The 72,089-nt window shown below is 43.4% G+C and overlaps 1 protein-coding gene and 2 long non-coding RNA genes across 3 annotated transcripts; 1 reads left to right on the top strand and 2 right to left on the bottom strand.

Moving 5' to 3' along the window:
• The first annotated feature begins 3,469 nt into the window (after positions 1–3,469).
• Positions 3,470–4,922, top strand: LOC140065601 (uncharacterized). The gene is made up of 3 exons (XR_011847978.1): positions 3,470–3,558; positions 3,590–3,607; positions 4,855–4,922. It is a non-coding gene; the product is annotated as an uncharacterized lncRNA (long non-coding RNA).
• A 25,421-nt stretch (positions 4,923–30,343) lies between these two features.
• Positions 30,344–34,171, bottom strand: LOC140065602 (uncharacterized). Its single transcript, XR_011847979.1, has 2 exons — positions 33,899–34,171; positions 30,344–30,572 (listed from the first exon to the last, which is right to left on the bottom strand). It is a non-coding gene; the product is annotated as an uncharacterized lncRNA (long non-coding RNA).
• A 10,541-nt stretch (positions 34,172–44,712) lies between these two features.
• LOC140134678 (neural cell adhesion molecule 1-like) lies at positions 44,713–53,087 on the bottom strand. Its single transcript, XM_072155162.1, has 8 exons — positions 52,959–53,087; positions 50,764–50,847; positions 48,849–49,055; positions 48,444–48,725; positions 48,246–48,357; positions 47,045–47,208; positions 46,698–46,881; positions 44,713–46,415 (listed from the first exon to the last, which is right to left on the bottom strand). The coding sequence occupies exons 1-8, from the start codon at positions 53,017–53,019 to the stop codon at positions 46,361–46,363; spliced, it is 1,149 nt and encodes a 382-aa protein (XP_072011263.1). The 5' UTR covers positions 53,020–53,087; the 3' UTR covers positions 44,713–46,360.
• Between the last annotated feature and the right edge of the window lie 19,002 nt (positions 53,088–72,089).

Consider the following 72,089-nt stretch of genomic DNA (forward strand, 5'->3'; position numbering starts at 1 on the left):
AAGTAGTGGAAGGAGTATGGTTTCCACAGCAGCACAGAGGATTTCAGAAGAGATCGTGATGTCCAGTTATTTGGGGAAAGGAATGTGCTGTTCTTCTGGAGGAATGCAGTGGGAAATGTGGGAGGTTATATAAAAGAGGGAGCAAGGTACCTCCCAGCAGCACAGAGGATTTCAGAAGATGAGTAGAAACGAGACATCATTCTGTTTCCTTATCTATCTGTAATCCTTATCTTCAGATAATTGACCTGAGAGATATCATGACATTTGGGAATCCTGGATCCCCTTCCAGACTACTTACTCCTAAGACCAGCGCCCCCAGCCCTCTCCTCCTCTCCCTCTCACCCATCTCTCCTCTTCCCCGTGTCTGCTCTGAGCTCATAGACCACCCTGTGTGCTTCTCTGAGTATCATCATTCATCTTCTATTTTACTCCAGTATAAGCTGACCCGAGTATAAGCCCAGGTACCTAATTTTACCACAAAGAAACTGGGGGTGGGATATGCATTGTTCACAGCCTCCAGCCAGTATATAGCTGACCAGTCCCCTTCCTCCAGTATATAGTCATCTAGCCCATACCCCCTGTATAGAGCTACTCACCCCCAGTATATAGCTAGCGGGCCCCTGCTCCTCAGTATATAGCCAGCCCTCCCATGCCCCCCAATATATAGCTAGCCAGCCTGCTCATGGCCCCAGTATATAGCCAACCCATGCCCCCAGTATATAGCCTGCCAGCCCATGCCCCCAGCATATAGCCTGCCAGCCCATGCCCCCAGTATATAGCCTGCCAGCCCATGCTCCCAGTATATAGCCTGCCAGCCCATGCCCCCAGTTTATAGCCTGCCAGCCCATGCCCCCAGGATATAGCCTGCCAGCCCATGCCCCCAGCATATAGCCTGCCAGCCCATGCCCCCAGCATATAGCCTGCCAGCCCATGCCCCCAGCATATAGCCTGCCAGCCCATGCCCCCAGCATATAGCCTGCCAGCCCATGCCCCCAGCATATAGCCTGCCAGCCCATGCTCCCAGTATATAGCCTGCCAGCCCATGCTCCCAGTATATTGCCTGCCACCCCATGCCCCCAGTATATAGCCTGCCAGCCCATACCCCCAGCATATAGCCTGCCAGCCCATGGCCCCAGCATATAGCCTGCCAGCCCATGCCCCCAGCATATAGCCTGCCAGCCCATGCCCCCAGCATATAGCCTGCCAGCCCATGCTCCCAGTATATAGCCTGCCAGCCCATGCCCCCAGTATATAGCCTGCCGGCCCATGCCCCCAGTATATAGCCTGCTAGCCCATGCCCCTAGTATATAGCCTGCCAGCCCATGCCCCCAGTATATAGCCTGCCAGTGCATGCCCCCAGTATATCGCCTGCCAGTGCATGCCCCAGTATATAGCTAACTCCTGCCCCAGTATATAGCCAGCAAGCTCATTCCCCCCAGTATATAGCCTGTCAGCCTCTGCCCCCAGTATATAGCCATCCCCTGCCCCCAGTATATAGCCATCCCCTGCCCCAGTATATAGCCATCCCCTGCCCCCAGTATAAAGCCATCCCCTGCCCCCAGTATATAGCCATCCCCTGCCCCCAGTATATAGCCATCCCCTGCCCCCAGTATATAGCCATCCCCTGCCCCCAGTATATAGCCATCCCCTGCCCCCAGTATATAGCCATCCCCTGCCCCCAGTATATAGCCATCCCCTGCCCCCAGTATATAGCCATCCCCTGCCCCCAGTATATAGCCATCCCCTGCCCCCAGTATATAGCCATCCCCTGCCCCCAGTATATAGCCATCCCCTGCCCCCAGTATATAGCCATCCCCTGCCCCCAGTATATAGCCATCCCCTGCCCCCAGTATATAGCCATCCCCTGCCCCCAGTATATAGCCATCCCCTGCCCCCAGTATATAGCCAGCCAGCCCCTGCCCCCAGTATATAGCCAGCCAGCTCCTGCCCCCAGTATATAGCCTGCCAGCCCATGCCCCAGTATATAGCCAGTTATGTCCCCCAGTATATAGCCAGTCATGCCTCTGCCCCAGTATATAGCCAGCCAGCCCTTTAATCAAGAGGACCTGCAGGGGGCATTGGAAAGGTGAGTATTGACTTTATTTTTTTCACATACTTGAGGTTGTGAGCCCCATGTGTACAGGGACTGATGTGGCAAGCTCAGTGCCGCGCTGCGTAATCTGTGTGCACTATATTAATAAAGGAATTATTATTGTGGGGCAAACTACACTATTTGCTGTTTGCTTCACTGTTAGTAAATGTGGCCCATAGTGTTTGTCTCCTCTAGTTGTATCCTTTTCGCCAAGTCCAGACCAAGCCCACAACAACACTGTCAAAACTTTACATTCCCATACTTTACCATTAAAGGGTTATTCTCCTCTGGGCACTCACATTCAGTGTCATTAATCTGCTATGTATAAACATTTCTGCAATTAGATGTTATTAAAAAAATGTTCCTGTGTGAAGAGAATTTCCCATAAGTGTAGCCATATGGTCCCTTAGAAACAAGACTGTGTCCTTGGATACGGCCACCTCTACTGAAGGGATTGTACAAGGAATCAAAAGTTTCTTAATATGAAATGTCCTGGAGTTACTGTAGGTCCCACAGTCGTCCTGTGGTAATGATCCCTGAATCCAGGTGCTCAGACAGGACTCAATAGAGCATGTCTGGCCACCGCTGCCAAAATCTGAGGTGGTCGTATCCGAGTAAGGCCATCTTCCTTATAATTTTGACTCAATGGGGGTCATTTACTAAGTGCCCGATTCGCTTTTTCCCGACGTGTTACCCGAATATTTCCGATTTGCGCCGATTTTCCCTGAATTGTCCCGGGATTTTGCCGCACGCGACGGAAGTCAGGGGGCGTGGTCGAACGAAAACCCGACGGATTCGGAAAAACCGCCGCATTTAAAACATGCACCAGGAAGAGATCAGTGAACTCTGACGCAACTCGGCGGACCTTCGTGAATCGCCGGAAGACCCGAACGCTCGTCGGAGAAGCCGCCGCTGGAACGCGAATGGACCGGGTAAGTACATTTGCCCCATTGTGTACAAATCTGACATGAAACCTGAAGAAGAAGCAAAAAGTACCAAAATGGTGGATCCATAAACAAATTCTGTTAAAGGGGTTGGCCACTTTTCAATAAATCTCTTCCATTAGAAATGTCGCTGCATGTATATGTACCTGTGTCTTTGCCTCACCATATACACACAGCTTCCTCTCTCTTCTTCAGCAGGGTGGCTCAGTGGTCAGCACTACAGCCTTGCAGCGCTGGGGTCCTGGGTTCAAGTCCCAGGGTCAACATCTGCAAAGAGTTTGTATGTTCTCTCTGTGTTTGTGTGGGCTTCCTTCGGTTTTCTCCCACACTTCAAAACATAATGGTAGATTGATTAGACTGTGAGCCCCATGGGACAGGGACTAATTTGGCAAGCTCTGTGTAGCGCTATATAAATAAAGGAATTTTTATTTTTCAGTCTGTCCTCACTGACAAAGACATGAAGAGCAGATGTAGGAGAATGAGTCATATCTCTCCTGCTACAGCTCCTCCTATTCATCAGAGGTCAGACATGTAAACAAAGAATCACAGAGAGTCTGCACAGAGCACTAAAGTAAGTGTAAGGGCTGCTGAATCACTGGATGACCATTCAGGGATTATCCTTAAGGCAATAAAGGCACATGGGCAACTTATGTAAAAGAGTGGACACCACTTTAATCCATTGCAACTCTAAAAATAAATGTATAGCAAAAAGTATTTTGTTGCCTCTATGTCTACTAAATTGCTCTGGAAAGTGCTCAAATCAATGTATTTGGCATTCACAGACAATAGGCTATCAACCAGCTGGAAATATCCTAATTTCATCTTTCTCTCTACTGATTGGATCCAGTTTTATTAAAAAAATAAAAACAAATTTTAGAAAAGGTGATTTTTTAAATCTAATTGAAAACCTTTCATGTGCTGGCTGAGTCCTAACCATACAGGGCATCTGGCTGTTGTGTTATATATCAGACACCCAACGTTCACACTTTGATCAGTATTGGCACAGATCCCATTTGCTAAACTTTTAAAGGACATCTACCTCCAGGATGAGGGATTGTAAACCAAGCACACTTACATGCAGGTGTGTGCCCCTTCTGGCAGGATATGCTCTTCCTTTAACTTCTTATCCCCTGGTTTTTACAAAAAAAGGCTTTTAAAATTATGCAAATGAGCCTCAGGGGCTTTGGGCTCCATAGGTTTTAATGGAGCCTGGTGCCCCTCAGGCTCATTTGCATAATTTTAAATGTTTTTATTCAAAAAAACAAGAGCATACACAGCTTAAAGAAAAGTGGATCCTGACGGATGGGATACTTACCTGCATATAAGTGTACTTGGTTTACAATCCTTGATCCTGGTGGTAGATTTCCTTTAAATGGTGGTGGGGCTGGTGCCGATCTGTTTCCCTGAGTATTTCTGAGATCTCTTTTTGCAACATGTTGCACTATGATTGTGTTCCAGTATAATGTATCATAGCTCAGACCCTCTGGTTTTCAAACCTTTAAAGGACCCCTGCTGCCATATGACGCTATCGGCACATGCAATCACTGCTGTGGGGTGCATCCCCTGCACCCACTTAGAAACCAATGTCCATATTGGACTGTGTTGTTAAAAGGGTTAAACCACTGATTTGGAGCTTGGCTGATCCTGGGGGTTAGCCCCGATGTTGGGTTTTAGTAACACAGCAGTGGACCGGCTGCTGCGGGTTGGAAAGTTCTGCAATCTTTTTCTGGGCAGCGCTGTTCCGTAGTAAGGATTGTGCCACCAATATTCTGTGTTATTGTTGTCAGGGTCTGGAAATGTACTTCTTATTATATTCAGGACACATGAAGCGATGGGAACCAGATGCCCTTTCCCAGAAAGTCGTGAATCACTGAAGTAAATGAAGATGCCGAGAGAACATTTTTGTAGTGTAAAAATAACGTGCAGACGCTGCCGGAGCTGTTTGGCACATCCTCGGTCTCGCCTACGTTTCTACCGCCGAGTCATCAGCCAATGGGTTGGGGGGAGACATGGGTTGGGGGGTGCGGGCGTAGCCGCTATTATACATAGGATAAATCTCGCCTTATATTTGTAAACTCTTACAGGTACAACCAGCTCTTTGAATGCTAATGTGGGCTCCTGCTTTACAAGATAAAAAATATATATAAAAAACTACATATAGTACTGTGGTAGTATAGTAGTTCTTTCCAACTATTGTTTTCATTTTATTTGCAGATTTCTTTATGGGTCAAGTCGAGAGAAAATTTGTGAAAAGTTACCAATGGGACCTTTGGTAATAGAAACACAGGGGCCCCTGAGGCATGTGTAGTGTGTGTCTGATGAGGGCAGTAGTCCTTGCTTCACTTACTATACCCTCCTCAACTACACCAGATGACCTGCAAACTCCCCGGTGGACCCATCTCGCTGAACCAACGCCAACTTTCCTTAGTTTCTCTTTAACTCCGATATTAGAGCCAATGTACGAAGACACTGGGGCAGATTTACTTACCCGTCCTGGCGCAATCCCCGAGGTGCTTTCCCCGACTCCAATGCACAGCTGCCGTGATTCACTACGAGCGTGCGCCAGATATCCTGCATGTGCCGCTTCCCCGGTCCCCTTCTTCTTCCCGGTGCATGTAAGTGCATGGCTTGCGACACAATTTAAATGTTAAATCCCTCGCCCTTGACACCGCCCCTCGATTTCTGTCGCGTGAAAGCCGGCGCCGATGCACCAAAATCCAATCGCGTGCGCCAAAATCCCCAGTTAAATACATGTCCCAGCGGCGCAAATCGGAAATTGCTGGAATGTCTGACAATAGTGCGGTCCACGAACCCTTAGTTAATGAGCCCCCATGTGTTCTGCTCCAGTACAACCGGATCACGACAAGACTAAGAGCTTCCGACCTCTTTGCAATTGCAGTTCTTGGGTTCAGAATTGGAATCTATGGCACAGTTTATTGGCATTGACTTTGGCAGGCAGGGTGTCCATGCATTGGCCCGTCCAGTGGCACAGAAATTGGACTTAGCTCACCACCGATTGCCCTCCTAGCCCCAAGTACATGGCACAATCCTGGAAGCCGGGCACTTAACGTAGAGAAGTCAGTGGGAAGTGGCACAAACTTCCTTAATTGAAGATAGGTTCATAATTGGGTGCGGCATGTAGCGGAGCAATATGATTAAGACTTCAATCGTTTTGTCTAATGAATAAGATTGGATAAAAACAGGGCTGCTCTCTCCCAGAAATACCTCCACACCTGCCTACAGGCTGTGTCTGGTATTGCATCTCAGAAGCATTGAAGTATTCACACATCAGGTATGGACAGGGATGGTGCTGACCCCCGGCTATAGGTTATCTCTGGGGAGGACTATCAACTTCAGTTTATTCCCTGGGAGTATTTCCCCCTCGTATCCCCCCCATCTGGTTATATTGTGTACATGATGTTCTCTCCATGCTCCGAAATCTGAAAATATCATTCATCTGGTTATCCAAAAAATGATGCTACTGTATTTTTGAAAGAATAGTATTTCACATCACAGAATCTCTTGTCTCATAATAGGACATTTTTCGAAATTACAAAAGATCAAGCAATGCCGAAGAAAGATCTGATTGTTCCGAGCTATTTCCTGACATCTTGGATGAAAAATTAACAGAATCTTGTCTGCTCTAAAATGTTATCATGAAAAATTTAGCCAAAGACCTCCTAAGTATTCGTATATTCCCACAAGAGATATACAGGATAAACCAGCATATTCCATAACACTATATACAGGGAGATGCATAACATACACCGGCTGTACATATATCATTATATACAGGAGATCCCCAGGTTATACCAGCTGTACATATATCATTATATACAGGAGATCCCCAGGTTATACAAGCTGTACATATATCATTATATACAGGAGATCCCCAGGTTATACCAGCTGTACATATATCATTATATACAGGAGATCCCCAGGTTATACCAGCCGTACATATATCATTATATACAGGAGATCCCCAGGTTATACCGGCTGTAGGTATATCATTATATACAGGAGATCCCCAGGTTATAGCAGCTGTACATATATCATTATATACAGGAGATCCCCAGGTTATACCAGCTGTACATATATCATTATATACAGGAGATCCCCAGGTTATACCAGCTGTACATATATCATTATATACAGGAGATCCCCAGGTTATACCAGCTGTACATATATCATTATATACTGGAGAACCCCAGGTTATACCAGCTGTACATATATCATTATATACAGGAGATCCCCAGGTTATACCGGCTGTAGGTATATCATTATATACAGGAGATCCCCAGGTTATACCAGCTGTACATATATCATTATATACAGGAGATCCCCAGGTTATACCGGCTGTAGGTATATCATTATATACTGGAGAACCCCAGGTTATACCAGCTGTACATATATCATTATATACAGGAGATCCCCAGGTTATACCGGCTGTACATATATCATTATATACAGGAGATCCCCAGGTTATACCAGCTGTACATATACCATTATATACAGGAGATCCCCAGGTTATACCAGCTGTACATATACCATTATATACAGGAGATCCCCAGGTTATACCAGCTGTACATATACCATTATATACAGGAGATCCCCAGGTTATACCAGCTGTACATATATCATTATATACAGGAGATCCCCAGATTATACCAGCTGTACATATATCATTATATACAAGAGATCCCCAGGTTATACCGGCTGTACATATATCATTATATACAGGAGATCCCCAGGTTATACCAGCTGTACATATATCATTATATACAGGAGATCCCCAGGTTATACCGGCTGTACATATATCATTATATACAGGAGATGCCCAGATTATACCGGCTGTACATATATCATTATATACAGGAGATCCCCAGGTTATACCGGCTGTACATATATCACTATATACAGGAGATCCCCGGGTTATACCGGCTGTACATATATCATTATATACAGGAGATCTCCAGGTTATATCAGCTGTACATATATCATTATATACAGGAGATGCCCAGGTTATACCAGCTGTACATATATCATTATATACAGGAGATGCCCAGGTTATACCGGCTGTACATATATCATTATATACAGGAGATCCCCAGGTTATATCAGCTGTACATATATCATTATATACAGGAGATCCCCAGGTTATACCGGCTGTACATATATCATTATATACAGGAGATCCCCAGGTTATACCGGCTGTACCTATATCATTATATACAGGAGATCCCCAGGTTATACCGGCTGTACATATATCATTATATACAGGAGATCCCCAGGTTATACCAGCTGTACATATATCATTATATACAGGAGATCCCCAGGTTATACCGGCTGTACATATATCATTATATACAGGAGATCCCCAGGTTATAGCGGCTGTACATATATCATTATATACAGGAGATCCCCAGGTTATACCAGCTGTACATATATCATTATATACAGGAGATCCCCAGGTTATACCGGCTGTACATATATCATTATATACAGGAGATCCCCAGGTTATACCAGCTGTACATATATCATTATATACAGGAGATCCCCAGGTTATACCGGCTGTACATATATCATTATATACAGGAGATCCCCAGGTTATACCGGCTGTACATATATCATTATATACAGGAGATCCCCAGGTTATACCAGCTGTACATATATCATTATATACAGGAGATCCCCAGGTTATACCAGCCGTACATATATCATTATATACAGGAGATCCCCAGGTTATACCAGCCGTACATATATCATTATATACAGGAGATCCCCGGGTTATACCGGCTGTACATATATCATTATATACAGGAGATCCCCAGGTTATACCAGCTGTACATATACCATTATATACAGGAGATCCCCAGGTTATACCAGCTGTACATATACCATTATATACAGGAGATCCCCAGGTTATACCAGCTGTACATATATCATTATATACAGGAGATCCCCAGGTTATACCAGCTGTACATATATCATTAGATACAGGAGACCCCCAGGTTATACCAGCTGTACATATATCATTATATACCGGAGATCCCCAGGTTATACCGGCTGTACATATATCATTATATACAGGAGATCCCCAGGTTATAGCAGCTGTACATATATCATTATATACAGGAGATCCCCAGGTTATACCGGCCGTACATATATCATTATATATAGGAGATCCCCAGGTTATACCGGCTGTACATATATCATTATATACAGGAGATCCCCAGGTTATACCGGCTGTACATATATCATTATATACAGGGGATCCCCAGGTTATACCAGCTGTACATATATCATTATATACAGGAGATCCCCAGGTTATACCAGCTGTACATATATCATTATATACAGGAGATCCCCAGGTTATACCAGCTGTACATATATCATTATATACAGGAGATCCCCAGGTTATACCAGCTGTACATATATCATTATATACAGGAGATCCCCAGGTTATACCAGCTGTACATATATCATTATATACAGGAGATCCCCAGGTTATACCAGCTGTACATATATCATTATATACAGGAGATCCCCAGGTTATACCAGCTGTACATGTATCATTATATACAGGAGATCCCCAGGTTATACCAGCTGTACATATATCATTATATACTGGAGAACCTCAGGTGATACCAGCTGTACATATATCATTATATACAGGAGATCCCCAGGTTATACCAGCTGTACATATATCATTATATACAGGAGATCCCCAGGTTATACCAGCTGTACATATATCATTATATACAGGAGATCCCCAGGTTATACCAGCTGTACATATATCATTATATACAGGAGATCCCCAGGTTATACCAGCTGTACATATATCATTATATACAGGAGATCCCCAGGTTATACCAGCTGTACATATATCATTATATACAGGAGATCCCCAGGTTATACCAGCTGTACATATATCATTATATACAGGAGATCCCCAGGTTATACCAGCTGTACATATATCATTATATACAGGAGATCCCCAGGTTATACCAGCTGTACATGTATCATTATATACAGGAGATCCCCAGGTTATACCAGCTGTACATATATCATTATATACTGGAGAACCTCAGGTGATACCAGCTGTACGTATATCATTATATAATGGAGAACCCCAGGTTATACCAGCTGTACATATATCACTATATACAGGAGATCCCCAGGTTATACCGGCTGTACATATATCATTATATACAGGAGACCCCCAGGTTACACCAGCTGTACATATATCATTATATACAGGAGATCCCCAGGTTATACCAGCTGTACATATATCACTATATACAGGAGATCCCCAGGTTATACCAGCTGTACATACATCATTATATACAGGAGATCCCCAGGTTATACCAGCTGTACATATATCATTATATACAGGAGATCCCCAGGTTATACCGGCTGTACATATATCATTATATACAGGAGATCCCCAGGTTATACCAGCTGTACATATATCATTATATACAGGAGATCCCCAGGTTATACTGGCTGTACATATATCACTATATACAGGAGACCCCCAGGTTATACCGGCTGTACATGTATCATTATATACAGGAGATCCCCAGGTTATACCAGCTGTACATATATCATTATATACAGGAGATCCCCATGTTATACCGGCTGTACATATATCATTATATACAGGAGTTCCCCAGGTTATACCAGCTGTACATATTTCATTATATAATGGAGAACCCCAGGTTATACCAGCTGTACATATATCATTATATACAGGTGATCCCCAGGTTATACCAGCTGTACATATATCATTAGATACAGGAGACCCCCAGGTTATACCAGCTGTACATATATCATTATATACCGGAGATCCCCAGGTTATACCGGCTGTACATATATCATTATATACAGGAGATCCCCAGGTTATAGCAGCTGTACATATATCATTATATACAGGAGATCCCCAGGTTATACCGGCTGTACATATATCATTATATATAGGAGATCCCCAGGTTATACCGGCTGTACATATATCATTATATACAGGAGATCCCTAGGTTATACCGGCTGTACATATATCATTATATACAGGGGATCCCCAGGTTATACCAGCTGTACATATATCATTATATACAGGAGATCCCCAGGTTATACCAGCTGTACATATATCATTATATACAGGAGATCCCCAGGTTATACCAGCTGTACATATATCATTATATACAGGAGATCCCCAGGTTATACCAGCTGTACATATATCATTATATACAGGAGATCCCCAGGTTATACCAGCTGTACATATATCATTATATACAGGAGATCCCCAGGTTATACCGGCTGTACATATATCATTATATACAGGAGATCCCCAGGTTATACCAGCTGTACATGTATCATTATATACAGGAGATCCCCAGGTTATACCAGCTGTACATATATCATTATATACTGGAGAACCTCAGGTGATACCAGCTGTACGTATATCATTATATAATGGAGAACCCCAGGTTATACCAGCTGTACATATATCATTATATACAGGAGACCCCCAGGTTACACCAGCTGTACATATATCATTATATACAGGAGATCCCCAGGTTATACCAGCTGTACATATATCACTATATACAGGAGATCCCCAGGTTATACCAGCTGTACATACATCATTATATACAGGAGATCCCCAGGTTATACCAGCTGTACATATATCATTATATACAGGAGATCCCCAGGTTATACCGGCTGTACATATATCATTATATACAGGAGATCCCCAGGTTATACCAGCTGTACATATATCATTATATACAGGATATCCCCAGGTTATACTGGCTGTACATATATCACTATATACAGGAGACCCCCAGGTTATACCATCTGTACATGTATCATTATATACAGGAGATCCCCAGGTTATACCAGCTGTACATATATCATTATATACAGGAGATCCCCATGTTATACCGGCTGTACATATATCATTATGTACAGGAGTTCCCCAGGTTATACCAGCTGTACATATTTCATTATATAATGGAGAACCCCAGGTTATACCAGCTGTACATATATCATTATATACAGGAGATCCCCAGGTTATACCGGCTGTACATATATCATTATATACAGGAGATCCCCAGCTTATACCAGCTGTACATATATCATTATATACAGGAGATCCCCAGGTTATACCGGCTGTACATATATCATTATATACAGGAGATCCCCAGGTTATACCAGCTGTACATATATCATTATATACAGGAGATGCCCAGGTTATACCAGCTGTACATATATCATTATATACAGGAGATCCCCAGGTTATACCGGCTGTACATATATCATTATATACAGGAGATCCCCAGGTTATACCGGCTGTACATATATCATTATATACAGGAGATCCCCAGGTTACACCGGCTGTACATATATCATTATATACAGGAGATCCCCAGGTTATACCAGCTGTACATATATCATTATATACAGGAGATCCCCAGGTTATACCGGCTGTACATATATCATTATATACAGGAGATCCCCAGGTTATACCAGCTGTACATATATCATTATATACAGGAGATCCCAGGTTATATCAGCTGTACATATATCATTATATACAGGAGATCCCCAGGTTATACCTGCTGTACATATATCATTATATACAGGAGATCCCCAGGTTATACCGGCTGTACATATATCATTATACACAGGAGATCCCCAAGTTATACCGGCTGTATATATATCATTATATACAGGAGATCCCCAGGTTATGCCAGCTGTACATATATCATTATATACAGGAGATCCCCAGGTTATACCAGCTGTACATGTATCACTATATACAGGAGATCCCCAGGTTATACCTGCTGTACATATATCATTATATACAGGAGATCCCCAGGTTATACCGGCTGTACATATATCATTATACACAGGAGATCCCCAAGTTATACCGGCTGTATATATATCATTATATACAGGAGATCCCCAGGTTATGCCAGCTGTACATATATCATCATATACAGGAGATCCCCAGGTTATACCAGCTGTACATGTATCACTATATAGAGGAGATCCCCAGGTTATACCAGCTGTACATATATCATTATATACAGGAGATCCCCAGGTTATACCAGCTGTACATATATCATTATACACAGGAGATCCCCAGGTTATACCGGCTCTACATATATCACTATATACAGGAGATCCCCAGGTTATACCAGCTGTACATATATCATTATATACAGGAGATCCCCAGGTTATACCAGCTGTACATATATCATTATATACAAGAGATCCCCAGGTTATACCAGCTGTACATATATCATTATATACAGGAGATGCCCAGGTTATACCGGCTGTACATATATCATTATATACAGGAGATCTCCAGGTTATACCAGCTGTACATATATCATTATATACAGGAGATGCCCAGGTTATACCGGCTGTATTTATATCATTATATACAGGAGATCCCCAGGTTATACCAGCTGTACATATATCATTATATACAGGAGATCCCCAGGTTATACCAGCTGTACATGTATCACTATATAGAGGAGATCCCCAGGTTATACCAGCTGTACATATTTTATTATATACAGGAGATCCCCAGGTTATACCAGCTGTACATATATCATTATACACAGGAGATCCCCAGGTTATACCGCCTTTACATATATCACTATATACAGGAGATGCCCAGGTTATACCAGCTGTACATATATCATTATATACAAGAGATCCCCAGGTTATACCAGCTGTACATATATCATTATATACAGGAGATGCCCAGGTTATACCGGCTGTACATATATCATTATATACAGGAGATCCCCAGGTTATACCAGATGTACATATATCATTATATATAGGAGATCCCCAGGTTATAGCAGATGTACATATATCATTATATACAGGAGATGCCCAGGTTATACCGGCTGTACATATATCATTATATACAGGAGATCTCCAGGTTATACCTGCTGTACATATATCATAATATACAGGAGATCCCCAGGTTATACCAGCTGTACATATATCATTATATACAGGAGATGACCAGGTTATTCCGGCTGTACATATATCATTATATACAGGAGATCCCCAGGTTATACCAGCTGTACATATATCATTATATACAGGAGATCCCCAGGTTATACCGCCTGTACATATATCACTATATACAGGAGATCATTATATACAGGAGATGCCCAGGTTATACCAGCTGTACATATATCATTATATACAGGAGATGCCCAGGTTATACCAGCTGTACATATATCATTATATACAGGAGATCCCCAGGTTATACCAGCTGTACATATATCATTATATACAGGAGATGCTCAGGTTATACCAGCTGTTCATATATCATTATATACAGGAGATGCTCAGGTTATACCAGCTGTACATATATCATTATATACAGGAGATCCCCAGGTTATACCAGCTGTACATATATCATTATATACAGGAGATCCCCAGGTTATACCGCCTGTACATATATCACTATATACAGGAGATCATTATATACAGGAGATGCCCAGGTTATACCAGCTGTACATATATCATTATATACAGGAGATGCCCAGGTTATACCAGCTGTACATATATCATTATATACAGGAGATCCCCAGGTTATACCAGCTGTACATATATCATTATATACAGGAGATGCTCAGGTTATACCAGCTGTTCATATATCATTATATACAGGAGATGCTCAGGTTATACCAGCTGTACATATATCATTATACACAGGAGATCCCCAGGTTATACCGGCTCTACATATATCACTATATACAGGAGATCCCCAGGTTATACCAGCTGTACATATATCATTATATACAGGAGATCCCCAGGTTATACCAGCTGTACATATATCATTATATACAAGAGATCCCCAGGTTATACCAGCTGTACATATATCATTATATACAGGAGATGCCCAGGTTATACCGGCTGTACATATATCATTATATACAGGAGATCTCCAGGTTATACCAGCTGTACATATATCATTATATACAGGAGATGCCCAGGTTATACCGGCTGTATTTATATCATTATATACAGGAGATCCCCAGGTTATACCAGCTGTACATATATCATTATATACAGGAGATCCCCAGGTTATACCAGCTGTACATGTATCACTATATAGAGGAGATCCCCAGGTTATACCAGCTGTACATATTTTATTATATACAGGAGATCCCCAGGTTATACCAGCTGTACATATATCATTATACACAGGAGATCCCCAGGTTATACCGCCTTTACATATATCACTATATACAGGAGATGCCCAGGTTATACCAGCTGTACATATATCATTATATACAGGAGATCCCCAGGTTATACCAGCTGTACATATATCATTATATACAAGAGATCCCCAGGTTATACCAGCTGTACATATATCATTATATACAGGAGATGCCCAGGTTATACCGGCTGTACATATATCATTATATACAGGAGATCCCCAGGTTATACCAGATGTACATATATCATTATATATAGGAGATCCCCAGGTTATAGCAGATGTACATATATCATTATATACAGGAGATGCCCAGGTTATACCGGCTGTACATATATCATTATATACAGGAGATCCCCAGGTTATATCAGCTGTACATATATCATTATATACAGGAGATCCCCAGGTTATACCGGCTGTACATATATCATTATATACAGGAGATCCCCAGGTTATACCGGCTGTACCTATATCATTATATACAGGAGATCCCCAGGTTATACCGGCTGTACATATATCATTATATACAGGAGATCCCCAGGTTATACCAGCTGTACATATATCATTATATACAGGAGATCCCCAGGTTATACCGGCTGTACATATATCATTATATACAGGAGATCCCCAGGTTATAGCGGCTGTACATATATCATTATATACAGGAGATCCCCAGGTTATACCAGCTGTACATATATCATTATATACAGGAGATCCCCAGGTTATACCGGCTGTACATATATCATTATATACAGGAGATCCCCAGGTTATACCAGCTGTACATATATCATTATATACAGGAGATCCCCAGGTTATACCGGCTGTACATATATCATTATATACAGGAGATCCCCAGGTTATACCGGCTGTACATATATCATTATATACAGGAGATCCCCAGGTTATACCAGCTGTACATATATCATTATATACAGGAGATCCCCAGGTTATACCAGCCGTACATATATCATTATATACAGGAGATCCCCAGGTTATACCAGCCGTACATATATCATTATATACAGGAGATCCCCGGGTTATACCGGCTGTACATATATCATTATATACAGGAGATCCCCAGGTTATACCAGCTGTACATATACCATTATATACAGGAGATCCCCAGGTTATACCAGCTGTACATATACCATTATATACAGGAGATCCCCAGGTTATACCAGCTGTACATATATCATTATATACAGGAGATCCCCAGGTTATACCAGCTGTACATATATCATTAGATACAGGAGACCCCCAGGTTATACCAGCTGTACATATATCATTATATACCGGAGATCCCCAGGTTATACCGGCTGTACATATATCATTATATACAGGAGATCCCCAGGTTATAGCAGCTGTACATATATCATTATATACAGGAGATCCCCAGGTTATACCGGCCGTACATATATCATTATATATAGGAGATCCCCAGGTTATACCGGCTGTACATATATCATTATATACAGGAGATCCCCAGGTTATACCGGCTGTACATATATCATTATATACAGGGGATCCCCAGGTTATACCAGCTGTACATATATCATTATATACAGGAGATCCCCAGGTTATACCAGCTGTACATATATCATTATATACAGGAGATCCCCAGGTTATACCAGCTGTACATATATCATTATATACAGGAGATCCCCAGGTTATACCAGCTGTACATATATCATTATATACAGGAGATCCCCAGGTTATACCAGCTGTACATATATCATTATATACAGGAGATCCCCAGGTTATACCAGCTGTACATATATCATTATATACAGGAGATCCCCAGGTTATACCAGCTGTACATGTATCATTATATACAGGAGATCCCCAGGTTATACCAGCTGTACATATATCATTATATACTGGAGAACCTCAGGTGATACCAGCTGTACATATATCATTATATACAGGAGATCCCCAGGTTATACCAGCTGTACATATATCATTATATACAGGAGATCCCCAGGTTATACCAGCTGTACATATATCATTATATACAGGAGATCCCCAGGTTATACCAGCTGTACATATATCATTATATACAGGAGATCCCCAGGTTATACCAGCTGTACATATATCATTATATACAGGAGATCCCCAGGTTATACCAGCTGTACATATATCATTATATACAGGAGATCCCCAGGTTATACCAGCTGTACATATATCATTATATACAGGAGATCCCCAGGTTATACCAGCTGTACATATATCATTATATACAGGAGATCCCCAGGTTATACCAGCTGTACATGTATCATTATATACAGGAGATCCCCAGGTTATACCAGCTGTACATATATCATTATATACTGGAGAACCTCAGGTGATACCAGCTGTACGTATATCATTATATAATGGAGAACCCCAGGTTATACCAGCTGTACATATATCACTATATACAGGAGATCCCCAGGTTATACCGGCTGTACATATATCATTATATACAGGAGACCCCCAGGTTACACCAGCTGTACATATATCATTATATACAGGAGATCCCCAGGTTATACCAGCTGTACATATATCACTATATACAGGAGATCCCCAGGTTATACCAGCTGTACATACATCATTATATACAGGAGATCCCCAGGTTATACCAGCTGTACATATATCATTATATACAGGAGATCCCCAGGTTATACCGGCTGTACATATATCATTATATACAGGAGATCCCCAGGTTATACCAGCTGTACATATATCATTATATACAGGAGATCCCCAGGTTATACTGGCTGTACATATATCACTATATACAGGAGACCCCCAGGTTATACCGGCTGTACATGTATCATTATATACAGGAGATCCCCAGGTTATACCAGCTGTACATATATCATTATATACAGGAGATCCCCATGTTATACCGGCTGTACATATATCATTATATACAGGAGTTCCCCAGGTTATACCAGCTGTACATATTTCATTATATAATGGAGAACCCCAGGTTATACCAGCTGTACATATATCATTATATACAGGTGATCCCCAGGTTATACCAGCTGTACATATATCATTAGATACAGGAGACCCCCAGGTTATACCAGCTGTACATATATCATTATATACCGGAGATCCCCAGGTTATACCGGCTGTACATATATCATTATATACAGGAGATCCCCAGGTTATAGCAGCTGTACATATATCATTATATACAGGAGATCCCCAGGTTATACCGGCTGTACATATATCATTATATATAGGAGATCCCCAGGTTATACCGGCTGTACATATATCATTATATACAGGAGATCCCTAGGTTATACCGGCTGTACATATATCATTATATACAGGGGATCCCCAGGTTATACCAGCTGTACATATATCATTATATACAGGAGATCCCCAGGTTATACCAGCTGTACATATATCATTATATACAGGAGATCCCCAGGTTATACCAGCTGTACATATATCATTATATACAGGAGATCCCCAGGTTATACCAGCTGTACATATATCATTATATACAGGAGATCCCCAGGTTATACCAGCTGTACATATATCATTATATACAGGAGATCCCCAGGTTATACCGGCTGTACATATATCATTATATACAGGAGATCCCCAGGTTATACCAGCTGTACATGTATCATTATATACAGGAGATCCCCAGGTTATACCAGCTGTACATATATCATTATATACTGGAGAACCTCAGGTGATACCAGCTGTACGTATATCATTATATAATGGAGAACCCCAGGTTATACCAGCTGTACATATATCATTATATACAGGAGACCCCCAGGTTACACCAGCTGTACATATATCATTATATACAGGAGATCCCCAGGTTATACCAGCTGTACATATATCACTATATACAGGAGATCCCCAGGTTATACCAGCTGTACATACATCATTATATACAGGAGATCCCCAGGTTATACCAGCTGTACATATATCATTATATACAGGAGATCCCCAGGTTATACCGGCTGTACATATATCATTATATACAGGAGATCCCCAGGTTATACCAGCTGTACATATATCATTATATACAGGATATCCCCAGGTTATACTGGCTGTACATATATCACTATATACAGGAGACCCCCAGGTTATACCATCTGTACATGTATCATTATATACAGGAGATCCCCAGGTTATACCAGCTGTACATATATCATTATATACAGGAGATCCCCATGTTATACCGGCTGTACATATATCATTATGTACAGGAGTTCCCCAGGTTATACCAGCTGTACATATTTCATTATATAATGGAGAACCCCAGGTTATACCAGCTGTACATATATCATTATATACAGGAGATCCCCAGGTTATACCGGCTGTACATATATCATTATATACAGGAGATCCCCAGCTTATACCAGCTGTACATATATCATTATATACAGGAGATCCCCAGGTTATACCGGCTGTACATATATCATTATATACAGGAGATCCCCAGGTTATACCAGCTGTACATATATCATTATATACAGGAGATGCCCAGGTTATACCAGCTGTACATATATCATTATATACAGGAGATCCCCAGGTTATACCGGCTGTACATATATCATTATATACAGGAGATCCCCAGGTTATACCGGCTGTACATATATCATTATATACAGGAGATCCCCAGGTTACACCGGCTGTACATATATCATTATATACAGGAGATCCCCAGGTTATACCAGCTGTACATATATCATTATATACAGGAGATCCCCAGGTTATACCGGCTGTACATATATCATTATATACAGGAGATCCCCAGGTTATACCAGCTGTACATATATCATTATATACAGGAGATCCCAGGTTATATCAGCTGTACATATATCATTATATACAGGAGATCCCCAGGTTATACCTGCTGTACATATATCATTATATACAGGAGATCCCCAGGTTATACCGGCTGTACATATATCATTATACACAGGAGATCCCCAAGTTATACCGGCTGTATATATATCATTATATACAGGAGATCCCCAGGTTATGCCAGCTGTACATATATCATTATATACAGGAGATCCCCAGGTTATACCAGCTGTACATGTATCACTATATACAGGAGATCCCCAGGTTATACCTGCTGTACATATATCATTATATACAGGAGATCCCCAGGTTATACCGGCTGTACATATATCATTATACACAGGAGATCCCCAAGTTATACCGGCTGTATATATATCATTATATACAGGAGATCCCCAGGTTATGCCAGCTGTACATATATCATCATATACAGGAGATCCCCAGGTTATACCAGCTGTACATGTATCACTATATAGAGGAGATCCCCAGGTTATACCAGCTGTACATATATCATTATATACAGGAGATCCCCAGGTTATACCAGCTGTACATATATCATTATACACAGGAGATCCCCAGGTTATACCGGCTCTACATATATCACTATATACAGGAGATCCCCAGGTTATACCAGCTGTACATATATCATTATATACAGGAGATCCCCAGGTTATACCAGCTGTACATATATCATTATATACAAGAGATCCCCAGGTTATACCAGCTGTACATATATCATTATATACAGGAGATGCCCAGGTTATACCGGCTGTACATATATCATTATATACAGGAGATCTCCAGGTTATACCAGCTGTACATATATCATTATATACAGGAGATGCCCAGGTTATACCGGCTGTATTTATATCATTATATACAGGAGATCCCCAGGTTATACCAGCTGTACATATATCATTATATACAGGAGATCCCCAGGTTATACCAGCTGTACATGTATCACTATATAGAGGAGATCCCCAGGTTATACCAGCTGTACATATTTTATTATATACAGGAGATCCCCAGGTTATACCAGCTGTACATATATCATTATACACAGGAGATCCCCAGGTTATACCGCCTTTACATATATCACTATATACAGGAGATGCCCAGGTTATACCAGCTGTACATATATCATTATATACAAGAGATCCCCAGGTTATACCAGCTGTACATATATCATTATATACAGGAGATGCCCAGGTTATACCGGCTGTACATATATCATTATATACAGGAGATCCCCAGGTTATACCAGATGTACATATATCATTATATATAGGAGATCCCCAGGTTATAGCAGATGTACATATATCATTATATACAGGAGATGCCCAGGTTATACCGGCTGTACATATATCATTATATACAGGAGATCTCCAGGTTATACCTGCTGTACATATATCATAATATACAGGAGATCCCCAGGTTATACCAGCTGTACATATATCATTATATACAGGAGATGACCAGGTTATTCCGGCTGTACATATATCATTATATACAGGAGATCCCCAGGTTATACCAGCTGTACATATATCATTATATACAGGAGATCCCCAGGTTATACCGCCTGTACATATATCACTATATACAGGAGATCATTATATACAGGAGATGCCCAGGTTATACCAGCTGTACATATATCATTATATACAGGAGATGCCCAGGTTATACCAGCTGTACATATATCATTATATACAGGAGATCCCCAGGTTATACCAGCTGTACATATATCATTATATACAGGAGATGCTCAGGTTATACCAGCTGTTCATATATCATTATATACAGGAGATGCTCAGGTTATACCAGCTGTACATATATCATTATATACAGGAGATCCCCAGGTTATACCAGCTGTACATATATCATTATATACAGGAGATCCCCAGGTTATACCGCCTGTACATATATCACTATATACAGGAGATCATTATATACAGGAGATGCCCAGGTTATACCAGCTGTACATATATCATTATATACAGGAGATGCCCAGGTTATACCAGCTGTACATATATCATTATATACAGGAGATCCCCAGGTTATACCAGCTGTACATATATCATTATATACAGGAGATGCTCAGGTTATACCAGCTGTTCATATATCATTATATACAGGAGATGCTCAGGTTATACCAGCTGTACATATATCATTATACACAGGAGATCCCCAGGTTATACCGGCTCTACATATATCACTATATACAGGAGATCCCCAGGTTATACCAGCTGTACATATATCATTATATACAGGAGATCCCCAGGTTATACCAGCTGTACATATATCATTATATACAAGAGATCCCCAGGTTATACCAGCTGTACATATATCATTATATACAGGAGATGCCCAGGTTATACCGGCTGTACATATATCATTATATACAGGAGATCTCCAGGTTATACCAGCTGTACATATATCATTATATACAGGAGATGCCCAGGTTATACCGGCTGTATTTATATCATTATATACAGGAGATCCCCAGGTTATACCAGCTGTACATATATCATTATATACAGGAGATCCCCAGGTTATACCAGCTGTACATGTATCACTATATAGAGGAGATCCCCAGGTTATACCAGCTGTACATATTTTATTATATACAGGAGATCCCCAGGTTATACCAGCTGTACATATATCATTATACACAGGAGATCCCCAGGTTATACCGCCTTTACATATATCACTATATACAGGAGATGCCCAGGTTATACCAGCTGTACATATATCATTATATACAGGAGATCCCCAGGTTATACCAGCTGTACATATATCATTATATACAAGAGATCCCCAGGTTATACCAGCTGTACATATATCATTATATACAGGAGATGCCCAGGTTATACCGGCTGTACATATATCATTATATACAGGAGATCCCCAGGTTATACCAGATGTACATATATCATTATATATAGGAGATCCCCAGGTTATAGCAGATGTACATATATCATTATATACAGGAGATGCCCAGGTTATACCGGCTGTACATATATCATTATATACAGGAGATCTCCAGGTTATACCTGCTGTACATATATCATAATATACAGGAGATCCTCAGGTTATACCAGCTGTACATATATCATTATATACAGGAGATGACCAGGTTATTCCGGCTGTACATATATCATTATATACAGGAGATCCCCAGGTTATACCAGCTGTATATATATCATTATATACAGGAGATCCCCAGGTTATACCGGCTGTACATATATCATTATATACAGGAGATCCCCAGGTTATACCAGCTGTACATATATCATTATATACAGGAGATCCCCAGGTGATACCAGCTGTACATATATCATTATATACAGGAGATCCCCAGGTTATACCGGCTGTACATATATCATTATATACAGGAGATCCCCAGGTTTTACCAGCTGTACATATATCATTATATACAGGAGATGACCAGGTTATTCCGGCTGTACATATATCATTATATACAGGAGATCCCCAGGTTATACCAGCTGTACATATATCATTATATACAGGAGATCCCCAGGTTATACCGCCTGTACATATATCACTATATACAGGAGATCATTATATACAGGAGATGCCCAGGTTATACCAGCTGTACATATATCATTATATACAGGAGATCCCCAGGTTATACCAGCTGTACATATATCATTATATACAGGAGATGCTCAGGTTATACCAGCTGTTCATATATCATTATATACAGGAGATGCTCAGGTTATACCAGCTGTACATATATCATTATATACAGGAGATCCCCAGGTTATACCAGCTGTACATATATCATTATATACAGGAGATACCCAGGTTATACCAGCTGTACATATATCATTATATACAGGAGATCCCCAGGTTATACTAGATGTACATATATCATTATAAACAGGAGATCCCCAGGTTATACCAGATGTACATATATCATTATATACAGGAGATCCCCAGGTTATACCAGATGTACATATATCATTATATACAGGAGATCCCCAGGTTATACCAGCTGTATATATATCATTATATACAGGAGATCCCCAGGTTATACCGGCTGTACATATATCATTATATACAGGAGATCCCTAGGTTATACCAGCTGTACATATATCATTATATACAGGAGATCCCCAGGTTATACCAGCTGTATATATATCATTATATACAGGAGATCCCCAGGTTATACCAGATGTACATATATCATTATAAACAGGAGATCCCCAGGTTATACCAGATGTACATATATCATTATATACAGGAGATCCCCAGGTTATACCAGATGTACATATATCATTATATACAGGAGATCCCCAGGTTATACCAGCTGTACATATATCATTATATACAGGAGATCCCCAGGTTATACCGGCTGTACATATATCATTATATACAGGAGACCCCCAGGTTATACCGGCTGTACATATATCATTATATACAGGAGATCCCCAGGTTATACCGGCTGTACATATATCATTATATACAGGAGATCCCCAGGTTATACTAGCTGTATATATATCATTATATATAGGAGATCCCCAGGTTATACCAGCTGTATATATATCATTATATACAGGAGATCCCCAGGTTATACCGGCTGTACATATATCATTATATACAGGAGATCCCCAGGTTATACCGGCTGTACATATATCATTATATACAGGAGATCTCCAGGTTATACCTGCTGTACATATATCATAATATACAGGAGATCCCCAGGTTATACCAGATGTACATATATCATTATATACAGGAGATCCCCAGGTTATTCCGGCTGTACATATACCAATATATACAGGAGATCACCAGGTTATACCAGCTGTACATATATCATCATATACAGGAGATCCCCAGGTTATACCGGCTGTACATATACCATTATATACTGGAGATCCCCAGGTTATACCGGCAGTACATATACCATTATATACAGGAGATCCCCAGGTTATACCAGCTGTACATATATCATTATATACAGGAGATACCCAGGTTATACCAGCTGTACATATATCATTAGATACAGGAGATCCCCAGGTTATACCAACTGTATATATACTTTAGAATTACCGTATATACTCGAGTACAAGCCGACCCGAGTATAAGCCGAGAACCCGTAATTTTACCACCAAACACTGGGACAAACTATTTCCCCTAGGGTGGGAAATGCATTGGTCACAGTGCCCCCCCCCCAGTATATAGCCAGCCAGCTCCCAGTGGTATGTAGCCAGCCTGCCCCCATGTAGTATACAGCCAGCCAGCCCCATGTAGTATACAGCCAACCCCTAGTAGTATACAGCCAGCCCCCATGTAGTATACAGCCATCCCCCATGTAGTATACAGCCAGCCAGCCCCTAGTAGCATACAGCCTGCCAGACCCCAGTAGTATATAGCCAGCCAGTCCCTAGTAGTATACAGCCAGCCAGCCCCCATGTTGTATACAGCCTGCCAGCCCCCATGTAGTATACAGCCTGCCAGCCCCTATGTAGTATGCAGCCAGCCTGCCCCATGTAGCATACAGCCAGCCCCATGTAGTATACAGCCAGCCTGCCCCCATGTAGTATAGAGCCAGCCCCATGTAGTATACAGCTAGCCCAGACTGCCCCCATGTAGTGAACAGCCAACAAGCCCCCATGTAGTATACAGCCAGCCCCCATGTAGTATACAGCTAGCCCAGCCTGCCCCTAGTAGTATACAACCTGCCACCCCCCATGTAGTATACAGCCAGCAAGCCCCCATGTAGTATACAGCCAGCAAGCCCCCATGTAGTATACAGCCAGCCCGCCCCCAGTGGTATACAGCCAGCCTGCCCCCATGTTGTATACAGCCAGCCTGCCCCCAGAAGTATACAGCCTGCCTGCCCCCATGTAGTATACAGCCAGCCTGCCCCCATGTAGTATACAGCTAGCCCAGCCTGCCCTAGTAGTATACAGCCTGTCAGCCCCCATGTAGTATACAGCCAGCCCCATGTAGTATACACCTAGCCCAGACTGCCCCCATGTAGTATACAATCAGCAAGTCCCCATGTAGTATACAGCCAGCCAGCCCCTATGTAGTATACAGCTAGCCCAGCCTGCCCCTAGTAGTATACAGCCTGCCAGCCCCCATGTAGTATACAGCCAGCCCCCATGTAGTATACAGCCAGCCCGCCCCCAGTAGTATACAGCCAGCCTGCTCCCATGAAGTATACAGCCAGCCTTCCCCCATGTAGTACACCGTCAGCCAGCCCCTATGTAGTATGCAGCTATCCCAGCCTGCCCCCATGTAGTTTACAGTCAGCCAGCCCCATGTAGTATACAGCCAGCCCAGCCTGCCCCCAGTAGTATACAGCCAGCCTGCCCCCATGTAGTATACAGCCAGCGCCCAAGTAGTTTACAGCCTGCCATCCCCCATGTAGTATACAGCCAGCCCCCATGTAGTATACAGCCAGCCCACCGCAGTAGTATACAGCCAGCCTGCCCCCATGTAGTATACAGCCAGGCTGTCCCCATGTAGTATACAGCCAGCCTGCTCCCATGTAGTATACAGCCAGCCTGCCCCCATGTAGTATACAGCCAGCCCCCATGTAGTATACAGCTATCCCAGCCTGCCCCCATGTAGTTTACAGTCAGCCAGCCCCATGTAGTATACAGCCAGCCCAGCCTGCCCCCAGTAGTATACAGCCAGCCAGCCCCCAATAGTATACAGCTAGCCAGCCCCCATGTAGTATACAGCCAGACCCCATGTAGTATACAGCCTGCCTGCCCCCATGAAGTATACAACTAGCCAGCCCCCATGTAGTATACAGCCAGCAAGCCTCCATGTAGTATACATCCAGCCTGCCCCCAGTAGTATACAGCCAGCCTGCCCCCATGTTGTTTACAGCCTGCCAGCCCCCAAGTAGTATACAGCCTGCCAGCCCCCATGTAGTATACAGCCAGCCTGCCCCATGTAGCATACAGCCAGCCCCATGTAGTATACAGCCAGCCTGCCCCCCATGTAGTATACAGCCAGCCTGCCCCCCATGTAGTATAGAGCCAGCCCCATGTAGTATACAGCTAGCTCAGACTGCCCCCATGTAGTATACCCCTAGCAAGCCCCCATGTAGTATACAGCCATCCCCCATGTAGTATACAGCTAGCCCAGCCTGCCCCTAGTAGTATACAGCCTGCCAGCCCCCATGTAGTATACAGCCAGCCTGCCCCCAGTAGTATACAGCCTGCCTGCCCCCATGTAGTATACAGCCAGCCTGTCCTCATGTAGTATACAGCCAGCCTGCTCCCATGTAGTATACAGCCAGCGCTCAAGTAATATACAGCCTGCCAGCCTGCCCCCATGTAGTATACAGCCAGCCCCCATGTAGTATACAGCCAGCCCGCCCCCAGTAGTATACAGCCAGCCTGCCCCCATGTAGTATACAGCCAGCCTGCCCCATATAGTATACAGCCAGCCTGCCCCCATGTAGTATACAGCCAGCCTGCTCCCATGTAGTATACAGCAAGCCTGCCCCCATGTAGTATACAGCCAGCCCCCATGTAGTATACAGCTATCCCAGCCTGCCCCCATGTAGCTTACAGTCAGCCAACCCCATGTAGTATACAGCCAGCCCAGCCTGCCCCCAGTAGTATACAGCCAGCCCGCCCCCAGTAGTATACAGCCAGCCAGCCCCCATGTAGTATACAGCCAGCCAGCCTCCATGTAGTATACAGCCTGCCTGCCCCCATGTAGTATAAAGCCAGACAGCCCACATGTAGAATACAGCCAGCAAGCTCCCATGTAGTATACAGCCTTCCAGCCCCCTTGTAGTATACAGCCAGTCCCTAGTAGTATACAGCCAACCCCCCAGCACTTAAAAATATAAACTTGCCTGGCGCGGCTCCCTGATGGTCCGTCTTCTTTCTTCCACTCGTCTTCTTCTGTCTTCTTTAAAGGGAACCTGTCACCAGGAGACCCATTTTTAGCACTCCCCCAGTCCCCACAGAGCTTAGTACATTCACTGCCAAAGTGTTTTTGTATAAAAAATAGGTTTTACAGAAAAAAAGATGTTATATTGTACCTTGCTGTGTGACTAGGCACTCGTCCCCTGGGAGTGGCTGGAAAGGATGTGTCCTTTTCAAATATATGAATAACTTCCCACACTCAGGATTGGCTGTAGAGGAGCAGGGGGCGTCGCTATGCCAAGTGATGGGTGTTTTCATAAATTTGAAAAGGACACATGGAGGAGCAGTTTCCCAAGGGTGGGGGGGGAACTGCTCCTTTCCAGCCACTCCCAGGGGACGAGTGCCTAGTCACACAGCACATGCTAATAAAAGGTACAATATAACATATATTTTTTTCTGTAAAACCTATTTTTTATACAAAAACACTTTGGCAGTGTATGTACTATGCTCTGTGGGGACTGGGGGGGGGGGGGGGGTGCTAAAAATGGGTCTCCTGGTGACAGGTTCCCTTTAACTGCCGGCATGGATGTGGCCATGTTTTCTTCCAGCAGGCGCATACTACTTATAGACTCGTGTATAAGCCAAGGTGATGTTTTTCAGCGCATTTTTTGTGCTGTTGTTGAGTGGTTTTCGTTGTACATTGGGTTTTGGGTTGTGATATTCTCAGGACTTGGATTTATGGGAATCTGTTGCTTATTATAAAACTGTATAATGAGCAGCAGGGCGGACAGGATGATAATGGACTCCGGAGGGATCACCCTGTAAATCACGGAGAACATCCGTATGTCTGGGGCCAGTGCCTGGAAGTTGTCGGCCGGCAGCCAGGGATTTTGGTAAACTCCACCAGAACTTCTCCCCAAGACCCGAGTTCTGATTGTTTAGAATGTTCTATTGCTTTGTGTTTCATTCTATACAGGGTCATAACTCGCAGGACCCCCTTTTATTTTAGAAATGTATCGAAAAAATACAAATATAAGTGATATCCCGGGAAAGATAGGGGGCCGGGACCTATATCCGGAACATCTTGAATGCCGCCATATTGGATCAAAGACAAGTTTTTACGATGCGAAGTTTGTAAAAAAATTGCATATTATTAGATTTGCAATTTGTCCGGAGGTTCAAAAGTTTTTAACACGGATATTATCCATAGATTCTCCCGGAGAAGCTCCTTCAGCGCTGTGTTCAGCACCACGGACAACACGACACAGAGCTGTGCATCACAGGGAACGTTCCTGGTGATTGATGAGACTTTCTATATTGGCAGAATGCAAGACCCGGGTGAGGACCTTTGTAGGTCCTAAAACCTCTGCAAAATAAGAATTTATGTGTGTATGACGTGTCTACTACCTCTCTAATCCTTATAAATGGCCATACTCCCCCTACTAATAGTGCCCCCTAACTGTGTTTCCCCAACAAGCAATCCAATTTTACTGTCCTGTCTTCAGCATCCTGGTACAAAATATGATGATAGTTATGTAGTAGTTATGTCAATGTCCACCTGGAGGCATCTGACCTCTTATGGAAGGGAGAAGCTACGGGTGAGAGATAGATATGTGGACATTTTTGCTCTGTTCTATCTCACTATAAGGCTGCAGTAAAAGTTATACTGCTCAGTACTGCTCTATAATGTCCTCCATTCTGTTGCCTCTTGTCTCTCATTATATGAGGGCAGCAGCATCTCTCACGTTTTAAGGATGGCACTTCATAACCCTATAGAGGCAGAAGTATGGCATGTTGGTCATGGTGGGAATTTACAAAGTGGTTGACCACGCCCACTTTCTCTACCAAAGTGGATTGTGTGGTGTAAAACATCAAAAATTCATCAATTTTATGCACAATTTAGCAAATTTTATGACTTTTTGCTACTGGAATTGTGCAGAGCTTGATACATTGCCCCCCATTGTGCAGTGCCGCAGGGACTATAGGTAATTAGGTAATTTATCCATAAATGCACACAGGAATTGTGGCCTTTTTAAAAAAATGTTAACACCTCTGTGACTTTTTGGGGTGTTTGGTGACTTTTCCTGTAGTAGCAGTGCCCTTTTCGACAAATGTGGTGCGAAGGGTGCAATAGTTATAATGTCTTCCCCATCACCCCATCTGTAACGGCCCGCTGGACAGATTATGTTCCCAAATTCATCCACTTCTAATGCCCTCTAATGTGGGAAAAGTATGGCTAAGTAACCCCACAATCTGCGTGGTATAATAGGAAGTTACCTTTAATAAAAAGTACTTTACCTTTAATGTAAAATCTCCCCCCCCCCCACCTTAGCAATGCAAATACAGTAAATTATTTTCTGTGACACTGGGATGGTACACACAACAGCTTTATTGGATATTATCATCAGTGGTTACACATTGGGCATCAGTGCCATCATGATGGGCTATGTATGTACTTTTGACCGTATCACAATGGAATAGACAATAACAATGATGATCATGATGATTCCCACCACCAGGGCGGCGATGTTCAGTTGGAAGGCGGTCCTGGAGTGCTTCACTGCCCCGTCAGAGTCGTTCTCATTGGAAGAATTCCGGGACTGAAATAGAAAATTTTCATTTTATTAGCCCTGATAGGTTTCTTCGGTGTGCACTTAGTGGGTTTTGCGCTGTATATTTTATTGCACTTCCGTCTATGATGATAATAATGAGAAGTAATCTCCACAGAACAGGAAGGCTCGGCTTATCGTGAAAACTATCAGAATACTAATTAAATTTAAATTCTCTTTACGACCGCCCTAAATACAGTTGCTCCTCCCCCAAAGACTTTTATGGGAGACTGTAGTGGGCGTGCTTTTTGAGATCAAGATGGACTGTGACCATGACTGACTTTTATGAAAGATTGCATGGATTAGATAGTTAGATATAGTATTTACCTTTTATTATACTCCTGCCTGTGATGATAATAATGAGAAGTGATCTCCACAGAACAGGAAGCATCAGCTTATTGTGAAAACTGCTGACACTTCCTGTTCTGTGGAGATCACTTCTCATTATTATCATCATAGGCAGAAGTACCATAAAAGGTCAATTTTATATCTAGATGACATAGAAATCAACCATAATAGTCAACGACCTCACAAAGCACGTCCACTAGAGTCTATTATGAAAGTCTTTGGAGGTGGAGCCACTGTATTTAGGGTGGTCAAAAAGAGATTTTTTTAGAAAATATTATAGAGCTTTTTTAGTTATTGAAGGGATTTATTACACATACAATCGATGGATCGACATGCAATGCTGTGAAGGCACTGTAGCAAAAAGTGGAGTAACCCTTTAAATTGTGCCTCAGCGATGTTTAACTATACATCTCACTATAGGACGAGGCTGTAATCCTGACGATATGGCTGGATAGTGATTTTCACTCTGTGAGTGGGGAAAACTCAAGGATTTAGGTTACTGCATAGTACAGGGGTATTGTGGGTAATATGTTGGGGGAGTGGGAAGTTTGTGCCCGCAGATGACATTGTACAGCCAGGGTCCCCAGGGTATGGGGAGAGTATAATAAACAGCGCTGTTCTTTGGCACCGGGTGGGTCTCATGCGGCAGAGACGTTTATAATACATGTTTCTTATTATTGTCAAATGTGACATTATTTTAATTAATAGAAAACAGAGACGTCTGTGTCACATCTCATCTTCTTGGCTCTTAGAGGGGAGTCTTTGATGCCTTAACCATACTAGGAGAAAAAGTTGCAGTATCCAGCTGCCAAATCTCTTATAGTCATAGGGGGGAGTCTTAGAAGAGGGGGGGGCGGGGTCAGGGTAATGTAGAGTAGATACAAAGTCTAAGACAGGTCTTGTGTTAATAGTGGAGACAACTGTAACGACATAAGGAAGACAAAATAGTATAATGTCCTGGTTATGGTTATATACCCCCAGTTTTGGGTTGCTGAAGTGAGTTTCCCAATAAATCCAGTGTAGAGGTCGCCAGCTAGTCCCTATAATATGTCCCCAACCAAAAGACATCGAGAGACCTAGCTTCTGTGACTCACCCACCCCCTCCCCTCTGCCTAGACTTCTATGTAGTTTCGGTTTTGTTGCTAGCAAGAAGGAATTCAGCAGAGATCCAGGATGATAAGATAATTAGGAGGAATGGTGGTAGAATGATAAGAGCCAGGTAAGTGGAGAAGGAAGCACTTTACTCTGCTGAGATAAATTACAGGGTTACTTGTGTTGCCGTGTACCCCTGTTACCCTGTTGGTTGTCACACTCATTATCAGGTACTATACATAGAACTCAGCATCTCCAAAGACATTAAAAAGAGAGTAAGAGAGTATCTTTGAGGTTTCCAAGGATGAGAAGTTTGATATCAACATCTCAATGCCAGGCAGCACCTGGGGTTTGGTAAAGCCACCAACATTTCCTACGCCATTGACATGTGATGCAATAATCTTGATTTGGGATTATTCTAAATTCTAGTTAATGGGTAACAGTTGGGACTGTTCCTTGTGGCTTGGGACTCTGATTTCTGGTTGGGTGGGCTTGGGTAACTCGATAAGGGTGCGTCTGTAGTTTTAAGGAGACCACAAAGTTAGGACTTCAGGTTCGATTAAAGGACATATACCATCAATGTATGCACTCCCCCCGTAGCACAGTCCCCCCCAAAGCACATACATAGGTGAAGGGCGGAACTGGAAGCATTACGGGGGGAGAGCATACATCAAAATATGAGGCTACCTGAGGCGCTCAGGTGACGTCGTAGACTGAGCACCCCAGGGTTAATTGCATAACTTTTATAGCTCTATATTTTCCGCGATGGTGGATAATAAAAGATGTTCCTCAGAAACTTCTTCTTAGGACACATGTAACATCAGTAAAGTGATGGTAGATGTCCTATAGGGTTGATATTTGGTACAGACCCCCTTTAAGCCAAACCTTATCCCTAACCAAACTCCCTACTACAGAAGAAGGGATAAAGGATGATAAATCCCGTAGCCAAGCCCCAACATCAGCAGCACCAATCCCTATTCTCTCTTCATTGTTTGTTACATTGTATTAGTCTGGAGACATCTGGAACATCTGATTTGTATTCGGGATCTAGGAGGATATATATGGCGTCCCCTGCAGACTGTGGATAAGGAGCCAAGCGTCTCAAGAAAGACAACGGAATGCAGAGAGGGAACTAACAATGGGATGTAGAACTTTCCAAATATTCTTAATAGTGTATGAGATTGCCTACATAGCAATTCCATAAAAGATGCCAAGTATAATATTCTAGAAGGAGAACAATTCCCAGTCTGCTGCTCCACAGACCGATCACCGTCAGTAAACTACATTTAATGTAAGTCATAATGGAATTAAAGGGAACCCATCATAAGGTTTGACCATGAAGCACTAGAAGCAGTGTTAGGTATTACTCCTGGAGATCTGTGTATATTGTTAGTAGCAGCAGGACTGTGAAATATGGATCTATATTCCAGAATGATATTGTGTCCTCACACTGCTGTTCTCTCTGCATTGAGCTGTTCCATAGCCCCTCCCCTTTGAAAGCTTTGGGGATGCTCTGTGGAGCAATTCAATGCACAGAGCTAAGAGCACAGCAGTGTGTGGATTTTATTCAGACCTATGGTTATTCCCATATTAAGAATGATCTGCTTTCACTGTGATCTGGAAAGAGACTGGCTGAGGGGAGTCTCTGCTCATGTCAGAGATCAGCTGAGTGTACACATTCCTAAACTTTGGAGACCCCCTAGCTGGCACCCAGTGTAAAAAGATGTGATGAGACTAATATCAATATCCCAATGGAAAATCTCTTTAGTAAACTCCACCCTGGAAGACAGAGACATAAAATCGGAGCCTCTTATTTTGATTTTTAACCCTAGACAATCCCTTTAAGACCCCCAGACTTGATAAAAGTTCCCTCTTACCTTCACGGAGAAGATGAGGGCAGCGAGCCCCAGGGGGCAGCAGCAGCAGACCATGCTCACGATGGACCAGATCAGGTAATCCTTCTGTCTTATGTTGGCCATAGTTGTCCCAGGAGGTTCTGATCTGTCACCGCTCCAGCCGTGCAGTGATGCTCGGACCATGATGTGAGAAGATTTTCTCTGGCAGGGAGGCGGAGTCTGTGACATGAGGGTGGAGTCGGAATGTGTATCCTTTATGTCTTACAACTTTCCCAAAGTTAGTTTTGGATGCAATGGCATGTTGTCCTGTCCTCAATATCCCCAAGACATGACACAGGGGTCACTGCATGTTATTAGTATGTTACCCAGAGCAGTGATGTAGCATCCAAATTTAGGGGGGATCGTATGTGATCGTATGTGAAGCAATGTCATGTCATTCTCCTATAAGAAAAATTCTTATAATAAGTGAAATTGACAAGAAGAGGTTAATCCCTCCCCTTTGTAAACTCTCCACTGCCTCCATGTCATAAAATTTTAGGACATTCAGCGCTCCATTAATAGTCTCAAGACTTCACAAAGTTAAAAGTTAAAATTTTGGTCAAGCATTGACGGCAGGAGCCAGGATTAGGGGGCTGCAAATAGAACAAAATTTATATATTACTTTAAGAAAAATGAATTCTGACTATATCAGAATGCAGGCTGCCAGGATCAGTCGCTACTCTTCAGATGGATTCAAAGGTAAATCACTAAAAATGTGATCTTTTTTCTATCCAGATCCAGGCTCAGGGCACCAAACCTCAAGTACACCTTCTGCCAGGACCGCTATCTATACAATCATAAGAAAAAGAAAGTTTCAGGACATAATAATAAATGACTATAACCTCCGATGAAGAACATCACACACAGATTCCACGGGGTCATTACATGTTCACCAGAAATGAAGCCGAAATGATGAGGTCATAGGTGCCCCATGATCATATTCTTGAAGGTCCATCTTTACAGAAATAACTTGTACTCTTGGTTTCCTGACCGCCCAACGTGGTCCTTTGCATGTCTGCTAGAAGATTTGAGGAGGGACTTTTTCACCGGTCAGACCAGCAGATGGGTGACATCAGACCAGCAGATGGGTGACATCAGACCAGCAGATGGGTGACATCAGACCAGCAGATGGGTGACATCAGACCAGCAGATGGGTGACATCAGACCAGCATATGGGTGACATCAGACCAGCAGATGGGTGACATCAGACCAGCAGATGGGTGACATCAGACCAGCAGATGGGTGACATCAGACCAGCAGATGGGTGACATCAGACCAGCAGATGGGTGACATCAGACCAGCAGATGGGTGACATCAGACCAGCAGATGGATGACATCAGACCAGCAGATGGATGACATCAGACCAGCAGATGGGTGACATCAGACCAGCAGATGGGTGACATCAGACCAGCAGATGGATGACATCAGACCAGCAGATGGGTGACATCAGACCAGCAGATGGGTGACATCAGACCAGCAGATGGGTGACATCAGACCAGCAGATGGGTGACATCAGACCAGCAGATGGGTGACATCAGACCAGCAGATGGGTGACATCAGACCAGCAGATGGATGACTTCAGACCAGCAGATGGGTGACATCAGACCAGCAGATGGATGACATCAGACCAGCAGATGGGTGACATCAGACCAGCAGATGGGTGACATCAGACCAGCAGATGGGTGACATCAGACCAGCAGATGGCTGACATCAGACCAGCAGATGGGTTACCGGAGGTTGGGATAAGGAGAACGCCAGCTTACTGGGCAGCAAGTAGGAGTAAGCACCAGATATTAAGGTGTGCCATCTAGGACCAAACTGCCGATCATGGTGGTGGATTGTAACCACCATATTAGTTAGGTAAGTCTGTCTATTGAGGGGAGCACATTAGAGCTTGGTAATCAATGCCTGAATGTTACAGCGGAGAAGATTCATAAATGTTCTAGAATAAGGTGGCTCTGAAGAAGATGATTACAACACAAGTGTAAGTAATTTTCAAACCATTTGTTGCCTCATGTAAGACTGTAACCACCGTGCCACCATTGTTTTTGACTCTGCTAGGGCTTGTTATCAACAGTTCAACATTTTCCATTTCTTTCTGTGCTGCCCACATCGAATGGGGAACCACTCATCTCAGAGCCACAAGATCGCAACCAACGAATGCTACTGCTTCTCCTTTGTTTACAGGATCTACATAGATGTCAGGTTTCTGGGGTAGTGAACCCCCTGGACCACCGCGGACGATGACACAAACCGACACCTGGGACCGGAATCTAAGTGGCACCCGGGATTCGCCAAGTCCTGGCGCAAAGCGGGTTGGACTTGCTGCGCCGTGGTATCACCAGGTTGCTCCACAGGCGCGACTTTGTCTGCGGTGGCAGCTAAGGCTAGGCACACAATCGGCAGGCAATCTCATGGTCGGGGGCAGGCAGGAGGTCAAGACAGGCTGCAACGGTTCTAGGTCAGGGACGGAGCAATAGGTCAGGGCTGGCAGCGAAGAAGCAGACTCTGGAAAATGTGCGGGGTCACAACAGGAGATCAACACATCGGAAACAATCACAGAGGGAAGTTTTCTCGATGGCATTTAGCTCAAAGATCTGGAGGGGAATGCTGGGAGCAGCCGGTCTTTATAGAAACCTGGGAAGCTGGCCTCTTAAGTTTGTGGGGGCGCCTGATCGCCAGCCGGGACAGGAGCAGAAACGTGGAGAGGTAAGTGAGCTCGGACCAGGGCGCCGCCACAGAGAAGGGCATGGGTATGCCTGTGATCCGAGATGTGAATGGCGGGGGCACTCGTGATAATAGATCAGAGTGATGGTATGTTCAGTCTATCTTCTCTGTAAGTCTCCTAGTCGTAAGGTAAAATACAGCGATTCTGTGTTGAGTTGCTATGTTATCACCAGATGTGGCTCTGTGCATCATGGTCAAGCATCTACACTATTGTCTCCTTTCTCCACAGGTTCTAGAAGTTCTTGCAGTCTGTTAAGGGACATTTTTTTTTTTAACATAAACCACGTGGCCGTGTTCTTATGAGAAAGAAGAGACTTTCTATTGGTGACTCTTCCACACTCGCCTAAATATCATGAACCTGGACATGTATCATGCTAACTGAGGCCTTAGAAGTCTGAGATGCAGCTCTTGGTTTTGTAGAAATTTATCTGGCTAGTGTGTGATATTCTGTGAATTTACTGGGATGTCGGCCCCGGAGAAGATTGTCAAGTAAATGATTTCCAATTTTTTATTAATATAAATTGATGACCTCTTATTTTTTGTAAATAGCCTTAGAACCTTTTCTAGATTAATGAGCAGCAGCAATGGCTTCTCTAAGATCACGCTGATGACTTTCATCCTTGGCATTGCATTAACATACACTTTATAACTCCAAATACCAAACTACAGAAACTTCTGCTTTTATAAAGGTGGTCACACTTGTTGATGATCAATCAAGGCATCACCCAGGACAGGTATCCTTAAAAAAATGGATCTGGCTTGGATATAGTGACCTGTATGAACTTGCTTTGTACATTCAGTGAATGAGACATATAGATTTCTCACGTTTCAAGGAATTTGTGTGTTACAAAGTTACAACTGTAAGAACTTTTACAAAATGTTAGATTGTGGAAGAAAATTTCTGCATATCTTATAATGTAATAGTCTGAAACATCTTGATGTTTCTTTGCAAATGGTAACAGGAAATGAAGAAATCTGGAGTCTTACATGAGAAAGGGAAGATACAAATACATATGGATGTAAGTTGTCTATATATCTCTACAGCACTGATACAACTGATGCATTTTTATGCAATGCCAGTGGCTCATGACCAGGGTCAGGGCCTGGGCACTGGACATACCTGGGCAAGTGCCGGGGGCCCAGAGCTCCTGGGGAAGGGGGGGGGAGGCACATAAGGCTGTACATAAGGAATCCATGGGGTGAGGGGGGCTGTATCTAATGAATCCATAGGGTCTGACGGGGGCTTATGTAAAATAACCATGAGGGGGCTGTTTGGTATGATAAAGTAGGGAATATTTTAGGGAACAGAAGACTGTTTTAGTTATTGAATTTTTAATGCTGCCATGTGAGTTCACTGCAAAGGGGCCCACTGAGGCTCTGTCACCCAGGGGCCCAGTGAAACCTGGAGCCGACCCTGCTCAGGACTGCCAGCATTCTCACTCTTGGCTTGTTCCATGACTCCATCTCTTAATCTTGTCCTGTATGACGACCTCAACTAGTCCTGACTACAAACCCATGCTACCTACCTGACCCTTTGGTCTGTCTTGTTAACTATAAGTGTACTTCACCCTTGTCTTGTTTATAGCTACTCTGATCCCAGGGGCTTGTCTCTTACCCCGTCTTGTCATCTATCACTCATACTAAGACTACAAGAAGAAAAGAAATACCCCCCTCACCTCAGACCTCTAACAGAGTGAAAGGTCTTCTATAAAACATGATTGTGAGGTCCTTAAAGGGTTTTACCCCACTAAACTACTAGCCCCCTCGGGTAGGGTATGAAACGTCCTTTCTAGAATTCCCAATTTTTTATGAAATCTCACCTGTTTCCCTATAAAAATCTTCTCCAAAGTCATCTCCAAATGAGCAGAGAACAGTCATATTTTAAGTTCAGAGGTAGAGGCTGTCACTTCACTTGCATAATCGATAGTTAAAGAAATAGCCAGGAACTGCATCTTACTCTGCAGTTTATATTCCCAACTTTAACTGTCTGTATCTCCCATTTTGCAGAGTCCCAATCCTGATGCAATCTGAAAGATTAGAATCTTATCTTTAATATGACACCAGCAGAATGTTGCTAGGTGTTATAGAAATAAAGATAGTGTAGAATTAATGCTCTTACATAAACCTACACTCTGTAAAGGTGACTCATTTCTGCTCAGTTTCTGGTGACAGGTTCCCTTTAGAATTAATGGAATGTAACTCTGTTTGATTTAAGAATGTTATGACGCACACAGTAGTGGATTATGATATGGGCGGTTTGGACGGCCACCTGGGGCCCATGACCACCTGAACCAATTGCTAGGTTTGATACCGTCCTGTAGAGATAATAAAGAGAAGGACCTCCAGCCATGATTGCTTATGCTTTCAACAAATACTTAGGCAAGGGTTCTTCTAAGACCTTTGAAGGCCCTTCAAAGGTCCGCAAACTGCAGAACTAAAAGTGGACAGAAGGGACCCTATGTAAATTAGATTCCCCAGTAAATTAGACTTTCCCAAGTAATGGCCAACAATGTTTATACAGCCCAGTACATGTCAGTATGTGATGATACCAGATCCCCCCAATGTCCCACCCCTCCAACTCCCAAATGTAGGCAGCACAACACAAACTGGTAGACCTTGACCCAGCAATAACTATATACAGCCCCCCATGCATCACTATATATAGCTCCCCCAGCAATCACTATACACATCCCTTATAACTATATACAGCCTCCCTATAACTATATAGTCCCCTATAATAACTTTGTACATCCCCCTATAACTATATACAGCCTCCTGTAATAATGATATAAACAGCCTCCCTATAACTATATACAGTCCCCTATAATAACTATATACAGTCCCCTATAATAACTATATACACCCCTATAATAACTATATACACCCCCTATAATAACTATATACACCCCCTATAATAACTGTATACACCCCCTATAATAACTATATACAGCCTCCTATAATAACTATATACAGCCTCCTATAATAACTATATAAAGCCTCCTATAATAACTATATACAGTCCCCTATAATAACTATATACACCCCTATAATAACTATATACACCCCTATAATAACTATATACACCCCCTATAATAACTATATACACCCCCTATAATAACTGTATACACCCCCTATAATAACTATATACAGCCTCCTATAATAACTATATAAAGCCTCCTATAATAACTATATACAGTCCCGCTGTAACAACTATATACAGCTTCTGATGATCCTCTCATTGTCCCATCATAGGCCCCTTTAAACATCTCATCTTCCCCTTTAAATCTTGAGATGATTTATCGTATCCTTAGTGTCTCCCAGAACACGGATCTGGCTGATCCTGGAGACTGGGCCCTTCATCTGACATCACAGGGGCGATCGGGCCGCAGTTATATCAGGACACTTGCAGGGCGCTGCCAAGATCCTCAAGAAAACTTGTTGTTTTCTCAGAAAATCAAGAAGGCGGAGCCAAATATAACCGCCAGCAGAGCGGGGGCGACTACGACATTGCCAAATTCAGAAATTAACAAATAGCAATGAAGGTCGACCTCCCCCCCACCGAGGCCTCCAACACCCCCCTTACATCTGGATCTCCATAGACTCCAATTAGTATAAATTTGGAATAAGAATCTTTGACGGAAAGGGTTAAACTTTACAACTTATTTCTCCGACTAACCACAAAGAAACTTGTAAAACTTCTCACATCTGAGAATCCGTTACATTGAATCATTTAGACAATCCACTTTAAGCTTTACAGTGTTTTGTTTATAGGGATACATTGTAACAAAACTCCAGCTCATTATATGCGTGACTTTTAGTTTTCTGATGGATACGGACAAGAATGTTCTCCATCCCTGATGATAGAACGGAAACATCAAGTTTATTAGAAATTTCCAGAACGTGTTATAATGTGCAAATTATACGTCATTTATGCAGTTCTGTTACAATTGTTGCCAAAGTACACGGGTCCTCCGGGAGAATTCTTCATATTTTAGTTTTTTAAAGATATTTATTTGATGTCAGAGCCATTGTTTATAATTAGAGAATGAGAACCAGAACCTAAACTTGTACTTCTCACAGCTGAGGGTTCGTTGCAGTTATATGTGGTCTATTGGTTGTTGAGATAACCTGACTCTCCTGGTAAATGACACTGGTGTTGTGACTGCATCATCCCACTGCCTGGATCACAGTGCTGCACCCATGACTAATTGTATCAGTGTCCAAAAGGTGCTGATACGATTTATCCGTATAGAAACTTATTTACTGGCCAGTTGGCATGTACTGGCTGCATCCACTACAGCTGAGGGGATTTCTGGCAGCCCCTGGCTTTCAACTGCCCTCTTATTCAGTACATGGGCTGGGATGAGCATGCATGTATATAGAAAAGAGTGGCTGATCAGGTCCCAGCAGTGTAGCATTGGAATTAATATTGTAATTATTGGTTAGGGGCGTAACCAGCAGAGGCAGGGCCCAATAGCTGGCATCTGGATGGGGCCCCCTTTCCACATACACACACATACAGTATATACTGACACCATACACCATATACACACACAGTATAATACAGGATATATACACACATACAGTATATACAGACACCATACACCGTATACACACACAGCATATACACATCACAGATACAGCATATATACACACATAAAGCATATACAGACACTATACCCCATACACACATCATAGATACAGCATATATACACACATACAGTATATACAGACAATATACACCATATACACATAACAGATACAGCATATATACACACATACAGTATATACAGGCACTATACACCATATACACATCACAGATACAGCATATATACACACATACAGTATATACAGGCACTATACACCATATACACATCACAGATACAGCATATATACACACATAAAGCATATACAGACACTATACCCGATACACACATCATAGATACAGCATATATACACACATACAGTATATACAGACAATATACACCATATACACATCACAGATACAGCATATATACACACATACAGTATATACAGGCACTATACACCATATACACATCACAGATACAGCATATATACACACATACAGTATATACAGACACTATACACCATATACACATCACAGATACAGCATATATACACACATACAGTATATACAGACACTATACACCATATACACATCACAGGTACAGCATATATACACACATACAGTGTATACAGACACTATACACCATATACACATACATACAGCATATATACACACATACAGTGTATACAGATGCTATACCCCATACACACATCATAGATACAGCACATATCTACACACATACAGTATAATATAGCATATACACACATCACATACACCGTATACTCACACAGCATATACACATCACAGATACAGCATATATACACACATACATGTTATATACATATTATAATGTGCAGTATAATATGTATATAATGGTGCACATCCTCCATTCTTTAGTGTCAGCATGGATGTTGGGGCCCCCTGACACTGTGGGCCCCATAGCAGCAGCTACCCCTGTAGTTACACCCTTGGATCATATTGTATAGAGATTGCGTCTTTGGGGTTGCTGGCCGCTCGTTCGCCTCCGGTTTGATTACAGCCTCATTATTGCTAAGATTTTACAAAGTTTAACTAAACTTTCTCCCACATCCAGGCAGCTGGCAGCGCCCCAGCATAATTTCCTGACTGGGGGATGTTCTATGTGCAGCGAGGGAGAATTATACGACTTGGCAATAGGACGGATTCACAAATCTCCAGCGTAAATGGATAAACAAGAAACATTCAGGACTTGGGGGATAAAAACATTGTGCAATTCGAGTTGTGACCTGTAGGTGGAGCTATAATATTGCAATGATTTTAAAAGCATCTACATAAAGGGAATCTGTCAGCAGCAGTTAAGTACTGTATAATCCTAGGCATTAGTAGAGCAATGTCTGGGGCCCCAGGATGGTATAACTAAAGAGGTTGCAGTGGTTTGAGTTGCAACTTGGTCTGTAAACCAGGAGGACACAACACTTCAATCTCTTTTGTCTTCCCAATTTAAGAATCATAAATCCTTCAACCTTACTCTGTGCACAGAGATTTATGATACAACCTGCTGATGTTTCTCCCTACTCTTTCTTAGGAGATTATTTGTCAGAATTAACAACAAGTGAAGTAACTGAGACTGTAGAGGAATATGTATCTGTAACAAAGAAAAAAATGTTGCAGGAGCTGAGGCTTTTCCATAAAACATCAAAACTTTATTTTCACGGTAGATTAAAAAGCTGTACAAATGTCATGGTCACACTGGACTAGACCTATGTGTTTCGAACCAGGTGGTCCTTATTCATGGTATATTCATTATATGTATCTGTAGGTCAGTAACTTCTCACTGTGTATAGTGGGTATACATGCAATATTATAAAACCGAGCTGCTGTATCTAAGCTGCAATTATATATGAATCCACCTTACATAAAGCTGAGCCACTGTATCTAAGCTTTCAGTATATAGGAACCCAATTTATATAGAGCTAAGCTGCTGTATCCAAGCTGTTGTGGCATCCAACTAAGTGGAGCCGAACTGCTGTATCTCAGCTTCCATTATATAGGGATCCAGCTATGCTGTGAAATAAGCTGTATCTAAGATGCCCTTATATCAGCATAAACTTTACATTGAATTGAGCTACTGTATCTAATTTTCCATTACATAGATATTCAACCTTAAATGAAGCTGAGCTGCAGTATCTAAGCTGCCTTTATACAGCCATCCACCTTACATAAAGCTGTTGAATCTAAGTTGCCATTATATAGTCCTACACCTTACATTGAGCTGAGCTGCTGTATCTAAGCTTTCATTAGATAGATAGCCAACGGTACATTGAGCTGAGCTGCTATATCTAAGCTGTGATTCTATATTACATAGAGCTGAGCTGCTATATCTAAGCTGTGATTATATAGGAACCTCCTTACGTAGAACTTAGCTGCTGTATCTAAGCTGTGATGAGATAGGAACCTCCTTACATAAAGCTGAGCTGCTGTATCTAAACTTCCATTAGATATCCAACTGTACATTGCGCTGAGCTGCTATATCTAATCTGTGATTATATATTACATTGAGCTGAGCTGCTGTATCTAAGCTGTGATTATATGTGAACCTCCTCACATAGAGCTGAGCTGCTGTATCTAAGCTGTGATTATATATGAACCTCCTCACATAGAGCTGCTGTATCTAAGCTGTGATTGTATAGGAACCTCCTTACATATATCTGAGCTGCTGTATCTAAGCTTTTACTATATAGCAAATCACCTTACATAAAACTGTGCCACTATATCCAAGCAGCCATTATACCCGCGTTAGATACAGCTGAGCTGCTGTATCTAAGCTTCCATTATAGAATTATCCGAGCTGCTGTAAGGTACCATGTGGGGTCCCAAGCTAAACTTTTCCCCTGGGGAATTAGAGTCTTTAGTTATGTCCCAGAGGATAGGATTAGATACATCAGTTCAGTAGACAGTATCACACATAATAGACTCAGATACATCACTCTGCTGACAGTACAATACATGGTTGGATTAGATACATAGAGACAGTATCTGACCATTCCATTCTCTATTGTTCTCTGGTGTCACAGCCTTTGACCACAAGGGGATTTTCCATGTTCCATCTGTTCTTCGTCTCTTTTCCCCTTTGTATATTCCGGTCCCGTCTGTTTTGGACAGATAATTAGTGTCTGGGGATTTTGCCCTAAACTAAGACGTCCCAATCTGATATTACAGTATATTGATGCAGGCTGTGAATTTTTTGAAAACCAAAAACCATAATTTTTCTGCACATTGTTGTAAAGTTTTCTAAAGTTTAATGTTTTTACACCCAAAATGTAGAAAAATCACAAATATATGCTGGACAATAGGATGACTCTGCCATCTTGTGGCCACTAATGAGTATTACACTTGGTGCCCCATTACTGTTTCTTTCCCCTGTTGCCGGCTTCTACAAGTCTCTGACACCTCCAAAAAGACTCAGACAGAAGACTGTTTTTATTTTAAAGAATTCATTTTATTCAAAATCTTCCTGAGATTTCCACACGAGCAGTCAATAGATAATCTATGTACAGGATATTATAATACATGGGTGAACACAGCGAAGGGAAATCCCATCTCCCATCTCTGTACATGGGGCCAGAATAATTAAGAAGTCTTCAATTCACCAAGGCCTGCCTCAAAGCTGAGATTTTGTTACAGGGGCACCACTTATCTCTTTAGTGCTTTTATTTACACTGATACATTGTAACAAAAATCGACAGCCAAGAAAAGAAAAAAACAAAGTTTTCATGATGATCATGGAGGGCTTGGGTAAGATTGGTGGGGATCTGACCCCTGACACCTGCAGTGATCAAATGATTAAATGCTTTACATCCCCTTGTGGCTGTGTCTGGTATTGCACCTCATTGCTGCTAAGTCCCCATTGCCCCCACCTCACATACATTTACCATTTCCATAGGGACTGCTACACAGATTCAGGGGCACTTTGAATTTTCTTTCTAGTCCCCACGGTTGCTGAGTATCAGTCCTAGTATGTGACCATTTTAATCCTCAATACTGTCAAAGAGGAGGTGCTGGAGCAGAGAAAGGGGCGTGTGTTATGCTAATCTAGCATCTCATCATAACACACACCCCTAACTTTCAGCTCCTTCTCTCTGACAGTAGAGAGGATTAAAAAATGGTCACATACCTTTAAATTTGTCAGAAAAGATTAGCATAAAACAAGCACCTCCTCTCTGACAGTGGAGAGGATTATAATGGTCACATATCTTTACTTTGTCAGAGAAAATTAGCATAACACACGCCTCCAGCTCCTCCTCTCTGACAGTGGAGAGGATTAGAATGGTCAGATACCAGGACTGATATCTTCGCAACCATGGGGGCTAGAAAGAAAATTCTAAGTGCCCCTGAATCTGTGTAGCACACGGATACATCTCCATGTGCTAAGTGGTAAAGGGTCCCCTTTAAGTGAATGAGACAAAGCTTCAATACCAGGTACAAACACAATGAAAATGTATGTTACATTTAACTATATTAAAGGGATTGGACTCCCAACCAATCATTCTGAAATTGATATCCTACTCATATTCCAAAAAATCCCAATAAGCTTTACTTACTGTAGACTGCATTATAATAACTCTCTTCCATAGAGGGGAACATTCATAAGGGGGACAAATAATTAAGGGACGTACAAAAAGAATCTAAAGCATCTAAAAAAAAAATGAAAGCACTTGTTAATAATTAGCTCTGACTAATATAACGGGGAGGGGCTGGTTACATGCACAGCTGCCATATTTACCAAGTTATATTTACAAGGGGAACCATTCACTCATATTCAGTATCATTGAATAATTTTACTAAGGGGAGGGATCTAGTACTTAAAGGGGAAACACACATCCTCATTGGTCCTCAGGGAATATATTCAGGACCCTGCTGATTCCATTAATCAATGGTGTTAGTGCAAGTCTAGGTGCTCTATAGAGCATCGTGGCCCCTTGATCCTGGAATCAGCTGGGGGTCCCATTTCTCATATCCTCTTCAAGGACTTATTGGTGTATTTCCCCTTTAAATGGACATAAAGTGAATTGCTGAGAATTGTTCTATACAGTGTAGATCCGTTTCCATGATATTTGTCATCGGCACCACTTGTAGGGAGAGGATGGGTGTCAGGCGTCGATACCCGAAATGTTCACCACATGACTCTTGTCCGAAGTCTCCTTCCTGCAAAAAGTTACACACATTAAGACTTTGTTGTAGCCTTTATATGGAATTAAGCTGTGAAATAATCCGGAGCTGCACTCACTATTCTGCTGATTCTGCACTTCTGATAATGTATAATACATATATATATATGACTGTATATAGTCTGGTGTTTAGATCACATTTCCCAGAATGCAAATTGAATTGTAGAGAATGAATAGACTAGGAGGAGGCAGCTCTGAAGGTGCAGACTTGTGCATGCAGCTCTGCAGTGTAATTCAGATTGACCACAAAGTTACTCACTTAATATCAGGCTCCTCCAGCTTGACCCTTGGGGTGGTTCGGCCCAGCACATTGGTGTTGAGGTACATGAGGAAGCCTCGGCGCCTGGTTCTGTAGCAGGTCAGGTCCACGGCCAGAAGAGTCACCAGGAAGATGAGAAGGAAGATGCCAGTGATCACCCCGGCTCCTACACCCTGTGAGACTTCTGAAGAGACAGAGACTGGTCAGTAAAGAGTCCAGTAATCAGCTACATCATCAGTGTATTCCAGCAACAGCGCCATATATTGCACAGTGGCTATACTTGGTATTGCATGTCACTGTCATTCTTATATTGGGGGACCTCTATTTGCCTGTCAGCTGATACTCACCCATGACCTGTAGGAACAATGTTGTGTTGTGCTCCCCGTAGTGGTTGATGGCATGGCACGTGTATTCTCCCTCATCAGACTTCTCCAGCTCGGTGATGGTCAGCTCCAGGCCGTCAGAGCTCAGCGCGTACTTCTGTCCATCCAGAGGCACCTCCTCATCCCCCCTGTAATTACAAGCAGACACCTGATCAATACATAGCCAGGGGGTGGCTAAACCTAAGCCTACCCCGTGTGATACTGAGCCTAGGTATCTAAGCCTAGTATATGTGATACACTAATATGAGACTTGGTATCTAAGCCTATACTGTGTGATACAATATAATGAGCCAAGGTATCCAAGCTTATGATATGTCATACAATCTGATGAGCCTGGGTATCCAAGCCTAGCATATGTGATACAGTAATATGAGCCTTGGTATCTAAGCCTATACTGCGTGATACAATCTAAAAAGCCTAGGTACCCAATGCTTATCATACAATCTGATGAGACTTGGTATCTAAGCCTACTATATGTGGTACAGTTATATGAGACTTAGTATCTAAGCCTATACTGTGTTATACAATCTAATGAGCCTAGGTACCCAATGCTTATGAGATGCCATACACTCTGATGAGGCTTGGTATCTAAGTCCAACATATGTGATACAATCTATTGAGCCTGGTTATCTAACCCTAGCATTCACTACACAATCGGAAGAGTCTAGGTATCCAAGCTTATCATATGTGATATAATCTGACCAGCTTGGGTATCTACGCCTGGCATATGTGATACAATCTGTTGTGCTTGGGTATCCAAGCCTGGCATATGTGATATAATCTGATGATCTTAGGTATCTAAGCCTGGCATATGTGATACAATCTGATGAGCCTGGGTATCCAAGCCTGGCAAATATGATACAATCTGATGAGCCTGGGTATCCAAGCCTGGCATATGTGATACAATTTGATGAGCCTATGTATCTAAGCATATCATATGTGATACAATCTGATGAGCCTATGTATCTAATCCTGGCATATGTGATACAATCTGATGAGTTGCAGTATCTAGACCTACAATTCAGGATACTGTCTGCTTATTCTATTATGTGAGATACTACTGTGTCCTGAGCTGATGTATCTAAGCACAGCATGTTGGATACTGCCTCAGATTACCAGTCAGTACTACCTCCTCATGTTGTGCCTATAGGTGGATGTCACTCACTTTTTCCACATGATCCGGGGCTCGGGGTGTCCGGTCACGAAGCAGGTGAAGGACGTGTTGGATTTTGAGGTGATGTTGGGGTTTGTGGTGTTGAAGTGAACGATGGGAGCAGCTACAAGGAAAGATCAGAAGAAGGTCATGTCCCCCATCATGTGCATCTGATACTATTCCCCCAGGTGCCCGGGTCAGGGGTCTCACCATTGACGATGACGGAGACGTTCTTGTAGGCCATCTCGTTCCTCTCTCGGATGTAAGCCATGCAGTAGTACATGCCGGCGTCGGAGAGCTGGATCTTCTCTATGCTCAGGGTGCCATCAGCGCTGGCCGAGAGGTGACCTGGGAGGGGGGTGATGGCCATACCATATCGGTACCAGGTGACCTGGGGCTTGGGGATTCCTTGCACATCACAAGGCAGCTTAGCCGTGGAATCTGCATCAAATTCCTTCCGCGTCTTCACATCCTTCACAAATGTTGGTTTTTCTGCAAAAATTCACATAATACATTTTATGAGTCTATTGCAGTACTGCACCCCGACCTGTAGGGGCGCTGCTGAGCATCATTGCCCGTCTACATTAGGCTGGATGATAGAGGTCAGTAACTTACGGATGATCCTCAGTTTGATCTCCGCGGTCGCGACCTCTCCGGATTCGGTCTCTGCGTGGCACTGGATCACGCGGTCCGGCTCGATCTTGGATGCGGTCACGTAGAGACTGCGCACACTCTCATCAATGTGTTTTTGCTTGTAGCGCCCTTCTTCATCCTCAATATCCTCATCGTCAGTCATCCATTTTAATGTGGCCTCAACAGTGGCTGTCAGGGGGAAACAAAGATGATTTTAGAAGTTGATCACATTTAAAGGGCATCTCCACCCAAAATCGATAAATGCCCCAAAGTAATCCCCTTTTAATGCCATTGCATGTTAGACATTTTTTTTACATTTTAATTACAGTTATATCAGGTATATCTACTGAAATCCTGCCTGCACATCATATGTGAGAGGTAGTCACAGCCCCGCCCCCTACCCCTATGTCATATGTGAGAGGTAGTCACAGCCCCGCCCCCTACCCCTATGTCATATGTGAGAGGTAGTCACAGCCCCGCCCCCTGCCTGTATATCATGTGTGAGAGGTAGTCACAGCTCTGCCCCCTGCCTGTATATCATATGTGAGAGGTAGTCACAGCCCCGCCCCCTGCCTGTATATCATGTGTGAGAGGTAGTCACAGCTCCGCCCCCTGCCTGTATATCATGTGTGAGAGGTAGTCACAGCCCCGCCCCCTGCCTGTGTATCCTGTGTGAGAGGTAGTCACAGCCCCGCCCCCTGTCTCTATATCATGTGTGAGAGGTAGTCACAGCCCCGCCCCTGGCCTGTATATCATGTGTGAGAGGTAGTCACAGCCCTGCCCCCTGCCTGTATATCCTGTGTGAGAGGTAGTCACAGCCCCGCCCCCGGCCTGTATATCATGTGTGAGAGGTAGTCACAGCACCTCCCCCTGTCTCTATATCATGTGTGAGAGGTAGGCACAGCCCCGCCCCCTGCCTGTATATCATGTGTGAGAGGTAGTCACAGCCCCTCCCCCTTTCTCTATATCATGTGTGAGAGGTAGGCACAGCCCCGCCCCCTGCCTGTATATCATGTGTGAGAGGTAGTCACAGCCCCGCCCCCCCTGCCTGTGTATTCTGTGTGAATGGTAGTCACAGCCCCACCCCCTGTCTCTTTATCAGGTGTGAGAGGTAGTCACAGCTCCGCCCCCCGGCCTGTATATCCGGTGTGAGAGGTAGTCACAGCTCCGCCGCCTGCCTGTATATCCTGTGTGAGAGGTAGTCACAGCCCCGCCCCCTGCCTGTATATCCTGTGTGAGAGGTAGTCACAGCCCCGCCCACTGCCTGTATATCATGTGTGAGAGGTAGTCACAGCTCTGCCCACTGCCTGTATATCATGTGTGAGAGGTAGTCACAGCCCCCCCCCCCTGCCTGTATATCCTGTGTGAGAGGTAGTCACAGCTCCGCCCCCTGCCTGTATATCCTGTGTGAGAGGTAGTCACAGCCCCGCCCCCTGCCTGTATATCCTGTGTGAGAGGTAGTCACAGCCCCGCCCACTGCCTGTATATCATGTGTGAGAGGTAGTCACAGCTCCGCCCCCTGCCTGTATATCATGTGTGAGAGGTAGTCACAGCCCCGCCCCCTTCCTGTGTATCCTGTGTGAGAGGTAGTCACAGCCCCTTCCCCTGCCTGTGTATCCTGTGTGAGAGGTAGTCACAGCCCCGCCCCCTGCCTGTACCTCATGTGTGAGAGGTAGTCACAGCCCCACCCTCTGCCTGTATATCATGTGTGAGAGGTAGTCACAGCCCCGCCCTCTGCCTGTATATCATGTGTGAGAGATAATCACAGCCCCGCCCCCTGCCTGTGTATCCTGTGTGAGAGGTAGTCACAGCCCCGCCTCCTGTGGCATCACTGATATTATTGTACTATAATTACATTGTGAAAGAGAAAAAAAGAATATGGAATACGTCTCCTTACATTTACACAAAAAGTCTTTTCCTTCTCCAAGATAAATCTCTCCATTGGACGGGATAATTTCTAGTCCGGGTTTAGAACAGAAAACTAGAAAAAGAAAAAGAATTACCATGACTTTCTGCTTTCTCATCATTTTCATTATTTGTTTATTATACTGAACACTTCTCCAAATTAATTCATGGAAACTCCGCCCCAAAATGAATGAATTAAAAATGTCGCCCAACCTAAATATTAAAAGGTATCACAACAAATACAAATTGTCTCCAAAACTTGAACAAAACTTCATCTTTAAGTTAGAGGAAAACTTTTCAAGTGTTTTTGAAAGTCAATCGAAAAATTCATTAAAAAAAAAAAACATTTTTTAAAACAGTTACAAAACTCCAACATTCGATTTTGATAAAGGTTTTTAAACCGAAGCCACAAATGAATTTCAATTAATGCATTTAAAACTTTATTCAAAAATATTAAAAAGTATTTTTAAAAAATTGGTGCAAAATCTGCAGCAAAGAAGCAAACGAAAAACAAACATCAAACTGTGTGTGTATTAAAGGGATGCATTATGAAGCAGACATACCTTGACAATGCTGTGGCTACACTGATGCAGGATCATAACTTGGTTAATCCCTGTGCTGAGTGGTTTTACTGATAAAACAGATATAATATTATGATAACGAAGCTCTGCCCCTTCTATGGCTGCTTCACTGCTTCTCCTAGCATTGAGTTATTCTCTGCAGGAGAGGATGATGTAATCCCTGGGTTGTGCCTGAAGGCAGAATAATCAATTGCTGCACCATCCTCCAGCTGCTGTGTATGAGTGATCCAGCTCAGGTTGATTAGTCATGTCTTGACTAACCTCCATGTGTAATTACAAGCTCCCGTGTGTATTGTGTTTATGTAGGCAGCCAGCCTGACCCAGCTTTCCCAAGGTCCTGAATGTTATAACTGTTTTTCTTAGCAAAACCACTCAGCTCAGGGATTAACCAAGATATGATCCTGCATCAGTGTAGCTACAGCATTCTCAAGGTATGTTTGCTTCATAATGCATCACATCCAATGGTAGGTTTCCTTTAAGACCAAGATGGATCAGAACCTGCAGCCAGTGACTGATTATTAGCAGATCCTCATCAGCCCCCCCGATACTATCAGGGCGTAAAGTACAACTAAACACATCCAAAATCTGCCTTCCCCGTGGCTATAGTAATTTACAGGTAAGACTGAAGTATTAAACATTGTTTTAGTTGTGTTCTCTTGTATTGTTATTGGTAAGTTTTTCTGTAAACTCATCAATGTTAGGTTTTTAAATTTTGTTCCGTTATATATTATACGCAAAATAAAAAAGTCAAATAATAATAAGTTATAATAGTAAAATTAATTAGACAAGTAAATAACAATTTCCCGATTGTTATCGTGCACGGAGCACAGGTCAAAATCATAACAATGCGAGAGAACATCTGTTCTGCGGGAGCGTTGGACGCGGTCCAGTGCGGCCGCTGATCCGTGGACATGGTCATTGTTCACCCTGCGCTCGCTGACAATGACACGTGTTTGGCGTCTGTGACTGCGCGGATCAACTTACTATCACATTTATATTGTATACAGGCGGTCCCCTACTTAAGAACACCCGACTTACAGACGACCCCTAGTTACAAACGGACCCCTGGATGTTGGTAAGTTACTGTACTTTATCCTTAGGCTACAATAATCAGCTGTAACAGTTATCACAGGCGTCTGGTGAAGCTTTATTGTTACTCCTGGTTCTTATGACAATCCAACATTTTTAAAATCCAAAAAAATTTGGATGGGGCTACAATTATAAAATATACAGTTCCGACTTACAGACAAATTCAACTTAAGGACAAACCTACAGAACCTATCTTGTACGTCACCTGCCTGTATAGTCATTAAAAAAATTACCAAAAAAAATAAGAAAAAAGTTTTTGGTGCAAAATGTAGACTACAACATAAAAAAAGCATAAAAGTTAAAAAAAGAATGTGAACATGAACAAATGTATATAAAAACTGAAAAAAATGATGAAAAAAAATAAATGAAAGGTTACCAAATATATTTTAACTTTTGGTAAACTTTTAAAAATATAACAATAGAAAGTGGTAAAATATACAACGAAATGTTATAAGTTAGAACACAACAATGTGGTAGATACATGTGACATGATAGGTAGGTGGTAGGAGTCACTCACCTGATTTGGTCAGGAGCAGTAATAAGAGGATCGGGCATCCTTGAGGTGACATATTGAGCATCTTGTGATCCCTGTGAGTGTGTGGTGCCTGTCTCTGACCCTTAGAGGATTTATACCCTGGTGTCCCTGATCCTGCCCTCTGCCCCCCTCACTGCCCCGCAGCCCCCTCCTCACCCCATCTCACGTCCTACTCACTGCTCACCTCACTACCATGTCATCCCAGAGTCTGCGAGGCGCCAACAGCAAGAACTGGAGACTCCGGAGACCATAAGGGAGAGGAAAGGAGGGGAAGGGGGAGGAGGGGGACATGGGAGAAGAGACGTGTGTCTGTCCTGAGGAGGAAGGAAGGGTGCTCACTGCTTACACACTGCTCTACTAGAGGGAGATGATTGTATCCTATAGGAATGACCTACATTTCATGTAAAACTAAGTGAGCTAATAGAGACATAAAAATAGAAGAGATCCCCAGGTTATACCAGCTGTACATATATCATTATATACAGGAGATCCCCAGGTTATACCAGCTGTACATATATCATTATATACTGGAGAACCCCAGGTTATACCAGCTGTACATATATCATAATATACAGGAGATCCCCAGGTTATACCAGCTGTACATATACCATTATATACTGGAGAACCCCAGGTTATACCGGCTGTACATATATCATTATATACTGGAGATCCCCAGGTTATACCGGCTGTACATATATCATTATATACTGGAGAACCCCAGGTTATACCAGCTGTACATATATCATTATATACAGGAGATCCCCAGGTTATACCAGCTGTACATATATCATTATATACAGGAGATCCCCAGGTTACACCAGCTGTACATATATCATTATATACAGGAGATCCCCAGGTTATACCAGCTGTACATATATCATTATATACAGGAGATCCCCAGGTTATACCAGCTGTACATATATCATTATATACTGGAGAACCCCAGGTTATACCTGCTGTACATATATCATTATATACAGGAGATCCCCAGGTTATACCAGCTGTACATATATCATTATATACAGGAGATCCCCAGGTTATACCGGCTGTACATATATCATTATATACAGGAGATCCCCAGGTTATACCAGCTGTACATATATCATTATATACTGGAGAACCCCAGGTTATACCGGCTGTACATATATCATTATATACTGGAGAACCCCAGGTTATACCTGCTGTACATATATCATTATATACAGGAGATCCCCAGGTTATACCGGCTGTACATATATCATTATATACAGGAGATCCCCAGGTTATACCGGCTGTACATATATCATTATATACAGGAGATCCCCAGGTTATACCGGCTGTACATATATCATTATATACAGGAGATCCCCAGGTTATACCGGCTGTACATATATCATTATATACAGGAGATCCCCAGGTTATACCGGCTGTACATATATCATTATATACAGGAGATCCCCAGGTTACACCAGCTGTACATATATCATTATATACAGGAGATCCCCAGGTTATACCAGCTGTACATATATCATTATATACAGGAGATCCCCAGGTTATACCAGCTGTACATATATCATTATATACAGGAGATCCCCAGGTTATACCGGCTGTACATATATCATTATATACAGGAGATCCCCAGGTTATACCAGCTGTACATATATCATTATATACAGGAGATCCCCAGGTTATGCCGGCTGTACATATACCATTATATACAGGAGATCCCCAGGTTATACCAGCTGTACATATATCATTATATACAGGAGATCCCCAGGTTATACCGGCTGTACATATATCATTATATACTGGAGATCCCCAGGTTATACCGGCTGTACATATATCATTATATACAGGAGATCCCCAGGTTATACCAGCTGTACATATATCATTATATACAGGAGATCCCCAGGTTATACCAGCTGTACATATATCATTATATACAGGAGATCTCCAGGTTATACCAACTGTACATATATCATTATATACAGGAGATGCCCAGGTTATACCAGCTGTACATATATCACTATATACAGGAGATCCCCAGGTTATACCGGCTGTACATATATCATTATATACAGGAGATGCCCAGGTTATACCGGCTGTACATGTATCATTATATACAGGAGATGACCAGGTTATACCGGCTGTACATATATCATTATATACAGGAGATGCCCAGGTTATACCGGCTGTACATGTATCATTATATACAGGAGATGCCCAGGTTATACCGGCTGTACATATATCATTATATACAGGAGATACCCAGGTTATACCAGCTGTACATATATCATTATATACAGGAGATTCCCAGGTTATACAAGCTGTACATATATCACTATATACAAGAGATTCCCAGGTTATACCGGCTGTACATATATCATTATATACAGGAGATCCCCAGGTTATACCGGCTGTACATATATCATTATATACAGGAGATTCCCAGGTTATACAAGCTGTACATATATCATTATATACAGGAGATCCCCAGGTTATACCAGCTGTACATATATCATTATATACAGGAGATCCCCAGGTTATACCGGCTGTACATATATCATTATATACAGGAGATCCCCAGGTTATACCGGCTGTACATATATCATTATATACAGGAGATCCCCAGGTTATACCGGCTGTACATATATCATTATATACAGGAGATCCCAGGTTATAGCGGCTGTACATATATCATTATATACAGGAGATCCCCAGGTTATACCGGCTGTACATATATCATTATATACAGGAGATCCCCAGGTTATACAAGCTGTACATATATCATTATATACAAGAGATTCCCAGGTTATACCGGCTGTACATATATCATTATATACAGGAGATCCCCAGGTTATACCGGCTGTACATATATCATTATATACAGGAGATCCCCAGGTTATACCGGCTGTACATATATCATTATATACAGGAGATCCCCAGGTTATACCGGCTGTACATATATCATTATATACAGGTGATTCCCAGGTTATACCGGCTGTACATATATCACTATATACAAGAGATTCCCAGGTTATACCAGCTGTACATATATCATTATATACAGGAAATGCCCAGGTTATACCGGCTGTACATATATCATTATATACAGGAGATCCCCAGGCTATACCGGCTGTACATATATCATTATATACAGGAGATCCCCAGGTTATACCAGCTGTACATATATCATTATATACAGGAGATCCCCAGGTTATACCAGCTGTACATATATAATTATATACAGGAGATCCCCAGGTTATACCGGCTGTACATATATCATTATATACAGGGGATCCCCAGGTTATACCAGCTGTACATATATCATTATATACAGGGGATCCCCAGGTTATACCAGCTGTACATATATCATTATATACAGGGGATCCCCAGGTTATACCAGCTGTACATATATCATTATATACAGGAGATCCCCAGGTTATGCCGGCTGTACATATATCATTATATACAGGAGATCCCCAGGTTATAGCAGCTGTACATATATCATTATATACAGGAGATCCCCAGGTTATACCGGCTGTACATATACCATTATATACAGGAGATCCCCAGGTTATACCAGCTGTACATATACCATTATATACAGGACATCCCCAGGTTATACCGGCAGTACATATATCATTATATACAGGAGATCCCCAGGTTATACGAGCTGTACATATATCATTATATACAGGAGATCCCCAGGTTATACCAGCTGTACATATATCATTATATACAGGAGATCCCCAGGTTATACCAGCTGTGCATATATCATTATATACAGGAGATCCTCAGGTTATACCGGCTGTACATATATCATTACATACAGGAGATCCCCAGGTTATACCAGCTGTACATATATCATTATATACAGGAGATCCCCAGGTTATACCAGCTGTACATATATCATTATATACAGGAGATCCCCAGGTTATACCGGCTGTACATATATCATTATACACTCAGGCTCTAGGTGTCCATATCTTTATACAGAGTATATGCCCCTTGGCACGCAGTAGACGTGGTCTCGGGGCTGGTGACAGTATTTGGCATGTTGTGCCCCTTGTCACAGCTGTGCTGTCTGTGTCTGGCAGTTAATGACCCTGTGACGTGTTGTGAGGCTCCTGGTGTCTTTGATGCGCGGTCGGGGGGCAGATAATGGGCCTGGAGCTGAGCCGTGTTGTTGCTTTGCCTCTTAATTGCTTTTGTCTTGGGTTTCCTGTCACCGCACCTCTGACTTGATCTTTCGTTGCCCACCACTGATAAGGGCATGATACTACTGTACTCAGGGCCCGGATGCCAGCTGCACCCAAGGAGGAGACCCCTCCAATATCGTGCAGGGAAAGTCAACAGGGAGGGGTCTGAGGTCTTAGAGGTGTAAGTGAGGACTTAGAAAGCTGTGAGTCAGCAGAAGGCTTCCATACAGTAGGAGTAAATTGTGGTGCCCCACACATTGCAGTTGCTATCATACACCAAATACATGCATACAATTTTCTCACACACTAAGAGATTACTTGGTGGCTAATTGTACTGAATAGTCACAGGCAAAAGATGTACATAGTCATTTGCAGATAAGGATCTAGACTTCACTATTAGATTTCTTAATTTCCTTGCAGAACATCCTTACACTGCGCTTCTTAAAATACTACAGTATTATGTCCTGAAGATAACACATATGTCCCACACTGCGCTCCTAAAAAATATGTATACCCTCATACCAAACCTGACACTTATATATATGACATTTATGTCAACAACACACCACACTTTGCTCCTGCATTCATCATATATACTGTTCATAATATGGTGCCCACCCCCCTTGCTTATTTCATATATAACTCTCACAACAATGATGACCACACTGTGCCCCATATATAACCTTCACACCACAACTGACTACACTGTGTCCCCATATACCGTATATCATATATACCCCTCACACCAAAACTGACCATATTGTGCCCCCACATATATCATATATACCCATCACACCACAACTGACCCCACTGTGCTCCCACATATATCATATATACACCTCACAACACAACTGACCACACTGTGACCCCACATATATCATATATATCCATCACACCACAACTGATCACACTGTGCCCCCACATATATCATATATATCCATCACACCACAACTGACCACACTGTGCTCCCACATATATCATATATACACCTCACACCACAACTGACCACACTGTACCCCCAAATATATCATATATACCCCTCACACCACAACTGACCACACTGTGCCCCCACATATATCATATATACCCTTCACACCACAACTGACCACACTGTGCCCCCACATATATCATATGTATCCCCCAAATCACAACCGACCACTCTGTGCCCACCACATAAATCATTTATATCCCCCAAATCACAACTGTCCACACTGAGCCCCCACATATATCATATATATCCCTCACACCACAACTGACCACACTGTGTCCCCACATATATCATATATACCCATCACACCACAACTGATTACACTGTGCCCCCACATATATCATATATACCCATCACACCACAACTGACCACACTGTGCCCCCACATATATCATATATATCCCTCACACCACAACTGACCACACTGTGCCCCCACATATATCATATATACCCATCACACCACAACTGATTACACTGTGCCCCCACATATATCATATATACCCATCACACCACAACTGACCACACTGTGCCCTCACATGTATCATATATACCCCTCACACCACAACTGACCACACTGTGCCCACACATATATCATATATACCTCTCACACCACAACTGACCACACTGTGCCCACACATATATCATATATACCACTCACACCACAACTGACCACACTGTGCCCTCACATATATCATATATACCCCTAACACCATAACTGACCACACTGTGCCCCCACATATATCATATATACCCCTCACACCACAACTGACTGCACTGTACCCACCACATATATCATATATACTCCTCACACCACAACTGACCACACTGTGCCCTCACATATATCATATATACCCCTAACACCATAACTGACCACACTGTGCCCCCACATATATCATATATACCCCTCACACCACAACTGACTGCACTGTACCCACCACATATATCATATATACTCCTCACACCACAACTGACCACACTGTGCCCTCACATATATCATATATACCCCTAACACCATAACTGACCACACTGTGCCCCCACATATATCATATATACCCTTCACACCACAACTGACCACACTGTGCCCCCACATATATCATATATACCCCTCACACCACAACTGACCACACTGTACCCCCACATATATCATATATATCCCCCACATCACAACTGTCCACACTGTATCCCCACATATATCATATATATCCCCCACATCACAACTGTCCACACTGTATCCCCACATATATCATATATACCCCTCACACCACAACTGACCACACTGTGCCCTCACATATATCATATATACCCCTCACACCACAACTGACCACACTGTGCCCCCACATATATCATGTATACACCTCACACCACAACCGACCACACTGTGCCCCCACATATATCATATATACACCTCACACCACAACTGACCACACTGTACCCCCACATATATCATATATACCCCTCACACCACAACTGACCACACTGTGCCCCCACATATATCATATATACCCTTCACACCACAACTGACCACACTGTGCCCCCACATATATCATATATACCCATCACACCACAACTGATTACACTGTGCCCCCACATATATCATATATACCCATCACACCACAACTGACCACACTGTGCCCCCACATATATCATATATACCTCTCACACCACAACTGACCACACTGTGCCCACACATATATCATATATACCACTCACACCACAACTGACCACACATATATCATATATACCCCTAACACCATAACTGACCACACTGTGCCCCCACATATATCATATATACCCTTCACACCACAACTGACCACACTGTGCCCCCACATATATCATATATACCCCTCACACCACAACTGACCACACTGTACCCCCACATATATCATATATATCCCCCACATCACAACTGTCCACACTGTATCCCCACATATATCATATATACCCCTCACACCACAACTGACCACACTGTGCCCTCACATATATCATATATACCCCTCACACCACAACTGACCACACTGTGCCCTCACATATATCATATATACCGCTCACACCACAACTGACCACACTGTGCCCCCACATATATCATATATACCACTCACACCACAACTGTCCACACTGTGCCCCCACATATATCATATATACCCCTAACATCACAACTGACCACACTGTATCCCCACATATATCATATATACCCCTCACACCACAACTGACCACACTGAGCTCCCTTGGAGGTAGATATATCAGGGCTTGGAAGCTTGGAAGACATACAAGCCCTAAAATACTATGATTGGCACTCTTTACAGCATTGCTTTCCTTTTCCCGTCCGGGAAAACTTATTTTCATATTACCCAGAATCCCCTAGTAAAGAATCCACACACCTGCAAGGTGGCCTTAATTGGCAAAATCTCTGTACAGAGAGGTCTTACTTGCGCACATGCACGCCAGATATGCTGGACGTTCCTGTCTCGCACACTAGCCAGAGACAGTATTACACATGATAGTATTAGATACAGTGGTTCAGCAGACAGTATCACACATAACAGGTACACATTTTCACTTTCTCTGTTATGATAGATCACAGACACAGTGGGGCTCATTTACTAGGGGCCCTGCGGACCGCACTTTCGTCGGACATCCCGACGATTTCCATTTTGCACCGCTGGGACAGGATTTTAAAAGGGGGCGATCCGTGGACGATCCAACGGATTCAGACAAACCGCAGGATTTAACTTCAAAATTGTTTTTCAAGCCAAACACTTACATACATCAGGAGGAAGATGGTGAACTCCGGCGGACCTGTGCGCGGAAGCAACAGATGCAGGAAATTGGGCGCACGATCTAAGTGAATCGTGTCACAGTGCATTCCCGACGGACAATGCAGTTTCGGGATCTCCGATGGACAGGGTAAGTAAATGTGCCCCAGTATAACACAGTAGCTTTATATGCACTGTCTACACAGAGAGTATTACACAGTAGCTTCATATACACTGTCTATACAGAAATTATTACACAGTACTTTCATATACACTGTCTACACAGAGAGTATTACACAGTAGCTTCATATACACTGTCTAGACAGAGTGTATTACACAGTAGCCTCATATACACTGTCTACACAGAGAGTATTACACAGTAGCCTCATATACACTGTCTACACAGAGAGTATCACACAGTAGCCTCATATACACTGTCTACACAGAGAGTATTACACAGTAGCCTCATATACACTGTCTACGCAAAGAGTATTACACAGTAGCTTCATATACACTGTCTAGACAGAGTGTATTACACAGTAGCCTCATATACACTGTCTACACAGGGAGTATTACACAGTAGCCTCATATACACTGTCTACACAGAGAGTATTACACAGTAGCCTCATATACACTGTCTACACAGAGAGTATTACACAGTAGCCTCATATACACTGTCTACACAGAGAGTATCACACAGTAGCCTCATATACACTGTCTACACAGAGAGTATTACACAGTAGCTTCATATACACTGTCTAGACAGAGTGTATTACACAGTAGCCTCATATACACTGTCTACACAGGGAGTATTACACAGTAGCCTCATATACACTGTCTACACAGAGAGTATCACACAGTAGCCTCATATACACTGTCTACACAGAGAGTATTACACAGTAGCCTCATATACACTGTCTACACAGAGAGTATTACACAGTAGCCTCATATACACTGTCTACACAAAGAATATCAAACAGTAGCTTCATATACACTGTCTACACAGAGAGTATCACACAGTAGCCTCATATACACTGTCTACACAGAGAGTATCACACAGTAGCCTCATATACACTGTCTACACAGAGAGTATCACACAGTAGCTTCATATACACTGTCTATACAGAGATTATTACACAGTAGCTTCATATACACTGTCTAGACAGAGAGTATCACACAGTAGCCTCATATACACTGTCTACACAGAGAGTATTACACAGTAGCCTCATATACACTGTCTACACAGAGAGTATCACACAGTAGCCTCATATACACTGTCTACACAGAGAGTATTACACAGTAGCCTCATATACACTGTCTACACAGAGAGTATTACACAGTAGCCTCATATACACTGTCTACACAAAGAATATCACACAGTAGCTTCATATACACTGTCTACACAGAGAGTATCACACAGTAGCCTCATATACACTGTCTACACAGAGAGTATCACACAGTAGCCTCATATACACTGTCTACACAGAGAGTATCACACAGTAGCTTCATATACACTGTCTATACAGAGATTATTACACAGTAGCTTCATATACACTGTCTAGACAGAGTATCACACAGTAGCCTCATATACACTGTCTACACAGAGAGTATCACACAGTAGCTTCATCAGAGGGAGATTGAGGAGCAGCACCGCGTTTAAGAGAGAAAAGCTCGGGTGCAGGTCTTCACAATAGGGTCCAGTGGTGGCCCATACATCCAAGAACAAAAAGATACTGAAGCAACACTCCGTAAATGTGATTTATTCAACCCTTCATGATGCGACGTTTCGTCCATTCAATCAAGACATTTTCAAGCATAGTGAGGTATCCGCCTGCTGCCAGCACCCTCTGAGCATGGTACGCTCCTTACCTTACAGTCAGTTGTTGAGGGTTAAAAGGATTGTAGATGATGCTGACACACAGCAATCTGAACTATTTAAGATGGGTAAAAAATTTGTTGATAGGGGATACCCTAAATCACTTGTGAGCAAACACATACAAAAAGTCCAGGAATTAGACCGTCAGTCTTTACTTTCAAATAAACGGGAAATCAAGACCAATACCCGAATACCGTTAATTACTACCTATACCCAACATAGTCAACAAATTGCCTCTATCATTCGTAATAATTGGTGCATTCTAAAAACGTTCTATAAAAATTCACCACACTTCCAGTCACCCCCACTAATCTCCTATAAACGAAGTAAGAACTTAAGAGATATGTTGGTTAAAACTGATGTAGCCACAAAAAAAGATAAAACATCCCGAAAGGGATGCTATCCATGTACGGCCTGTGACAATTGTTCTTTATTACTGAAAGGCGACACATTTTGCCACCCAATTACTGGAAAAAGATTTAAGATAAATTTTGCACTTACCTGTAGAAGTGATTACGTGATATACATTCTCCAGTGCCCGTGTAACAAGTTGTATGTCGGCGAAACGACAACGGAGTGTAGACTACGGCTAAACAATCACAAGTCTAGTATACATACCAACAAGCTTGATTTACCAGTCCCATGTCATTTCTTTGAAGCTGGTCATTCACTTGATGAACTCAGGTTTATGATTGTTGACAGAATTCCCCCACCTATCCGAGGTGGCAACAGGGAATTACTACTAAAACGCAGGGAAGTTCAATGGATCCACAAATTGGGGTCGCTCAGCCCCCGTGGTCTTAATAAGGATTTCCCCTTAAATGTATTTTTATAAATTACCTCGTGCCTCTACAATCTGCACCAATATCTGTTTAACCTCTTAGTGTATGATTATCTTTTCATCTGATAATAATTTAATTCTCTTACTAAGGTATATCTACACTTGGGGATACGCTATATGAATCTATATCCTATACTTTGTATATGCAATAGAGACATGTGCTAATACTCCTTTTTTCTCCTTTTATCCCGTAGCATCTAACGGACACAACATTGGGACCTTGTGGACTTCCATGCTGGACGGCGACGATGTGACGATTGGGATTTATTGGGGCAGGTGGAACCATGCAAGGGAGCAGTGTACCCGGACGGGTCTTATGGCAGGCAGGATATCCTCTGGCCGTCAGGCATCATGTTGGTGTCCGTACCCTGTGGATGTTTGCTCACCATTGGACCACCGAGCACCTTCCCGCGACGTCCCTCAATCTTCCGTCCTGGTCGTCCTTGGTTACCTAGTTGTCCGATCTGCACGGGTCTCTACATTGGAGTTATTTCCAGCACACAAGATGGCCACTACTGGCATACTAGTTCTCTTTACGCATGCGCGGACTTTGTTCCTCTGATTATACAGATTACCATACCTGCATTATCTTGTAATGTCCGAATAGCCGAATAGATGCATAGATTCTTTCTATACCCCTTATTTCTATATTTGCACTTTACTGCACTCGAGCACTTTCCACATATTCAGATGATTCATCTGAGAACACGTACTATGCTTCATTGGTAACTATGGCAACCATTGGGGAGCGTGAGTTACCTTTTAACTTTTTTTCACTTTAAACTAGGATGTTGAACATTCATTGTGCCTAATTTACTTGTTATTATGAACATGTTATATTATAATGTTATGTATTCACATTGTCAACTTTCTGTACACATGTGCTGGCAATTACCTGACCGCTATTTAAGGCGGCAGGCGGATACCTCACTATGCTTGAAAATGTCTTGATTGAATGGACGAAACGTCGCATCATGAAGGTGGAATAAATCACATTTACGGAGTGCTGCTTCAGTATCTTTTTGTTCTTACACAGTAGCTTCATATACACTGTCTACACAGAGAGTATAACACAGTAGCCTCATATACACTGTCTACACAGAGAGTATAACACAGTAGCTTCATATACACTGTCTACACAGAGAGTATAACACAGTAGCCTCATATACACTGTCTACACAGAGAGTATAACACAGTAGCTTCATATACACTGTCTACACAGAGAGTATCACACAGGAGAGGCTCAGATATACTTTTTCATCCAAATGTTGTATTTGAACAAGTCTGAGAAATTTACATTTTCTTCCATAAAAAATCCTCCGTTCTTAATATAGACGCTCTCCTGAAAAAAGACTTCATCTCACAAGATGATGACAACAAGATCGGAGATCCCAAATATTTATGTTCCTCCCGATAGCGCTGGAAACCAATGTCTATAAATAGTTTGTTATTATAAAGTCTAAAGCGATTGTCTTCCTAGACATCTAAGGAGCTGTCATTCATCATCTGCACCAGCTACACATTACTACTAGGGGGGATGTGTGTTCCTCCAATTGTAACAATATTGATCCAAACCTGCACTCACTATTCTGATGCTGGTGCAGTCACTGTGTACATACATGACATTACTTATCCTGTACTGATCCTGAGTTACATCCTGTATTATACTCCAGAGCTGCACTCACTATTCTGATGCTGGTGCAGTCACTGTGTACATACATGACATTACTTATCCTGTACTGATCCTGAGTTACATCCTGTAGATCTTTTATTTTATATAAAAGTAAAAAAAAACATAACAATACAAACAAAACATAATATACAATATATACAATATCTTACCTGCTGGTCCAGCCCCATTCATACCTAGCAAAAACAATAACTTACAATACACCGAAATGAATAAACACCAATTACCACAACCCCCACCCAACCGATTATCACATCCTAAACCAAACCAACAAACAAACACAAGCCACACCCACAAATAAACATAAATGACCATAAATATACATAAACCCACCCCACACCCTCTAATAACAAACCACCCCACACCCTTTTTTTTTTTTTTTTTTAAATATATAATAACAAATACACACAACACTACACTAAACTAAATCCCTCGCCCACAGCCTCCCCTTCCCCCCAGACACTGGTCTAACGTCCAAAGTTTGCGTTAAGTAGTCCAGACCAGTGCCTAGGGTCATAGAGTCCAAGGTCAGTTCGTAAATCCCACCACCATCACCCCCCTCCCAACCTAACACTATGTCCCAAACCCCACTATATACAATATATACACTGATTACAACATAACATAAAGAAAACATAATACAAATAAAATCTCAACAACATCAATCAAAACCACATAAAGCCCAGGTTCGGTGCCTGCAAGCCCAACATCACTATAACATCAGAACACAGAACAAAAATCTACTGTGCAGCATCAGCCCAACACCAGGAGAGGAGATGACAGACTAAGGGACACTAAAGGAGAACCCCCTCCAAAGGAGAGAGGCCCTCCCCGTGCCCAGCCTCTCATACTCCAGAGAGCGCACCTTCACCAGGTCACCCAGAATGTTCCTAACCAGGAGGATTTTACGCTGCGTCGATACTAAACACCGTGCGTTCCATGTGTGGTACCTGACCACTAGACTAACTAGAAATAACGTGCAGCGGCCCCAGCCACCCGGGCCTCTGAATGCTCCATAGGCCCACTCCGCATAGGAGAGACCGGCCAACCCGGGCCAATGGATGGAAGCGCCCACCCGGTTGTACACCTCTGTGTTAATGGGGCACTGAAGCAGGAAGTGGTCCATGCTCTCCAGCAGGCCACCGCACTCCTCCCGGGGACAACCCCTTTCCTCAGAGCTCCTACACTTCAGATTTTCCCTCACACACAGCTTTCCATGGAAGCAGCGCCAAGTCACGTCCCAAAATTTCAAGGGGATCCTGATGGAATTCAATAAACTCAAACCCACCCTCAGATCCTGACTTGGGCAATCCCTGAGGGCCAGAGGCTTCTGGAAATGGGTCAACAGAACCCTCTTGTCAAGGAGTTTCCTCGACATGGTCCTGATCTCCCACATTCCCAGACCCCACCGACGAATCACCTTCAGAACCGGGGTAGCGTAAGCCGGAAGATGCCCATGTGGTGTACGAAGATCCTTCACTTGTCCTCCTGTCTCCCATTCCTGGAAGAAAGGCCGAAACCATCCCCTGCAGGAGTATACCCACGGAGGAGCCCTCTCTTTCCAGAGGTTTGCTACATTGATCTTAAGAAAGGTATTCACTAGGAACACCACAGGGTTGACCATACACAACCCTCCTTGTCTCCTCGTGCGGTAAGTAACCTCCCTCTTGATTAGGTTCAGCCTATTCCCCCATAACAGTTGGAAGAACAGACTGTAGACCCGAGTCCAGAGGGGTTCTGGCAACATGCACACACTGCCCAGGTAAATCAGCAACGGGAGCAGGTAAGTTTTAATCAGGTTAACCCTTTCTCTGAGGGTCAAAGACCAACCCTTCCACTGGTCCACCCTCTGAGCGGCGATCTTAAGCCTGCCGTCCCAGTTTTGCATGGGGTAATCCCCCTGGCCAAATTCGATGCCGAGAACTTTGGCAGAGTCCTGGGGCCCTGGAAGAGTGTCCGGGAGATCAAAGCCTGGACCTCCCTCTCCCAGCCAGAGACTCTCACACTTATCCCGGTTGATCTTGGACCCAGAAGCCTCTGAGTAGCGGTCAACCTCTGACATCACCCATTGCACCTCCCCTCCCGAGGACACGAAAACGGTGACATCATCGGCATACGCTACCACTCTAAGAGCGGCTTCCGGTGCTGCCCGATCCATCCCGACTCCCACCAATGGCCCACGATCAACCCTCCTAAGGAATGGGTCAATCGTGAACACAAATAAAAGTTGGCTCCGAGGACAACCCAGGCGAACACCAGACCTGACCTCAAAAGAGCGGCCAATCCAACCGTTCACAAGCGGGAAACTCTCTGCCCCTGCATACAAAACCTTTAGCCAATTGACAAACTCCCCCGGCAGGCCATACCTCAGAAGGACAGACCAGAGGTACTCGTGGTTAACCCGATCAAACGCTTTTGCCTGATCCAAGGACAGCAAGTACCCCTTCCAGTTACCAGCCCTGACCTGCTCCACTGCCTCCCAGACACAAAGCACAGCACTAAATGTACTGCGGCCTGGAACACTGCAGTGCTGGGTCCCCGAAAGGAGCTGGGGTGCAAACTGCATCAGCCGATTAAACAGCACCTTTGCCAAAACCTTTCTGTCGGTATTGAGAAGCGCTATGGGACGCCAGTTCTCAATACGAGATCGGTCCTTACCCTTTGACAGAATGATCAGGGCAGACCTCCTCATTGACTTCGGCAGAGCGCCCGAGGAAAGACACTCATTGAATACATCAGTCAAGAGGTGAACCAAGGCGTCCTTAAAGGTCTTATAAAACTCAGATGTTAAGCCATCCGGACCTGGCGATTTCTTGAGGGCGAGCCCTTCAATCGCCCGGCTGACTTCCTCTTCACTGATCATCTCTGTCAAAACATCAAGAGAGGGATCTACTCCTGGCTCAGGAACAGTTTCAGCAAGGAAAGCCAACATCATATCCCGATCTAGATCCCTCTTGCCCAAGAGGTTCGAGTAGAAGGATCTGACGACCTCCAGAATCCCTGATCTGGACCTTTTCAGGGATCCTGTACTGTCAACCAGTCCCGTGACAACTTTACCATTCACTGACATCTTGCAGTTTCTGTAAGGGTCGGGCGAGCGGTATTTCCCTTAATCCCTCTCAAAAACCAAAGATGCGTGTCTATCGTACTGACACCTCTTCAGCAAGGATTTCACTCTGGAGATGTCCTCACGACTACCTCAAGTCGAGACGAGATGCTCGAGTTTTCTCCTCAGGCCCTGATACAGGCGGTACCTGTCCAGGCTCCTGAGGCTCGAGAGCTGGCGGAAGAATCTCGCCACCCTTTTCTTGAGCATCTCCCACCACTCTGACTTACTGCTACAAAGGCCCAGCAAAGGTACCTGGCTCTGAAGAAAGTCCTCAAAGGATTGTCTGATCTCCGCTTCTTCCAGGAGAGACTAATTGAGCTTCCAATAGCCTCTTCCCATCCGGGGGGTCTCTGTAACTCTGAGAACTCCACCTCAACAACGGACACTTCCTCCTTTAAATAAAACCGGTCTATTCTAGACCTGCAGCTACCCCTATAATAGGTGAACCCCGCGTGGCCTGGGGTGTGCCGGATGTGGACATCCACCAGGCGAGCCTCACTAGCTATGCTATTAAGAGCAACGCTATCATAAGTCAGCTTGTCTCTGGAACCTCCCCTATCCTGGGACCTCGTGACAGCATTGAAGTCCCCTCCAAAGACCACCTGCCGACTTGTAAAAAGGTAGTGCTTGATCCTCATAAAGAGACACTTCCTGTCCCACTTGGACTGGGGACCATAGATGTTAATAAGACGAAGTTCTTGTCCCTTCATGAGGACATCCAGGATCAGGCACCTCCCTCCCTTAACTCAATAACTCGTCGGCATTCTACCGGTGCGGTAAAAAGGACTGCCACTCCACTATACGGCTCGGCCGCAAGAGACCCGTAGGAAGGCCCGTGTCTCCATTCCCTCTTAGCTTTAAACACGGCCGCCAAACCTGGCAGCCTGGTCTCCTGCAAAAATAAAATGTCGGCTTCAACTCGGCCGAAAAAATCAAAGGCCGCAAATCTAGCCGCATCAGACTTAATGCTGGCGACATTAATGGACGCCAGCGTCAACGGAGTGGGTGCCGCCATCATGAGTGATTGAGTTAAACAGCTTTTTTCTTACTATTTCCCTTCCCCCGACTCTCCTCTGAAGATGAACCCTTTTCCCTTCAGAATTGGGGCAACTTCCTTTTAAGGAAATTGAGGTGTCCATGTTATTACTGGCCCCCAAGGACCCAACCGGACCACCCTCTCCTTCGTCCTTGTCTCCTGACTCTGAGTCAGTCTCCCACTCTGAGGACCCAGCATCCCCAGAGGATAGAGACTCGGCGCCCCCTGCAGGCTGCTCTGCCGCCACCTCCAGAACCCCACCCTCAGCCTCTCTTCCCGAGGAGGCGATCTCATCGAGGGTGAGGAACCGGTTGGAAAGCTCAACCAGAGGGGAGGAAGTTTTCCCTTCCTTGGGTACCTTAGATAGGCCGCGTTTTTTCTTTTTCTGCTTGCGCTTATTTTCTAGCCAAATCCTGTTATCCTCATCCATACTCTCATAATGGGAGGACGTGGAGGACATGGCACCTTTCTCGCGCTCCATCCTCCTGACCTCCTCATCCAACTCATCATCCCTCAGGGCCTCAGTAGCAAGACCAGCCTCTGAGGAAGGACCAAGGGTCACCCCAGCAACCTGAGGCTTCCCCAGTTCTCTCCCTTTTTGTCTAGCTTCAAGCCGCCTTAACTGAGAAGGTGACTTATTCTTGCTTTTCTTCACAGGCCCCTCAGCTCCTCCACCTCTGCTGGTACCTTCCCCAGCAGAAGCAACCTCATGGCTCTCCTCCACTGGGGTCACAACCGCATTGGCAAAGGAGCGAGGACAACGGCTGAAAGGGTGACCGAGCTCACCACACAGGTTACACCTAATGTCCTTACAGGATGCAGCGAGATGACCTAGCCCACCACAAAAAGCGCACTTCTGCACTTGGCAGCTGGCACTAAAGTGTGTGGGGTCACCGCACCTGTGACAGACCTTCGGCTGCCCCTGGTAGAAAATCAGGATTCTGTCTCGCCCAAGAAAGGCTGAAGAAGGAATGTGAGCGACTGTGCCGCCTGAACACTTCAACTTCATCATGAAGGTCCAGGCTCCAGACCAAATGCCAAATTCATTGCGGTTTTTCTGAGGTACCTGAACTACTTCACCATAACGACTGAGCCAAGTCATGATATCCATGCAAGAAAGACTCGTTATGGGTCAAAACGGTCACTTTGACTGCGTTTTGGCGAGACACTGCTTGCACAGCAAAGTCTCGCCAGGCGGGCTTGTTCTTTGCCAGCTCATAATTTGACCAGAAGAGCTCTAAGCCCTCCGGCCGAACAAAGCTGCCATCAAACTCCGGAGTACGATAAGGATGTATCAAGGCAAAGATGTCACTAGCCCTGAAGTTCATCTTTAGGAGGAGCTCCATGCGTCACTGCCCCTCCAGCGAAGACGAACCACATTCCTAGGGGAAGCTCCGGGCCCGGTTGTGGGTAAAGACCATACAGTCTCTCCCCCCCTTTTCTCTTGGAAGGCTGCCAGGCCATGCCTGTCTGTCCAGAAGGACAGATTAACCTCTCTCCCCTCTACAGTGATTGACTTTTCCCCTCTCCTGAGAGCCTCCAGAAGACGCCTTTGCAAAACGCTATTCCCAGAGCCAGGAGACAAGGAGTTAACCCCACTTGCCCTAGCAGTGACACTCGCATAGCTCCTTATGGGAGCGGCCACCACTGGGGGTGCAGATGGATCAGCACTCCTACCAGGATCCCCCCCAGCACCATTCACCACCCCCACATTCACCACACTATGTACATTACTGCCCCGCTTCCCTGCATCAGTCACACCAGCTGGGCCAGGAGGACCTGGGGTTGCCTCGGCGTCACTGGGCACTAGGGGTAGAGCCACTTCCATAGCTGATTCAGCCTGAGAAGAGGCAGCTCCAACCCCGATCTTATTTGTGCCCTCTGCCTCATTGGCATTAACCCCTTGTTGTCCAACTTTTCTTTTAATGTTTGTCCACCGCTGCTCGCTGGATGGAAGAGGCCTCTTGTCTTTCTTTTCTCCGGACAGTCTCTTAGTGCCATCTCCAGGGTCAGATGATCCAATGCAAAATAACATTTTTCCTGCGCCCTTTCCCGCAGGCTGCACAGGACGCTTGGGAGGCGCCGCACCACAAGCCCCAGCAGCCTCATCACACTGCCGCTGCTCACCGGAGTTAGCAGCAGCCACAGCGCTAGGTGCCACCGCCACTGCCCCTGGCACGGGCCACCCCCCCTCCCACTGGAGGGCAGCGCACAGTAACAGGACCTACTGGATCGCCCTCACTGTCCGGCCTTTCGGCCAATGCCTTCCCTGCACCATCCTTGCTACTACAAACAAGGCTGGTGCTCTGCGCCATGATGGAACGTGGCTTTGCAATCTCCCCGCACCCTGGCACCGAGTCCACTGCAGGATTCGGGCTGGGTAACGGGGCCTACACGACAGGCTGGCACTGCAGCCCGCCCAGAGGGAACAGGGAGGGGACGAAACACCAGATTCACCTCCTGAGACGCCTTTTGGTCGTCATCTGGGATATCATCGCCGAAGGAAAAGTTCTGGAGGTGAACTGGGGACTCAAGCTGATGGATCTGAGCCATTAGCGCCCCTCCCTGGCCGCTGTCATCACTTTCCTCCTCCAGGTTGGCAGAGCCGCAGCCTGATGGTAATGGCGCTTGCTCTCAGGC

The sequence above is a fragment of the Engystomops pustulosus genome, chromosome 6 (genome assembly GCF_040894005.1).
Source record: "Engystomops pustulosus chromosome 6, aEngPut4.maternal, whole genome shotgun sequence".
Lineage (NCBI taxonomy): Eukaryota > Metazoa > Chordata > Amphibia > Anura > Leptodactylidae > Engystomops > Engystomops pustulosus.

What these genes read in the sequence shown, in the direction of transcription:
- LOC140134678 (XM_072155162.1), bottom strand. Translation starts at nt 53,019, where the DNA reads ATGCTCAATATGTCACCTCAAGGATGCCCGATCCTCTTATTACTGCTC. An exon ending in CCCCGGATCATGTGGAAAAA is followed by an intron (nt 47,209 to 48,245) that starts GTGAGTGACATC and finishes TTGTAATTACAG; the next exon opens with GGGGGATGAGGAGGTGCCTC. An exon ending in CTGGAGGAGCCTGATATTAA is followed by an intron (nt 46,416 to 46,697) that starts GTGAGTAACTTT and finishes AACTTTTTGCAG; the next exon opens with GAAGGAGACTTCGGACAAGA.